This window comes from Urocitellus parryii, chromosome 13 (genome assembly GCF_045843805.1).
Source record: "Urocitellus parryii isolate mUroPar1 chromosome 13, mUroPar1.hap1, whole genome shotgun sequence".
Classification (NCBI taxonomy): Eukaryota; Metazoa; Chordata; class Mammalia; order Rodentia; family Sciuridae; genus Urocitellus; species Urocitellus parryii.
Window position 1 is genome coordinate 5,902,655 of NC_135543.1, and position 72,089 is coordinate 5,974,743.

The window sequence follows — 72,089 nt, forward strand, 5'->3', positions numbered from 1 at the left end:
GAGCCCCCATTGATGCCCCACCCAGCTTCTGTTCATGTGACATCTCACATAGGCAGATGCACTTATCAAAAGTAAGCAATTAGCATCAGTATAATAGTACAAATAAAGATTTAATTCTGATTTCTCTTGTGTCTCTCCTAAAGGTCTTTCTCTGTCTCAAGATCCAATCCTGAAACCCACATCATGGCAGGTTGTCCTTTTTGTATCTATATGTCTTCTTCGTCTCCTCCAATATGGACCAGTTTCCTGGTATTTCCTCATCTTCTCTGAACTTTGTTGACCTTGATGCTTTGGGGACAGAGTAGCTGGTGACATTGTAAGTGGCCCATCAGTCTGGGTTTGTCTGGTGTTTTCTTGTGGTCACACTGGAGTTAGGGGGTTTGACAATGAATGCTGTAGAAGTAAAGGGCCCTTTTCACCAATCTGGTCAGGAGTGCAGATGTCACCATATCTCCCCGGTGACGTTCACCTAATTAGCCAGTTGGTTGTGTGGGGTCTCCCAGACTGACGTCCTGTGAGGTCACATGACGCTCAGCACCCTGGGCAGTGCACCCCTGTGCCTGTGCTCTTCTGTGCAAGCACACTTTGTCTTTGTTGTTTGTCCTGCTTTGTTTCCTCTGGGCTCCTGGGATATGTGGTGCCTTTGTGTTATAATTTTGAATAATCTAGACAATGATTTCTTCAAATTTTTTTTGTCTCTTTTCCTCTTTTCTTCTATGACCTGATTGTTCATATGTTAGACAAATTGTATAGTCCCTCATTTCTTAAATTTCTTTGCCTGACTTCTTTCTTCTTCTTTTCTCTCTCTCTCTCTCTCTCTCTCTCTCTCTCTCTCTCTTAATTTCAATTTGGAAAATAAATATTGACTTGCTTTTAAATTCCCTGGATGTTTCTTTGGTTGCCAAATTGATTAATGGGCACCTCAAAGGCACACTTCATCTTTTTTGCTCAGTTTTTCTTTTTTTAATTTCTAGCATTTCCGTTTGATGCTTTATTAAAGTTTCTTTGTCCCTGCAGAAATTAGTTTCCTGATCTTTTTTGATTACTACGTTTATATGAGGCCTTTCAACATTTTAACCATAGTTGCTTTAAATTCCTATCTGACAGTTCTAACGTCTTTATCCTACTGGGGCCTGGTGCTGATAGTTGCTTTCTCTCTTCAGACGGTTTTGCCTTTTGGTGTGCTGCATAATTTTTGGAAGAAAGCCAGAAATATTTCAGACACCAGGTATTGAATTAAGTATATTTTGTGATTGGAAACAAACACAGCTTTCTTAGGCAGACTTTTACTGGACTTGTGTTAATCTAATGAGCAGTTCTGCTAGCAGTGAACTTTGTGGATTCTGAAGTTCTTCCTCGTCTGCCACCAGGGCTGAATGTCCAAGACTTTCAGTGATTCCTTGTCAGACCAGTGTGTCCAGACAATTTATCTTGTTCCCTACGTGGCCCCTCCTTTTACCTCATCACCCTGGGTGCTACTCTTCAGAGAGAACCTGTCTCTTTAGGCTCTCCCACTGTGGCCTTGTGAGCTGGGAAGTTGGACATTGTCTAGAACCCTCCTCCAGAGCACCTTTCTAGACCTGCCTGCTCAGGAGAGCCTTCCTGAGTGCCCTGCTCCAGAGGAGTGTCTAGAAGGCCCTGCTCTCACAGTGCCTTTCTGCAGTGATCTCTCCAGAGCCCTTTATGAAAACACTCTTCTCTGGAGTTGTTTCTTCTTCAAAGCCTTTCAGACTTCCTTCTTTCAGAATGTCTTTATGAGCCACTCAGTTACAGAGCCCTCAAAGGACACTTCCGCCCTTCACCCTGAGGTCCTCTTCCCATTCAGCTGGAAAACCCTTCCAGGTAGTCGGGCCCCTCCTGCCCGTGGCTCCGGGGCTTTCACCCCCTCACAGGCCCTCTCTCAGCCAGCAGCCGTCTGCTGGGGACACCTAGCTTCTTCCTGGCCACTCTAGAGCCTTAGTAAGCCTGTGTGAGTTTCTGTCCAGGGAGGCCTGCTCCTCAGGGACATCTTCCCTTGGTGGCACCTTCACAGGGAGGAACACAATTGGTTAAAGGAAGGACGTGCTGTGTCCTCTGTGGCAGAAGAACAAAGGAGCAAAAGGGCAAGGAATGCCTGAGCTTCATTCTCAGCCATCAACCTGGTGCCACAGTCCTGAGGGCCGCGTGGTAAGGACTCCGTCAGTTCCCAGGCTCCCTGTGACGTCGCCTCCAAGGGGCGTAGGTACAACCCCACCCCGCTGGGCTGTTCAGACACGCGGGGTGAGGCTGGGTGACCAACACTGCAGAGGTGCCTCCTCTCACACTCTGTAGGACAACGTCTGACGTCGAGGTCCCAGAGGGCTGGCTCTCCTGAGGATCTGAGTGAGCTCTGCTCTGCCCTGTCTCCCAGCTCCTGGTGTCAGCGGGAACCTGTCTTCTGGCCTGTGGGCAGCGAGGTCCTCCCATGCTGTGGTCCTCTGTGAGCTCACAGCTGTCCAAATGACTTTTTTAAAACACAAGGACACTGTCATGTGGTACTAGAGGTCTACCCGGCTCCAGCAGGACCTCTTTCTGACTCGTGGTATCTGTGGTGACTGTGGCCCAACACGTTCACCCTCTGAGGCACTGGGGCTTGGGACTCCGACACAGCCACAATGTACAGACGTCAGCTCAACACAAGTGACATCTGCCAGCGTCTTCCCCACCTCACCAAAGCCTCCGCTTCCTTCCAGGTCCCTGTCTTTCTCCTGAATGTGGGCTCCTGATTTGTCCTGAGACATCAACCTTCTGAGGGGCTCAAGAAGCCATTTAAATCCGTAGTTCGTCAGCTTTTCTCTTGTTGGCAGTGAGTTCAGTTCTTCCTCTAGCCTGCTGCTCACGAGTTGATACAGGAACTGAAGTATGTGATATTCACATTTCTGTCTGTGCAGCGAGTCATCAGAATGTTGATGAAAACTGTACTCTGTTCTTTTGTTTTATTAAATTCACAATGAATCGTTCAAACCCCAAACTAATATCACTTAACTGATTTTATGTCATCTAAGGAAAGAAACTTCATATTAAATATCTTGATAGCTCTGTAGACAATTAGCATCTCCTAAGTGCTCAATAAATATACAGTGGGTAATATAAGTGCAAAGCAAGTGTAGTAACATAGTGAAAACACAATAAAAATCACATTTGTGCTGGGTATGGTGGGAAATGCCTATAATCGCAGCTGCTTTGGAGACTTAGGCAGGAGGATCAAGAGTTCAAAGCCAGCCTCAGCAACTTAGGCCCTAAGAAACTCAGAGAGACTGTCTCTAAATGAAATATAAAAAGGGCTAGAAATGTGATTCAGTGGTTAAGCACTCCTGTATCCAATCCCTGGAACCAAACAAACAAAAAATCATTATTTTTTTCTCCTTAAATGTATATACAATTAGATTACATATTGCCATGAATATTTTTTTGAATATGGCTAGGTTATTTTAGTTTGCACTGCTATAAATTAATTTTCCTAAAAAAATCAGCAATCCAGAAAGGGTAGACTAGTTTACAATTTTTGATTAGATGTGACATGACCAGGAAAACCACATCATACTTCCTCTTTTTGAATAGAGATATTTCAATCCTTTGGGGTAAGTCCAACCCATCTCATAAACACAGGACATGTTTACTTTAAAATCAGGCCATTGCTCCCGGCTTCCTGTAAAAGTGCATGTGTCTGCCCAGTCCCAGTGCTTGCATGACTATCGTGTTGTAAAGGCTGAGAGGGGCCTTTGACGCAGCTTCTCTTATCTCCAGGGATTTACTTCTCTGGCAGCAGCAGGATTTGCTTCTACTGTCAGCTGCACAGAGCTGCCGTGTTCCCACCAACGCAGTGCAATCCGATGTCACACCCACAGGTGCCAGAGCCCGCAATTGTCTCTGTTCAAGCATCAGAGTAGGAGGGTGGAAGCCCCCCACAGAACTATTTTCTAAATGGCCTGAGCAGGTATGGTGGGAATGAATGAAAAGAATACATGGACCCTTGTGGTGGGCAAGGAAAAAGACGGGGTTGGTAGCAGATGGGTACAGGGCGTGCAGAGAACTAGCCTTCACTCACTTATCTTCCTACATGTCCCCACCAGGGTTGGCTTTGCACCCCCCTCTTACTGGACTTTCACTGCTCCTCACTTCTCTGTCATCAACACAGTTGCAGTTCTTGCTGGAGCAGGATTTATTATGTTTAAAGTTTAAATGCATTTATTTTATTATAATCTTTGTACATAAACTAGAAATGCTTCTTAAGGGAGGTCTTTGGTGGTTTTGATCACTCTACTAAAAGTTCCTTTAATACTAACATTTCAGAGTCAGCAAACTAACGGCAAATTATTTATAGTGAGATGCAGCTTCTACTTTCTATATGAGCATATGGGATCAGGAAGGGCTTGGGAGAGGCTTCCTGAGCATTAGGTATGGGTCTGCTTTGCAAGGGTCAAATTCATATCATGGACTGTGGTCTCTGTTGTTTTGTGCAAGGACGCTCATCTGGTTAGATGGAGGAGATGACCACACATCAGGAACACAGTGACAGACCAGTGCCCAGATAGCCTCCTTACCAGCTTGCTATCTTCTTTTTTAAAATCTCACCTTGATGATATTTCAGAAGAAAGTATAATATCATGCGATCAAAATTCAGACTAGTCCAGTTCAAATTTAAAATTTAAACCTTATCTTCAGTTAAAATGTTTCCTGCTTTTCACCTCTGGGAGAAAATCAGTCAAACTAGGGTCACCAGTGTTGAATATGAAATATTTACGTAATTAAAGTAGATGGCCTTAGGTGTTGTATTTCACTTCTATACCCTGGTGTAGATGCAGTGAAGACCAGTTTTTCAATTTCATCTTCTTATAGCAAAACAAGATCTCAGGTGGCCTCTCAGCTCACATTCCTCCATGCACAGGTGAGGAATCGAACCCCAGAGGGATGAAGCCTGTCGTTTTGTGTCACACATGCAGCTAGGTACGGCACTGAGAATACTGGGGTTTCAAGAACACGGCATGTGAGTAGCCTATCAGCTCTTCCAAACCTTCAGGACTTCATTTCATATCTGTCCTCTTCCCAGATTCAGCCATTTTCTACCTTGTCTCTTCCTCTGAGCACTCCTGTCCCCCACAGCTGGAGGCTGACTTGGGCTCAGAGAGGGAGACTTACATAAAATCAGGGAGAGTCAGATGTTCTGCTTTTCTCACTCTATGAGGAATAGGAAACAAATATGAAAATGAGCAAAGGCAGGATGACCCTGCAGAGTGGGACTTGAAGGTGCTACTGCTCTCAGGTATTAAACTAGATGCGGGTTATACCTCCATCTATGCTTGTGGGACATTACACAGTTCTGAATGCTTGCATGTGTTTAGATGCATATGTACTTGTGTTTAAGTTTCTTAGTAAAATTTGCTGAGAGCTGCTAGAAATGATGAGGACCTGGTCATAATAATACACAAATACTGGTCTATGAATACTGTTTTTTACCCAAAAATTATATGTGCAGGCATACACATATACTGTGTGTGGGTATGTGCATGTGTGTGTGTGTCTGTATAGGCATATATTTGTAGAAATGATTTTTCCCTAAGCTTGGGTTGGAATAATGTCAAGGACATCTATGATGTCTTGTGCCAGAAAGTAAAGCACTGGGGACACTTCCCAAAGACACAGAGCCCAGTCCACAGGGTCCTGGGGGGTCACACCTGGCACACTTCCAACATCAAAATAGAAAACAAACTTGTACCAATGAATTCTAAATCATTTGTGAAGAATAGAAATCTACAAGTCTATAGTGACATAAAGGGAAACTAATTCATAAATAAATGCGAGATAAAGGAAATCTCTACCTTCTGGCAGAGTAAACATCAGCAAATATGAAATCATGATGGAGTTAGAAAATCACAATTTATCAAACAACCTGGGAATCAAGGATTGAACAGGAATCATCAACAGTATGGAAACTGGCAAGTGAAAGTTCGATTAGGATCAGAACAATTTCATGCTTTTAAATAAATGGTTAATGAATCCTTTCCACTAGGAAAATCTGATAGCCCCTATCCAAGGTGAAAGACAAATCCCAGCCTCCTGGGATAGGGCGATAGCATGAGCCTCCTGATAGCATGGAGTGAGCAGATCCCATCATTACATTCCTGGTATTGAGCTTAAGTCATGAAGAATTATCATAGAAACCCTAGATTACATCCTGAACATTAAAAAAATGATATTTTGGGGTAAATGTGTGAAACAAATTTGAGTTCCATGTAACATATGCTAATTTGGGGTTGATATTAATTAAAAGAAGATTTGATCTCTTTTTGTATAGAAGATTGTCCTTAGAAAGCACACTAGAGTTTTCTGTGATAAGAGTTATCATGTCAGCAAGTCACATGAAAATTACAAAGCAATTATGTGTATTTTACCTGCAAGTTTTCTGAAAATAGAAAATGCCTTAAAATCAAAAGAAGATTAAAGGAGAAATCATATTTCTGATTAGAAAATTGTTAACACAGAGATGGAGCAGCTCTGACTGGATCTCTTCTCTGTGTGTTAATTTTTATGAACTTTTTTCCCCTTGAATAATAATTATCCAGAGTGCTTTTCATTTAGTCAGCAATATCAGATCCCTGCAGAGTGAAGTTAGCACCTGTAATTTTCTAGTGTTGCTAATTAAAAATATCTGCCACAAAAAAGCTAAATTTTACTATTCATTTGCTAACACAACCTGCAGGGTATGCACTGTAGGGTTGGATTTCACTGAAATGGTTGGATTTCATTGAAAATGTGACATAAACAATTTGGGGAATAAATAGTTTCAACTTGTCTTTTACATCACTCTGTAAAGATGCTCCTGAGAAGGATTTTCCATGTGGGATTTCTTTGCTGATAGAAGCAGGGATTCAGGGGACTTGCAGAAGAGCCATCTCAATGACAGCACCTCCAGCCTCGGGGGAGTGAGCTCCTCCTGGCAGCTTGTCACATCTGTAGCCTTTTCTGGTCTTACTTTCTCTAGGAGTCAGCTGCAGTCCCCTGGTGCTCCCTAGGTGCTCCCCAGCCAGAACCACGAATACAGCGAGTGTTCTCGTCATGTAGCTGCCGGCTTGCTCACTGTCAGTGCATAAGATGCTGCCATCACTGCAGCTCTCCATAGCACCTCCTTACAACAGTCACCTGGGAGTCCTTTCCTGTCTGTTCATCAATCAAAAAGCTACTCAGACCAGGACCCAAATTCCAGGCATCAAATTCCATTTCAGTTATGCATCACCTTGAATATTAGTGGTTTAAAATTTATCAACAAAAACATTTTATTCCAAATCACTACTATGTGGTCCAGCAATTTGGCCAGGGACTAAGTGAGGATTTCTCTTGCCCAACAACATGATCACCAAAAAGTCACAGGATGGTATCTAGTTTGTGGCTGGATTTGCAGGCACCAAATGGTTCAGTCACAGAACTAGTGCCTGGCCAGGAATGGGAGGTGGATGTGCTTGGCTGGAACACTTGTTCTAGTCCCTAAAGTTGCAGGGCTTCTCTGTGGCAGCTCATGAGAATGCACCTTCTTAGAGATGGAAGATGACATTGCTAATGTCTCAGCAACAGGGACCAAGAAGTGGAATTGTGGCATTTTATGGCACCTGTTCCAAGTATATAAGTAATTAGCCTTTAATTGGGAAGACAAGCAATGGGAAACTGGCACTGATAAACTAGACAGGGACACAGAAAAAGTAAACCTCTAGCTTAACTCCACTTTTTTTTTTTACAAAAATTAATATAGATAATAGACATTTATTGAAACCTCAAGTATTATATATCTCTAAGAAACAGAAAAATGTAAGGTCTTGTGATTTTCAGGCAGGAAAATACTTATTTAGTTATCACAAAGAATGGTCATAAAGAAAACAAGTGACAATGTGAATTATTGAAAATTTAATCTCTTCATTCATTGATGTGCACAAAAAGGAAAATAAATAACCACCTAGAAATTCTAAGAAAATATTCACCATGAATATAAGAACTGCAACTAAATTACAAGTGATCCACAAATCAATAACGTAAAGACAAACAACTTCCTACTGAGTGACAAGATATAAGCAGACACTGCAAATAAGGATATATGGATGAGCAACAATCTCATTATGGGAAGATCAAACATCATTAGTTATCAAGAAAAGATTAAAATCACAAGAAAATATTTCTTCATGCCAAGTGAAAATTAAAACCACTAAAAGAAGAGCAAACTAAATCCAAAGAAAAAAGAAATAATAAAATATTAGAGGAGAGATCAAAGAAACTTAAAACAAGAAATCAACAGACAAAATCAACAATACTGAAAATAGTTCTCTGAAAAAAAATATAAAATTGATAAGCCTCTAGCAAGACTAAGAGAAAAAGAGAAAGAACACAGATTACTAATATCACAAAGAAGTCAGTACAGATCCCATGGACATAAAAGGGTAAGAAAGGAATATTCTGAGCCATTCTAAGTTCAATATTCACAAATCTAGATGAAATTGACCAATTATCTGTCAAAAATCACACAAGAAATAAATAAATGAAATGAATTGTCAATATCTATTAAAAAATCAAATCAATAATTTTTCAAAACAGAAAATACCAACCAGAAAGTTCATTGGTGAATTTTACCACACACTTAAGGGCAATATTTTATCAGTTCTCTACATTTACCTTCAAAAGAAACAGAATGGCTACTTCCCAATTCATTCTAAAAAACATAGTATTTTAATACCAAAACCCAATTCATTAAAAGAAAACTAAAAATCATATCTTATAGACATAAATGCAGAATTTATCAATAAATATTAGCAAATTTAACTCAGTAATGTGTAATTATACATGATAAACAAATAGGACCTATTGCACATATGCAAGACATATTCAAGGCTTATTCATACAAATATATGCAGTCAAAAATTAGACAAAATCTAACATTCATTCATGAAAATGTGAATTAAGAAGATAGGGAAACAATTTCCATTTGCAACAGAGTATCTATAAGAATTTTATAACTAACATTACACTTGATGAATGACTCAGAATTTTCTTGAAAGATTAGGAGGAAGACAAGGATGCCCTTTATGAGCCATGCTTTTCAACACCGCCGTAGAAGTCCCAGCTAATGCAACAAGAAAAGGAAAGGTAAATGGTATACATATTGGAAAGAAAGAGACTGTCTTTGTTCTCAGATGATCTGAATATCTATGTAGAAAATCCAAAAGAATCAGCAACAGAGAAACTCCTGGAACTGCTAAACAAGTATAGAAAAGTCACAACATTTATAGAAAGATTAATATTCAAAAGTGCATAGTTTTTCTATATTCTCATAATAAAAAACATAGTCCTAACATTAGCATATACAAAATTGAAATAGTTATAAATTTGTATGTATATGTATAAGCTATCTCTGAAGAAAACTATTCAATTCTGATAAAATCTATCAATGAATGAATACATAAACAAAGGTCTTCCAAGTTTGTCAGTAGGAAGACCAAAGCTGTTAAGAAACTATTTTCTCTCAACTTGATTTCCAGGTTCAATGCAACCTCATCAAATGCCTTGTGCTCTTTTGTGAATACTGAGAAAATGCTTCTGATGTTCACGTAGATATAAAAAAGACTCAAAATACTCATTTTACTATGAAAGAGCCAGACAGGAGGGTTGGTATCACTCAACTTCAAAATTTCTATGAAGCCATAGTAATCAAAATAGTGTGGTATTGACAATGTACCAATAAATCAGTAGAACAGAATAGAGACACCCAAATATCCTGCATGCATATGGTCAGCTCTGTGTGTGTGTGTGTGTGTGTGTGTGTGTGTGTGTGCTTTCGAAAAAGACAGTCTTTACAAAAATGGTGCTAGAACAACTGGATATTTACAAGGAAAAAGTAAATCTAGTCACAAACCTTTCCCTGCTTAAAAAATTGGCTCAAATAAGATAATCACCTAAATATAAAATAAAACACTACAAGATTTCTATAACAGGCAGAAATTAGACACCTTGAGTATGGTGGTATCTTTTTAAATATAATACAGAGAGCATTCTCCATGAAAGAATCAGGTGATACTATTGATCTGTTAAAATTAAAAAAAAAAAACAACTCTGTGGAAGAAAGTTAAAAGAATGATATGGCAAGACACAGCCTGGGAGAATGACTATGTAAAAGACCTTTAATGAAGGACTGTTACACAGAACATGCAGAGAACTCTTGGCTCAAAATGAGGACATGAATGACCCAGTTGGATTGGAATAGAATCCCCACCAATGTAGACATATAGATGGCAAGCACCAGTAAGTATATGAAATGATTTTCCAATCAAGTTTCAGCAAGGAATTGGAATTAATTTGAATTAATTACAAAATGACAATGAGGCATCATTACACACTTATGAGAAGAGCCCACATCTCAAACACTGACACACCAATGCCAGCAAGGACATGGGACAACAGGGCTCTCACTGATCCTGGGAATGCAAAACAGTGTAACCCCTTTGGAGAATAGTTTGTCACCTTCTTAGGAAGCAGACCACACTCATACTACACAACAAGCACACACTGTTCTAGACTCAAGGAAATAAAACTTTATGTTGACACAATACCATGTGCCTGCATTTACAGTAGCTTTCTTCACAATTCTCCCAACTTAGAAACATCAAAGGTATTCTTCAAAATGTGAATGGAAAAGTGAACCCTGGCACACCCATAGAGTGAGGTGCTAAAGATAAGAAGAAACTTATGAAACAGAAGGAAGACACAAGTGCATGTTACTAAGTGAAAGAAGCCCATCTGGAAAGGCCCATCTACTGAATGGCTCCAACCACATGACTCTCTTGAAATGGCAAAATCATGGACACAGTTGCCAAGGTTTGGGATGGAATGAGATACAAGACGCAAAGCTTAGAGGATTTTTAAGGATTTTTACATAAGAAACTCTTATGTAAAACTGGAAATATGTTATTTCAGAACTTGTACAATATGCAACCACAGTGAACCTTAATGCCAAGTTCAAACTGAAAGATAAAGATGTGTCATACAGATTGGTTGTAGTTGATGTATCACCTTGTCTGAAGATGTGGAGGGTGGTCGAGATGGTGTATATGTTTGGGTACAGGGATAATGTGGGAAATTGACTCAATTGTTCTGTGAACCTAAAACTGCTCTAAGACTCAAGCTTATTAATTTAAAATGTGTACATACAAAAAATCCCAACAGCATCAAGTATTGGCAGGAATGTGGAGCGACTTAAGCTCATAAGCTGTCTGTGGAAGTATATAAATCATGCCTCCCCTTCTCTTGAAAACCAGTCAACATTTTACTATAAAATTAACCATGTGTCCACTTTATGATCCAGCAGTTGGGCCACTGTATATATGAGTCATGAAAACATTATATCCACAAAATGTTTATGTTTCTATCCAGCCTTATAAAATCCTTGTAGGAGCATTCTGTTCTTTATTTCAGCTTTGTACTTCTTCCATATGTACTTTAACTTGAGAAAACAAAATTAGCTGTTTGTGTTTTCAATTAAATATCATTCATCATCAAAAAAGAACTGAACAGAATATCATGATAAGTGAAATAAGCCAATCCCAAAATACCAAAGGCAGAATGTCTTCTCTGATATGCAGATGCTAATTCACAATAAGTGTGGGGCAGGGGCCCTAGGGAAGAACTGAATTACTTTGGATTAGGTAGAGGGGAGTGAAGAGAGGGGAGGAGAAATTGGGGTAGGAAGGATAGCAGAATGAATCAGATATTACCACCCAGTGCACATGTATGATTACATGGCCAGTGTGATGCCACATCATGTACAACCAGAAGAATGAGAAGTTATACTCCGTGTATGTATGATGTGTCCAAGTGCATTCTACTGTCATGTGTAACTAACTAGAACAAATAAAAAATAAGAGAACAAAAAGAACTGAACAACTTGAATGAGTCATAATCACATTATTTAGAGCAATGTGATAGCTAGACCCAAAGAAAGTACACTGCATTATTCAATTTGTATGAAATAACAGGAAATAGAATTAATCTATGATAACGGCCTACGGTATAGAAATCAGAAACTTAGTTACCGAGGGGCAGGCCTGGATCGACTGGAAGGACAGAAGGACTCCCTGGTGTCTGTGCTTTAGCTTTTCCTCTTTCTGGAATGCTCTTCTCTCACATTTCCGTACCACTGATTCCTTCTAGTATTTATTTAATATGTCCTTCTCAAAATGGAAGGCTCTCTAGGCTTTATTGTCCTGTCTGCCATGGCTTGCCTTGCCTTTTTTTCATAAAACAAAATTTCCTCATCCTGTGTGTTTTCCTGAAATAAGTCTTGGGTCTAGGGTCATTATTTAAATTCTGATGCCCTCTCAAGACTGTGTTGGCACATACTGACACATAGTCATCTTCATCTTCCAGTCTCCGGTTCTGGTCTGGGGATGCTCTTTGGATAGGTGCTCTCTTCACCTCCCTTTCTTATTCTCTTGTTAATTCTTTATCTCAGCCTGGATTTTCGGTTCTTCTCAGTATTCTTTTGACTCCAAATATTTCCCATCTCAAGTATTTCTAATTCTTTTGTCTGAATTCCCATGGGTCACCCTGAGTAGCCAGCAAATCCAGAACAGGCTTTATGTATAACTCATAAGTCGTTCTCAAAATATTTCTGAAGGATATGTTGACAATTATGTCAGTTGTGGAGGAAATCAAACTTAAGCTAATAGAATCTTTTAAGTTAATACCATCTTTAGCTAGAAAACGTTAATCTGTGTAACTGAAGCTGTGCTTTTGCTTGGTAATCAGTGTCCAAAATGCTTACCAACTTGAGACTCTTGGCTTTGCCTGTTTCAATGAAATTCTTACTATTAAATACATCACATTATCCTAGTTGGTTTTAAATTAAAAACAAGAAATAAATTTGCTATTGTAACAAGTATAATAATGTATTTTTCCTAAATATTAATTCCCTTTCTTCTCCATAGATGTACAGAACCATTCCATCATGCACACATTTTTTTTTTGTATTTTGTATTTGTTTGGAAAAAAATACTGTTGGTTTTATATAAGTCTTTCTGCAGATTCAAAATGATTTAGATGAGATTTACTTTGAAACCAATAGGCAGTATCTATATTACAATTTCCTTCTTTTTTTCTTTTCTTTCCCTTTTATTTTTTGCAGCCCTATCCCTCTGAGTTCGTGCTCATCAATCATACTGGGAAGCTGACTTATATTCTCCACACTTCACCACTAACTGGATTACAGAACTGAAAAACTTACTCAAAGTTTAAAATGTGATAAACGTAATCAAATTGCTCTAGTCAAATTCTAACAGTGGTGAATAGATGACACTAATTACCTTTTCTTATTATGCTACAAATGTGGTTTACTCCATCTTTATTCATGAAGAGCTATCATGCGGCCCACGGAGGGGACTGCAGCAGGATGTAATATTGCCTTATTTGTTTCCTCAGTTTTACTTCTTCCTTCTACCAGCTTTCAGGAGATGTAATTTTAAGCTGCAATATATTTATATGCAGTAGTTTTTTATCCACTTTGGAAGATAATTGTTACCCACTGCAAAGCTTCCCATTTTACATAAACAAGTGCTTTCAAAACTCCAGTAAAATGACATAAACTTTTTTTTTTCTCGTTGTTGAAGTTTATTTTTGTTTTGGAAGAAGTGAGATGGTTTCAACTCAGTTAACACAGAAAACAAATGGGGCCCAGCTAGCAAAGTTCATGGAGATGAAAGAAAATTTACCATTGTTCAGAAAAAAAAATATGGAAAACAATACTTTATAAATATATTCTTCATTTTACATAGTGGAATTTCTCATAATTCACCTTGAAAATAGTTTACAGAAAATAACTGCTCAAATGTGCTTTTATGCTATCTTATTTAAAAAATTCACATCCTATTTCCGGTGGTCCTGATAGAGGTGTTTTCATAAACTTGTCCCTAAATGATTCCAGACTCACTCTCCATATCAAGTGCTGTTCTAAGGAAAATTATCTGTAAATGTTTCTGCTTCTATTTGTCAGATAGCCAGAACTTGCTCTGCTTTCGTGTTTGCAAGAAGAAACTACCCTGATGACTCTCCATGGGTCCATAAACTTATTTTAGGATATTAAAGAAATAAGCAGAAATATACCTCCACGGTCACAAGTACAATAGAATATGGACTGCTTTTAGAATCTTGGAATTTTAAACATTCCAATAATGTAAGTATATCTGAGGCGAAAAGGGACTTATTTAAATAAAATGAGTAGATTGGACATCATACATATGGAAATTGATTCAATGAGTGTTTTGTGATCCTCTCAAAGATACTCCATATGGGAATGCAAGATAGGGACCAAATTACAAATTAAAAATTAATTTGCAGGGCTAGGAAAGCATCTACCCAGAACGCTTTGGACAATTCAGTTTTATTCCTGTTATTCTGGATTAATTGTCAACCACATTGCCTTTAGATTTCAGTTGCTCTCCTTAGGGTACTAAATTGTGTGGGTACCCTAATTATAGGCACTTGTAACAGAATTGCATTTTGTACTCAGAGCCAGTGAAGGCTTCCAAAGCACTTAAACAGGGGGGTGCCTTTGTTTGATTCACATGAGGCCATCACATGACTTGATGCTGGACAGAGAAGAGTTTGGGGGAAGAGAATGGGGCAAAGTGGGTCTAGGAGAGTGGGATGGGGGAAACTAAGTGGGAAGGAGTTGGATGGTGGAAAGGATCCCAATACTGCCATTCTTTATAAACCCTGATAAGAAGCTGGGTGTCCTCCTTCCTCCCATGATGAGATGGAAATTTTGTAAGGCATGAAATAATTCAATTCAAATACCAAATTTGTGTTTTTTCCATTGATTATTATGCCCAATGTATTATAATGGTGTCCGGGAGAAGAATTGGGGCCAGTTGTTTCCAAAAGCAGCAGGGACTTGCACAGAGGAAGTAATAGGAAGGACATGGTGGGTGTGGTATGTGTCTCAGACACAGAGTAATGAAGACATGTCAATGGATTCAGGGTGGTGTAGGGAGATGTGGTCTCAAGAATGACCCCCAGATCTACCCACACAATGACATGCTGTCATTTAATGAGGCGGGCATGTGTAGACCTCAGAAAGAAAAAAAAATCTACATCTATTGGCAAATACCAAGTTTGAGAAGTCTCCTTATATACAAATCAGCAGCAAATTGTATGTATGTGGCTGGTAATCACAGAACTCTGGTGTAATCCAAATTTTGACCTTATTGGAGATAATAGATAATCAATTGTGCATTAGCAATTGTTTTCCAGAAAAAATTGTCACATTTAGAATTTGTGGACTATATATTTCTCCCCATAAAATTACTTCAGCTAGTAGTACTGAACTGTCTTCTAGCAGTTGTGATATTCAGGAGGGAGTGAACCGGCCAAGTTCAGTCTATGAAGCCAACACAAGAGTTCTCTTTCAAACCAGCAGAATTTTTTCCTTATGGTCAAATTTTAATAACAGAGTCAACACTGCTTCAAAGACAATTAAATATAAATAATTTTGTTTGGCACGTTGTACACTGTTGTCAGCTGCACACTTGGATCTCCAATGATTAAAGGGAATTTCTGTATTTTAAATAAGTTTCCACTTAACACATCATATTTTCTTCTTTAGGAAAATTAATTTTCCTACACCTGTTCTCTGAAATTAAAATTTCATACCTAGATCTTATATCTGTTTAATCACTTGGTCTTTATATTTGCATTTGGGAACTCTTTTCTTCAAATAAAATCTGTCATTGACCTGATTTTAGCCAAGATTTTTTTCATTTTTTTAAAATGATACATTAAAGCAATTTTTAAAAATATTTATGGAGTACTGTGTATGTTTCAATACATGCAGTTTATTAGATGTAGCAGAATAAAATATTTAAATCAGGTCAAACATTTATCTTCTCAAACATGTATATACCATAGCTACAGGTGAAATATTTCAAAATCTTACGCTTAGGCCTTGGAAATCTGTAACACATCTTTGTTATGTACAGTCTCCTCCATCTGCAATGGCACCATAGAACTTCTTATTTCTTCTGATTATAATCTAGTACCCACTGATCACCCTTTGTGACTTTCAATGTCATTTAGGTATGTTCACATAATTGCATGCACATTTTTATTAGTTCCATGACTTCTTATGTTTTTACATCCATTCTATTTCCCTTTCTAGTCTATAATTACCTATTTCTTAAAATCTTGGCCCTCATTGATTTTCTTCACAAAAAGATGTTTTGCTGCCTGGTACTGGTATAAAAATAGACACACAGATCAATGGTACAGAATAGAAGACACAGAAACCAACCCACACTTACAGTCATCTGATCATTGAAAAAGGTGACAAAAAACATACATAGAAAAAAAAGCAGGCTTTGTAACAAATAGTGTCAGGAAAACTAGTTATCCATATGTGGAAGAATGAGACTAGATCCTTATCTTTCACATTGTACAAAACCAACACAAAATGCACAAAAGACCTCGGTATTAGATCATTAACTGGGCAAGTTCTAGAAGAAAATATAGGGTCAATACTTCAAAATATAGGCCCAGGCAGCAAAACCTAAAACTCAGGAAATAATGCCAAGAACTAATAAATATGTTGGCATCAAATTAAAAAGCTTCTGCACAACAAAGGAAACAATTAGGAATGTGAACAGAGAAGCTACAGAATGAGAGTATATCTTTGCTAGCTACTCTTCTGAAAGACAAATTAGTATTTAGAATATATATGAAACCAAAAGGTTAAAACCATACAACTCCCAGAGGCTCAGGAGGCTGAGACAGGAGGATCATGAGTTCAAAGCCAGTCTCTGTTAAAGCAAGGCACTAAGACACTCAAGGAGACCCTGTATCCAAATAAAATACAAAACAGGGCTGGGTATGTGGCTCAGTGGTTGAAGGCACTTGAGTTCAATCCCCAGCATCAATCAATCAATCAATCAATAAACAAACAAACAAAAACCATATACCTCAAATAATTCAATTAATAAATGGTCAAATGAATTAAACAGACCCTTTTCAAAAGAAAAAAAATATGAATAGCCAGAAAATATAAAAAAATGTTCAACATCATTAGCATTTATGGAAATACCAATCAAAACTAGTGAGATTTTATCTTAGACCAGTTTGAATGGCATTCCTCAAGAATACAAACAATAGGAAATGCTGGAGAAGATATGGAGAAAAAGGAACACTTTTACACTATTGGTGGGATGGTAAATTGATACAATCACTATGGAAATGAATATGGAGGTTTCTCAAAAGACTAGCGACAAGGAACCACCATATAACCTAGTGATACCACTTTTCAGTATTATTTTAAAGAATTAAATTCAGGAAACTATAGTGATAATGCATATCCATGTTTATAGCAGCACAATTCACATAGCCAAACTACAGAAACATTCTAGGTGTTCATAAATGGATGAATGGATAAAACATGACATTTATAAACACTGGAGTTTTATACAGCCATAAGAAAAAATGAAAGTATGTCATTTGTAGGAAAATGAATAGAAATTGAGACCCTTGTGTTAGGTAGAATAAGTCAAACTGAGTATGTCAGTGTAGATATGTTTTAATAACACAGTCAACACTGCTTCACAGACAATTAAATATAAATAATGTGTTTGGCACATGGTACCAAACAAAAAGATAAGTGGGGTAATCACATGAAGAGGAAAGTGAGATGAGCGGAAGAGAGGAAGTGGAATAAGGGGGAGGGAGGAGGGTGGTGCTGGGAAAGGGTATTGGCCACACTGTATTGTTATATTGTGTACATGTGCCAATATGTAAAACAAATCCTACCATTATGTACAACTATAATGCACCACTTAAAATGTGGGGGGAAATAAAGAAGTTTCGTCTATGTGTTTTCCAATTTAATGGAGTGGCATTCAGAGGAATACTTCACATTTCTTCCTTTATATATGTTCACACTTCTCATTTTCAATGTGTTTTTTGTCCATCTCTTAGCAACATTAATATAGTTTTAAGTGTTCAATATGAATCTACTCTTTGCTTCAAAAGGTGTTGATAGATTTTCCTAGACAACTTGTCATACATATTTGGGCTTCTTTTGAAACTTTATTGGTTGACAGACTCTGATCTATTATGACATTTGTTTAATTCAGGAGACAAGGGACATCACAAAACTTTCATTAAGTATTTTTAAACTCATCAAAAACTGCAATTGCTGACTTGTTGATACTTGATACATATGAAAGAAGTGCTCCCTGTGTTTAGAATTTCCCTGTTACTAAGATTGAATTTAAATTTTTTGTTGAAAAATTAGCATGCAGAATAACCTCATGGTTCTTGGACTGTGATACCACTTTTCGGTATTATTTTAAATAATTAAATTCAGAAAACTATAGTGATACTGTATATCCATGTTTATAGCATTATTTATAGCATATACCATTGTTTTTACATTTCATTTTTTAAAACTAATATTTCCAAGATCTGTGTTATGGGATTGAAACCATTCATTTTTATTGATATACTCATGTGCCACTTTAATGATTGAAATCCATACAGAGAAAGCCATCATTAAATGACTTTATCTCAATGAAAACTTAAGAGAATGTACTTACAGAAATTAAGATTATAATATGATTAGGCAATATCAGCTTTGGGGACCACTATTAAGTAAGTGCTCCATCACTGACCAAAATGTGCTGTACACATCTGGGTTACTTTGATGCATATCCATTAGTTTGGTGTACTCTATCCAGTTTTATGGTGGTAAGATATTTTGGTCTGCATTTTTTTTTTGCAGCCATTTCTCATAGAAGACTTTTCCTATTGCCTTGGGGTAATCATAAGATAAAGGATATAATCATAAGATAGTGGCATAGCCAAATTTAGAATATAGCTACCTTTTGTCATTTAAAGATAGTTTGATATATAAATAACACATGTTTTGTCACATTGTAAAATAGAGATGAAATTCAACTTAGACTTATTCTATTGATTTATTATATAATATGCAAGAACTAATAGACTTTTTCAATAAAACAAATACAAGTATTATATAATCCAAACACTTATTCTATAAAACAAAATAGACACTAAATCATCAGCCCAAGTGTGTCAGCTTCAAGTCACATCAGGTTAGATATTTTCAAATACTTTATTTGAAATCATTAACACTTTATGGGTATAGGTTTTAATTTAGCATCCTGTTATAATAACTTGATAAATATCCATGAATGTTAAAAAAAGTGTGTGTATATAAACATATATATATGTATATATATACATATGTACAATATGTCTTTTATGTGTTATTATAATAGGAGAATATATTTTAAATATTTTACATGACATATTATCTATTTTACTATATCCATCATTTATATCATTATTATTTATATATGTACATATATACATTTCTTTAAGATCCCCAGATTAACCAAGATAAATTTAATCTCATAACATTACACATGTTAAGCTAATTTTTTTTTTGCTTTAGAAAAATAAAGTCTTAAGATTTCAGAATTATATTAACTGAACACCTAAAATTAAACTGAACAAAACAAACAAAACAAAAGGCAAAATTTAAAAAAAAAATAAAGTCTCTTTCTTGGAGTTTGACAACAATAATGTAAGGATGTTTATTTGAATCAAAGACATGGAGTTGGTGAGGTAGAAAGTAACTGCTGACAAAAGATATGGGAATCTTAAAGAGCAAACTATGAAATTTCTGGGCTGCCTGAGACTATAATTTTCAAAGATGATTTTGTGTGAGTATTTTCCAAAACACTCTTGCTATTTCCAGTGCATCCTGTATGTGTGTGGATACTCCATGGAGTTCCCTATAATCTGCAAAACCCCACAGTACAAATTGGCTCCTGAGGTCCTGAGATCCACAGAGACTTTGTTTTCAGAGATTCTTTTTTTAAAAAAAATTTAATCTTTTATAAAGGCTCCATTGGAGACTTTTCTTATCAGTGACAGTGACTGAAATGTTGGGCTTGTCTGCATGTCTTTACTAGGGACCCTCAACCCAGAGAAAAATGTCACTTATACACTCAGAACAACTGTTCAAATGAGTCCAGTGATGGGCACCTGGCAGTTATCCAGCCAGCACTATGGTCTGCATTCTGGAAAGCACTAGACAGTGAAAATGTGCCACCTTTCTGGACCCTCTGCTCTTTTTCTTAGCCATTTTGCTGTGTAGAGCAGAAAAATGTCCAATGCTCTCCTCACTGAAGGAGGACAGTCCTTCAATTCACCAAGCTTAACCACCAAGAGTTACTTAATAGTGTTATGAAGAAGTGTGGATTAAGAGCAGTTACTTCAGGTCTACAACAAGAGCTCTATAGACCCCGGACTTTGACAGGAGGGTGTCCACCAGCCCAGTTCTGTGTGTGTAAGACACAGGTGGCTTAGGTGCAGAGCAAAGGACAGTAGGACCTGAATCGAGAAGGCAATATCATTAGAAGTTTCCCTCCCTCAGGACTGGGAATTTTCATTCTTATTTCTCACAATACATTTCTTGGTGGAAACATAAAGTTCAGCAAGATGTTTGCAGGAGACACGTTTCTGATGATTCTTTCCCACTTGAGAGTATAACAGGTTGGCAATTTTAAAAAGGAAACAAATATCCAAAATGTTTCTTAGAGATCACAGATATTAGCAGTTAAGAATCTGCTCAAGGCTCTGCCCTGTTTTGTTGTGGAATATGGGATATATCTGTGAGTAAACACAACTGCAGAACTCAGGGTTGGCTCCAGCCTCCTGTGAAAGACAGAATGGAAGGAATCAGGAAGAATAAACAGCTTCTCCCTCCCGCTGGAGCGTGGTTTTATATAAATTTGGATGCTGATAGGTAACAAAATCAGGAGGTGCAGCCATGTGAGGAATGCAGTCCACCTATGCTCACGGGGTTCCTGGGCCATTTCTAGATTCCAGAGGTCAAATGAACGCCACATACAGCTATTACCTGATTTGAGAAAGTCCAAATGAGGATATGACTACTAGCAGTCATAACAGAGTAACCAAATAAAACTTTTAAATCAGCAAAGAAAAAGGAAACACATTTATTTTTGTGATGCTAGAAACCTACAGCAAAACAGCTGTTCTACCTGCACACTCTGAAGCTTATGTGAACTCACCTTCTAGAGATCCGCGTGCTCTCAGATGTGCAGCTCAGCCTAGTGTTAAGGACCGGGCTCCTTGCCTTAGGTCACCTGACCATCCTTTAAGATGCAAAAAAGGAAGCCAAACACATTCACCTGTGCTTCCTTTCCCTTTCCGGTACTGACCCACAAAGAGACTCAAAGAGGCACTTTTCCATGGCAGGGCACAGCACTAAAGGGGGAAAGAGCCTAAATGTGAGCGAAACAGGAAGAATTCAGATACAGTTTGGCTAAACTGTAAGTTAGTGAAGCAAGACTTTTCTCATTGAAATGAATCCTCTCTCCAGCCATGTTGAAATGTCTAATGATTATTTTCAGCTGTTGTCACCCTATTGTTTTCTAGTCAACAAAAATTTAAAAACTCATGGTGTTTGCTCATGTTCAGGTGTAATAGATTGCCTAACAAATATATTTTAAACGGGGAAAGAAAAAATAATTTGTGTTTTGACTATAGCATCTCCTCTGCCTGCTTAACCTAATGGTTTCATTCAGCAGAGATCTGCACTAGTGAGCCAAAAAGAAGCTTGCGGTTTGAGGCTGATGGAAGGAAAACGCTGTTGGGAGGGGTGAGGGATGGAGGGTATAAGACATTTAAAAGTTTTACTTTATTTGCAGTTGACATCTATTGATGGCACATATGCATGAGGACAGTGTGATATTTTGATACACGCATACACTGTGTAATGATTAAATTGAAGTAATTAAAATTTCCCCCTTTAAACTCTCATCGTCTCATCGTCGCTTTGTAGTGATGACTTTAAAAGTCCTCTCTCTAGCCATGTTGACATGTATAATAATTATTGTCCGCTGTCATCACCCTATTGTGAAGTACGCCACAGCACATTCTCTCTCCCTACCTGTAATTTTGTATCCATCTCCCCCAAGCCCTCCTTTATATATCACCATAGATTGAGTTATTATTTTTAATAAAAAATTATCTTTGAAACTTATAAAATCAGAAATAACTATATAGTACTAAGCAGAACACAACGGTACATTTAATTTTATAAAAGGATACCTCAGTTTTTTTTTTAAAAAATACATATTTATTTCAGTCTCTTCCCCTTTTAAAAAAACAAATCTGTTTCTGTGAATTATAAACTCTATTAAACTTTTAAAATGACATTTGCTCAGATATTCTAATATATCAAAAATAACATATATGCATCTGTTTTTTCCCCTTTATCATAAATCTCATTAACTTTCAACAACTGATTTGGTTCCTATTGTAACAAAAGAGCCAGTTTCAAGGGTAATTTCTGAAAATAGGCTGGTAGGTCAGGTGGGAAGCTAGAAATCAAGAATAGCATATCCTGTGTATATTCTCTGCTTCTTTCAAATTCCCTTGCTTTTTCACAGGTTTTAATATTCAATAACTGATCATTTTCAGTTAAGTTCTTCTCAGGAATATTGTTATCTATCCATGCTCCTTTTTTGGTGATATTAATCTTGAAACATATTTTTTTCATGTAATTTTCACAACTTCGTCATGACTATGTCATAATTCCCGCCCTTCTGTTGAAAAATTTGAACCTAAACTTCAATATTCTTTAGTGGGAGAAAAGCAATTTAAGCCAAAGTCCTCTGATATAATACACATAGATCTATTTGGATGAGGAATTTTTAAAAATCTTTATTTTTAGTTGTAGTTGAACACAATATCTTTATTTTATTTATTTATTTTTATGTGGTATTGAGGATTGAACACGGGCTACGCACATGCTAAGCGAGTGCTCTACTGCTGAGCCACAACCTCAGCCCTGGATGAGAAATTTTAATGTGAAGACTGGTTCAAAGTTATGTTACATGGCAAACAAGTAAGTAGAGTCAAACTACAAAAAGCAATTTTCGAAGATTTAAGTAAACATATAATAACTGATACTGGAGAAAGACAACAGAATTCTTCCTCATTTGAAAGCTTTTCTTGCACCAAGGGGATGCACCCATGCCACAAGGAGTCATGTGTCAGTGCTTGTACTTGGACACTTAATGAAGCCATGAAAAGCCAACAAAGATTCAACATGTCCTAAAACAAAATGTCATGTATTGTCAAATATGCTAGCATTAATGTCCACTCATAGCCCTATGGAGCAAGGCATTTTGCGGAGTCTATGTATGGTACCTTATTATGCAATAGGTGAAAATGTCATTGATCATCATTGAAGGGCTCACCCTGTGGGCGTATTGGAAAGCCTTACTTCCTATCTTCTATTTAGGTAAATTCCAGCTGTAAGAACAAAAGAATCAAAGAATAAAGCACAGGTTACCATTGGTTTCCTGAGACATCCTCTGTGTCTAGGAAAGAAGGAGCGCATGGGTCAGGCCAGAGCTCCCCCAAAGAACTAGAAAGGCCTCTCAAAGCACAAGGCTTCTCTCTTCATCAGCTTGGTCTGGCTGCCGGGGAACAGCCACGGTGGGCCTTGGGAGAGTGGGCTCCCCAGTGGGGCAGAGTGACTGTCCTCGGTTCAGCTCAGGGAACATGGGGCTTGGTCTGGAGACAAAATTTGGATAGCACTGAGTGCCCTGAAGGCAGCCAATATCACAGAGGGCTTCATTAATTCTTGAGCACCCTGGTCACGTGTGTGCCTGCACATGTGTGCATACATCTATCATGTGCATGTTTGCATGTTAGAGACTCTAAAAGTCAGCAGCACCTGAGATGCAGAGATTACGGTTGGCTTGCCAGGAACACAGCTATCCTGAGCCTTTCTAGAGCTACCACAGCCCCCAGTTACCATGACTGCTCAGGTGCACTTGGATTGGATTAAGGTGATGGTGGATGAGGAGGGACCTCAAATACTCATTTGAAAAAAATATATGTATGAGAACTAAGGAAGCACAGGACTTCAGAGATGGGCCTTGTGAATCCATGAAGCACCTGAATGCAGGTGTCCAGGAGGACATGAGATCTGATGTAGACCCATGAAGGCTAGAGGTGAAGACTTCAAGTGAACCAGGAATTTCTGAGTGTGTGATGGAATGCAACGATGAGGATGTGAGAGAAGGGCTGGTGATCATCATGAGGAATCTCATGTGCCTAAGTGAAGAACAAAAGGAGACTCTCCCCTTCAGGCTTCTGAACCCAAGAGAGAGGATAGGGGGTTATTTGACTGCAGCTTAGACAGCTTTGGGGTTGTGGAGGTGACTTGAAATGACTTTAGTGTTTTGAGTTCATTTTAATTTATTTCATTTTTCAAACTTAATTGATATTAAGATCTTGATGTGCAGAGGAAGGGTGACTTGCAGCAGGTTTATCAAATGACTGAGAAACGCAAATCAGCTTAGAGATAAATTTGGGAATTGTGCAAAGCTAAATGGTGGTGAGAAAGTACAAAGTTAAACGCGGCATCAATTCGATAAGAAATATCTTCCAAAATTTAAATTTGAGTGGGTTTGCCTACTCTTCAGCTTCACAATGGAAAGAAGCAAAGTCTCCGAGATGACAGAAAGCCAGGATTCAGTTTCAGAGGCCGCCATGTCCCTAACGTCCTCCTTTTCCTTACTGAACTCCCCTATTACTAGGACCAGAAAACCACCAGTTTAAAGACTGAAACAAAGGACAGCAGCAAGAACAGCCGGCCTTTGAGGGTGGTGGTAAGGGGTGTGCAAGAGTAAGTCACTGCCACTCAGGGCCATTGGGAAACCAGACTCAAAGAGAAAGTCTGACTGAGACCTTGCTGCCAACTGGGTGGCAGGCACAGCCCAGTGCCTCCCTCACCAGGGGAGGCTGCCTTGCCCAGGCCCTCAGCACACAGCCCCTGGCTCCACACCCACAGTGCCACAGTGCCAGCCATGGCTGTCTCCGGGATGTCTCATGATGGGAAATCGCAAAACATAGAGCTGTCTTGAGCCACTAATTTTACCAAATCTGAATTAATACCTGATGGAATATTTGCTTCCTACCTTTGAGATCTTGGGCAGATCACTTGACCCCTGAATGACCCAGAGGCTCATGGTAAGCTATGAATTTCTTCCATCAGGTAAATCAGGATAGTGTGTCTATAAACCCAAGTACTTGGTTGGTCTAAATGAGGGTTCAGATATTAAAATGAGCTATCAGAGCCTGTGGATTGGATGACAGAGGCTTGGAAAGAGCTGAGCAGGCTGCTGTGGGGAGCTGGCAGGGAGCTACTGTGTGCACTGCCTACTTTTGGTGTTGACATGTCACCCAACATCCAGACAGGACGTTTCAGAGGAAAGACAAAATTTCTAGTAGCTTCACAGCAGTGAGGAGCACTTAGAGACCATGTCACTCTAAAGGCTCATCTCCTCCTGACTCAGCAGGTGCAAACTGAGGCTTTTTCAGAATGAGAAACTCCAAAAACAAAACGAATGAACCCCACAAGCCCAAGCAGATGTGCAATGCAAATTAGTATCGGACATACTTGTTGGTCTTGTAAGTATAGAAAAAAATATGTCACAAAATGAGTCCCATGCTTCAGAATTTCCTCATCTTCTCTAACCCATTCCTGCAGCCCACACCTCCCCTTATCTCCCATCCCTGCTGTCATCCAGCAGTGAGAAAATAATGATCAGCAACCACTCTCCAAATCCATCAATCAGACTGTCTGTGTTGGCTCTCTGCTGTCTCCTTCCCACCCACTCCCTAGCCAAAGCCTGTCCTTGTAGCACGCTCCAGCTCTGCAGTAAATTAATCCGCATGAACCCTGGATGCCAGTCTTCCAGATGTCATAGCAAAGCCTCTGCTTCTGCGTGGCAGATATGTAAAGGAGCTCTGCACCCAAGTGCGCGTGGCACTGAGTCACACAGGAGGGTGCTCCTCGCCTTGACTAACAACCTGAGGAATGTTGCTCCTGTCTCCATCAAATTCATGGTTTCTATGTCTATACACACAGTAAAATGTACAGAAAAAGTGAGCAAGTCTTGGAAAATGTGAAGGAAGCTTCCGGTGAGTGAGAAGGACTGAATAATATTGAGCCATCTGATTTCAGCTTCATTTGGATAGAAAGTAGCCACACAATGGAGAGTTGAGCATCAAGCTACCAAATGTGTGTTATGCAAAACATGCTTTGCTCCATATTATAGAATTTTCCCATAATCAAACATGGAAGAAAAAACACAGTAAGTATGTCCTCTCATAGGCATAGATGTTAATGGACTCTATCTAGATAAAAAAAAAATAAAGGTTAGCAAATAAGATGGTTTTTACAGGTTTTATGGTAAATATTCTACTTTTAAAAGTTAATTTCTGTCTATTTCATAAATACTAACTTACTTTAGGTACCAATATTTAAAAATTCCTCAAAATACAAAGGTATTGATTTATTTTTGACTCTGCTTTCCTAAAATCTATCCTTTTTCATACACAAATGGCGATGACAGACACCATTGATTTTGAATCTGAGACGTGGTTGCTCACTTGTGGTTCTTTTATAAGGACATCTTGCCTTGAGCAGGTAGGAAAAAAGAAAAAGCCACTCAGGAGTAAAGTCGACTTAATTAACTGCAAACACTTCTCAAGGCCATCTTTAAACACTTGTACTTCATTGCAAGACAGAGAAAAGATAATTAATAAAAGAGTCTCTCTAGGAAAGGAATTAGTCAGAAATAACTCTTGGTTACATTTTCTGGCGCTGACGACATCCATGGTGACAGGAGTCGGCGGCCTCCGTCTGCTGTCAGTCTGAACGTCTGCTCCCCAGAGGCTTCTGAGACTGTCTTCTCCTTCCAGGCAAGAAAGCAATCACCAGCTCCACCGAGCACAGGGAGCGCAAGTGGTGTTGGTATGCACGGTAACCGAGGAGTCCCCCACCTGCCTCCCTTTTTTCTTTTTTTTCATTTCATAATTTATGTTGGAAGTTTATAAAGCAGTGCATTTACTCAGTGAGAGTGCTTTAGATTTCAATTGCTCCTTCTATTTCATTAGAAGTGGAAAAATGGGTTCATGCTTAATGACTATCTGTGCAACTCATTAATTTAGCCACCTATGATGGCAAAATTGTTTTGGCTTTATTAATGAATTATTGCTTATCAGGAGGTGTAACATTTGCCTTAAGTTCCAAGAACAATATAAAGGAACATGGCTCAGTGTGTTCTGAATGGGTTTTAGTTCATGCTGCTAAAGTGAAATGGTAGCTTAGTTTTCTCTTTAGTACTGTGTTTCATTAAATGCACATACACATACATAAACTTTTATATTTATGTCAAATGCAGTAGTACATGAGAAAGAATAAAAAAAAAAAATGGAGATGACCCCATGGAAAAATTCAGTCTAGAAAGAGACGGGAAGTGGTTCAAAAAATATTTATGACCAGGTTTTCAGAGACCCTACTTTTAAAATCCCTGACACATATATGTTATTTATAAGCAGGAAGAAAGTATGAGATCTTCAGATTTGTATTTTACCACAAAGCTTCAATGAATGGTCTTTAAGCATTCTTGCCACTGAGGGTGCTGTATTGCAGGCATGAGCAAGATGATCGGGGTTCTGGAGACAAGAGTTTCAGAACAGCCGTGTGGCATTGGTGGCATGAGGTTAAGCTATGGACTTGTCACCAGAACAGTGATTGACTTTGCCCAGGAGGGGCTGCCAGTGGTAATGCTGTATGTAAGGAGACATGCTGTTTACTTGCAAGAAATGTAAAAAAAATGTTGAGCAGAAAGAGATAGTGGATGGTTTCCCACACATAACCAGCAAGGTTCCCCGTGCTGCGGTGGGGATATCTACGGCTCAGGGAAGGAGGGTGGTGTGGGTTGAGTTGTTGAATTACAAACTCTGGGCAGAAGAGCAATAATGGATGATAATTTCTCTAAAAACGTGTGACTATGGAAATTTGAAGAAAGCTTAGAGGTTCAGTTGGAGAGGGTGGTCAAATGACAGAGGTCCTGTGTTGGGGACTCTCAAGCCACCCAGAATTCTTTGTTTACAAATGGAATAGTTTTTTCCTACTTACTAATGACCCGAGTCTTCTCTCCTCATAGGAGATGTTGCCCAATGTCCATTGTCCTGCTCTTCACCTGCTCTTAGTGACTGGCGGTACTACCATGACACTGCAGAATATGTACTGACCACTCTTCTCCACGGAGCACCCTCCGTTTATTACCCATCACCCTCTGGGCCTCCATTTTTTATGTATTCACTTGTTTCCACCTTTCCTGATTTGTGTAGAGAATAAATTGCAATAAGGCAGAGACCTTGTTTTTTTCTTGGATTGAATCTTTAATATTCAGCAATTACTATCATCTGATCTGTGCTCAGAAATTATTGATTTATAAAAGCAAAATGAATACATTTTTAGCCAAAATAGGATAGTCACATATTAGCTCTCTAATAAATATGCAAGGTAAAAGATATGATGTTAGAAAAATAATTGATTGGGGATATACAAGCAATATAAACAAATCAAGATTTACGCAATGAGTAGAACTTTCTCAAACAGCTTGTACCCCCAAACTGTCTATACCCAGATGAGTTTATGGGTGAATTCTTGCACTTGAAGTCAAATAGCTGACCCCCATGCTGTTTACACAGCTCCATGGCACCCAGGGAAATGATACCATCTGGGAGTATTTATAAAGCAGTGCTATGCTGGCCAAGGATGGCACAAAGATAATATTTTGTATATAAATATTGATACAAAGTTGTAAATAAAATATTAACACTTACAGTCAAATAAAACATCACATGAATAATACAACTAGATACAATTTATCTTGGCAAGGTAGAAAAGTTCAGAAGTAGAACATTAAATAAAGTTATTTTATAAAGCTAACTAGTTAGTCAACATAATACATTTAAGAAAACTTTTATTGATTCCAAAAAGAGTATCCACAAAAAACTGTGACAATAATGTGAATGGAGGACCCTTTCCAGCACCATGAAGCTGTGGATCTGAGTGCAGAAGGCATGCATGGTCACTTTCTCAGAGGGTGCTGAAGCCAGGTCAGAGAGAAAATTCTTTCTCCATCAATGTAATGTCAATGAAAATACCTAGCAAAGCAATATACATGATTGGAAGAAAATGTACAGAGGGATAAAATAATTGTATAACAGGATATATTTTGTTTGTATGGTGGAATACTGTAAGCACAATTTCTTAAATTTAGGTGGATCTCAATGAAAGTCACACAATTAAAAATGGTTAAGTATTCATTTTGGAGCATACGCGTCACTAGGTGATTTGGAATAATAAAACACAGCAGAAGGCATCATGTTTTGCTTGCCTCAAAGAATTTCTATAATGTGAATCATCAAGTAATGAACCATAATTACATAGGTTAAGGACATATCAAGAGCAAAGTGTAGATGCAAGTTGATGAACATGCTTCATCTCCTGAGAGTTCAGTTTTATACTCGTGAGGAAAAAAAAATGACTTTATGGCCACAGCTCACTTTTGGTCATTGTCACATTAAGCTACACTTAAGGATCCAGCAGTAAAGTGTGAAGAGCAACATGTATGTACAAGTCCACAGAGAGGTTGGGCATGGTGTGCGGCTACTGCTGCTCAGGAAGGTCTGTGGCAGGAGTGCTCTGGGCCTGATGGAGGAGGAGAGGTAGGGACACACTGCAGAGGATAGCTGTGCCATGTGCAGAGGGCACTGGGAACACAGGGTTCTCCATCAATCACTCCCTTTGAGCAGGAAAAAGGATGGAACTGGAATGCGTTATGTTAAGTGAAGTAAACCAGATGCAGAAAGTCTAGGGTCTCACATGTGGAAGCTGGAGAGAAAAAAACAGGGGGAAATGGGGAGATTCCGAGAACAATGGAAGGAAGTAAGGCAGAAGACGGGGTGGAGGGAGGTACTGGAAATGAAATCAACCACATCATGTTGTATGCACGGACGGATGTGTAACAAGGAATGCCACTACGATGTATGATTGTAAATCACCAATACAGTTTTTAAAATTGAAGAAAATAAAAATTTTGAATGGAAGGTGGTGAAGCAAATATAGGCTGTATTCAGTTACTTATGTTAACTTGTGCTCTTGATATACGGGCATAGTGAACTGCCTGGAAGGATGCTTACAAATTATCATCATTTGTTATTCATTACAGATAGCCTTTCATGTATTTGCTTTATTTTGATTTTTCCCTAAATTACACAATTTAAATACTTTTATTTCAATAGACAGTTTTTTCCTCTCAAACATTATTTTTTTTTTACTTTTGTTACAAAAAGGTAACTAATTTCCATGAAGACTTGAAGTACACTAAAAATTCCTGTATCCCCATTTATTGTTTTTCTTCATCTTGTATATTATTTTATAAACATATGTCACTGAATGAAGATTTGACATAGACATTCTTGATTGGGTTTTGCTTGTTTCTCAATTTTTATAATCATGTTTGTTCACATTGAATGTAGTGTTTTCACACTGTGTGAAGGGCTCTCTTTCTTATTGAGATCAGCACGGACTTGCCTATGGGACTTACAATATTTGGCAAAAAAGACAAGTGAAACAATCACTACATAAATATATAATTACATCAGCAGGTAATTTTAAATTTCAGCTTTCATATTACTCCTAAATGTCAAAGACAATTTTGATTTAATATTAAAATGACCAATTAAGTGTGTTCCATTCCAGCTATTTGCATAAGAAATCTCATAAAATCTCCACAAAAGCAGTTTGAAGTAAACATTAGCATTCTCATTATATGATTTCGTGGAACAGAGATGTCTTGGCATCTAAGCAATGCAGTAAGCCATGGAGCTGGAGTTTGAATCCAGGGGCTCTGACCCTATTTGCGGAGATTACTAACACTACATAGTGTCCATAATGTGAAGAAGTAGATGTAATTACTTATCATTTCATATTAGGAGACAAACAAAGCAAAACTTACATATAGTTTCTTAAGAATCTATGTGCTGAATGGACAAATTTTGTATTTACCATAGGGAAATGTTAAGCATTTTTCAGGGGACATAATTTATATGTTCCTCTCAGATTCTTGCAAAATGTAGACTTTTAGATAAAATGAAGAATGGTAAGGAATCCTAAAGAAAAACAAAATAATACTTTAAAATATTTTACATAAGCTTTAGAAAAAAATGCAAAATATACCATTCAAAGTTTGCAAAATGCCTAAGAAATGTCAGAAAGTAATATGTGATAGATTCTAAATGTATTGAAGTTTAAGGAAGAAACACATGTCTTTAACTATGAGTAAAGGTCTACTTAGTTAATATATAGAAGAAGTGAAAGTGAATTTGGGAACCAGATATTGAGTGGGTCCTGTCTACTTCAACTACAATCATCTTCTAACCCAATGAAATTTATTAAGAATATTTGATCTTTTTTTAAAAAAATAAAATATTCTATAAAGCATTCACTTAGATTCCTAACATTCCAGATTCTACATTGGTAGATAATATTATTGTTCCCAATTCTTTACTTTCTTGTCACATACACTTAGAGTAGGTGACAAAAACAAAACTTAGCTGTGATGTTCTCTGACCAAAGTACCAGGAAGACCCAGAACATGAAGATGAGAGTGAACTTCAACATGTGCCCCTTTGCTTTCCCTCTTGCATTTCTCCTAATGCTCTGAGAATGTGACCTGGAAGAGTCCCTGGACCAAGGAGCATGAGGACATTGGGGAAGCCTGAGCTGCTCCCCCCAGCTGGAGGTGAGCACAGCCACAGCCGGGCAGAAGCCAAGCCAAGGGAGACCTGTGGATAGAGAGCAAGGTCACTGTAAACCAGGGACATGCTGAGGTTCATGCACACCAAGGACCTATCTTAACCTGACATGCTGTTGACTGTTCTATCTCAGCTCTTGCTAGATTGTGTTCCCAATCCAATACATAAACACAAAAATCCCCAAGGCTACAATTTATGATATTATCGTGGACAATTCTATTATTTTTTCACATATGCAAATAAAAACTGATAGTAAATTAACATTATTTATTATTTTGAGATGGAGCTAATATTAATTCCTCTGAATCATAGTATGTCATTTTTGTATTTTTCATACATTAGATCTATCTGAGAAAAAGTTTGCAACACAATTTTTTATGCTTCTGCATTAAGAATGGCATTGGTATGTTACATGAGAAAACAAATGTATGTTCTCATTGTATAAGAAAATCAGCAGAAAATGTAACTGGGAGAGTCTACAGACAGGAGTATACAATCTAAGTGAATTTGCTATTGGCTCATTATGTTAACTTCTTACCTCACCTCTTAAATGCCTGCTTTTGTTTTGCAAAACTGAATTACCAAGGGAATAGAGTGTCCCTAGATTTCACCTTATGGGTGTGTCACCTTTTCTGAGTAACCCTTTTCTGAGATCTCCTAATTAATTTCTGTCATTGAGATGAAACCATGCCAGCAGAAGTGTACCCTTCCAGGATTTTACATTTGAGAGTTGTTTGAATAGTTAGAAAATTTATCAAAATCTGAGAAAATATGGACATACGTGTTTGGATTCTGAGATCCAGTAAAATAAATAATCCCTCCTTTCCATATTGAGTTCATAACAAATAGAAAAATCAGTGCATGAGCTAGTAGATGAAATAAATCTGCCGTAATTTGGAAATGGAAGGCAGGATGGAAGTTGTGAGCTCCTCCTCCCACCTGGAAGAAGAGCCAGTGGCCTCACACAACAGGTGAGTCTGACAGATCTCCGCATGAACCATTGACAGGCACAAATTGATGTTGCTGAAAACTATTCAAATTGGAATATGAAAAATGTAGAAATATTAGAGGCAATAAAAGAAAGCTTAGAGGCAAGCAAAAGTTTAAAATATTCTTGAACAATTTAAAAAAGATTTCTTAAAAGGCTAATTAGAAAAGTCAAAAGATCTCCAACAGGAAAATGTGAATACGAGGAGAAGGCGACATCATTTATAAAGAAATGTTCAACACCACAACACCAAAAAAAAAAAAAAATCCAACCTAATTAATAACCAAGAAATGTTAAATACTCGTGAAAATTAGCAAAATATAAGAAAATCAAAAAGTGAAAAGGACAAAATAATAGCATCTGTTAATAATCAGCAAGTAACTAAATAGGAATATATTGGGAGTATAAATTGACATAAACATTCTAGAGTAATGAACTGCTGCTAATACACAACTTCTTCTCAAAAACTGACATAACTTTCAACCAATAAACCTACTTTTTCAAAAGGAAACAGTGTGTGTATAAAATATTAATCTAAGATTTTTATTATAAAGCACACTATTACAGTAAATTAATATCAACTTACAGCCAACAATATGGTTAAATTGTGTTTCTTCCATAAAATGAGATTAATTTAGCTAATTAAAAATGATATAGTGGGACACTTATGTACATAATAATATTAAGTAGAGATACTTTTGGAAAGATGTGTTTTATGCAATATCTCTCTCCTGGTATTATTTATTCTAATATGCCCTCTTCAGTGCATGCTGAAGTTAGACCCACCAAACTTAAGTAGTTAGATTCCACCAACAGTTTCACCTTTCTTAGGAAGAAGAAGGGCCACTTAGCAAAGGGCTCCCGCAGACCAGCAGTAACAGGGACAAGCAGGCCGGCTTTCTGGTCCGTAGTCTGCACCGATGAACAAGGAAAGCAGTAAGGACGCTGGGCTCACTGGGCACCAGAGTCTTGAGCCTGTGTTTCCTTGGCTCCTCCTTGTTCCACCTTGGCCATGTGGTGAGGCCACTGCAGGTTTCAAGGGAGAAGCAGGGCTCAGAGGACTCTGAGTGGGCCGGGTGTCCTCCGGGATGCCCAGGGAAACGGGGAGCACACAGACCGCTGTCCTGCTGCCAGGTCTCCACTGTGTTTGGAGGACAGGCTCCTGTGCACACAGCCTGGCTAGTTCCCTGGAGACCCACCGCTGCTGCTATTGCTTCTTCAGAGGCCCACAGGCACACTTCTCAGATGGTCTCCTGGACGTGGTGACCGCCTCTCTTAGTTAACCTAGTCTCTCATGCATTCTTCCTGAAAGCATTCTGCCTGTGGGGCCTCGGTGCTGCCTGTCCTCCACACTGTCCTCTCTTCTCAGCACTGGATTCTCCGAGGCCCCTGCAGAGTGCATTGGCTGAATGGCAGCGTGTCCCTTCCTTCCAGAGCACTTGTTCCCTGGTCAAGATGACCATACCCTTGTAGTAGAGGCATCGTGTGGCCATTTGCTAGGAAGCCATAAGTAATTGCTGTGAGGATATAAAAATAGATAAGGAGCCTCTCAGTGGATAGGGATGCTCCCCATGCAGGTAAGGGTGACCCCAGATGGTTGGTGATCCAAACTCTGATTCAGTTTTCTATTTTGAGGGCTACTTCTTTTCATAGCTAATTATCTTGCATTTATTGGAACTTAACAATAGGTTTAAATTTCATGGATGTAATTTCTAGGTCAGAGTCTGAGTTTGATATGAATGAAAAATTTGAGGAGAACCTAAAGGACCAGACCCTTTAACTTTGGAAGCCATCTTTACTTGAACAAGAGATGAACAGAAAACAGTTCTCACTTTTAGGAGACATAGGGTGAAAGCACACATTTGATGGGTTTGGGGACTCAGAGTAAAATACACATGGGAATTGAAGCTTATAGAGTGGTAGCACTGTTCCAACCCTTTCCTGCATCAGGAATTCGTTGGCCTCAAGGAGCATAACAAATGAAATAACTGGCATCACATTTTTGAACTCTAGATATGGAATTGAATGATCACCTCAGACTAGAATACCTGGAAGCAAAGAAAAACTGTGTCGGAGCCCGTGGTTAGAAAACCGGTCTCAGCCCTGTAGTGCTTGGATGTCTAAGACGGTCCCCAGAGCCCCATATGCTCTTGTCCCCAGCTGTGTGATCTCTCCTCCCCTTGCATGGGGTGTGACATAAACCACACAGAAAAGCAGCGGCGGTTCACTCTGAGCTTGCTGCAGCAGGGCGTCAGCCAGCATCCCCTCTGTTTTGGCAGAGGCTCAGAAGCAGGCAGGCACTGAGCGCTCCACATGGAAAGGGGAGGCCCCAGCTCCCCTGGTGAGGTGCACTGGCATGGGGGCTGTAGCCTGGTGACAAGAAGCGCTGCAGCCTGCGAGAATGGCTGGGGGTGTGGAATCAGCTGTCCCTGGTCGGCCACAAGTTTAAACATGAAGGAATCTGTCAGCTAGTAATCTAGTCCCGGCCATGTGGACTAGATACCGAAATGACTCTTCAGTTTCCAAGACTGTCACTGTCACTGGAGACATCTGTCTTGTTTCTTAGAGGTTGGACTATAGATTGGCTTCCTGTACTTTTACAATTGTATATATATATATATATATAATGTATAATATGTATAATTATGATTATAGAAAACTGAATCATAGTATATAACTATTATATATATATATGTATATATATAAAATATATATATATATGTATATGGCATATATATATATATATATATATATATATATATATATATATGGCATGATGTTTTGACCCTTGTATGCATTGTGAAATGGCTATATCAGGTAAGTAACACATGTGCCACCTCAAATACTTATCTTGATTTTGTGTGTGTGTGTGTGTGTGTGTGTGTGTGTGGTGAGAAGGGAGGTTGATTTTCTGGGGAAGTATGTGCATGGTGTGGGTCAGAGTCCTACTTCTGTAAATGAACTTGAACTGTGCAGATTCTTTTCACCATGGAGTGAGGCAGAGCTGATGACATCAGCTCCTGGGAACCAGTTGCAGGGACTTAGGCTTCCTTCCTGCTAGCACACGCCTCCCCTCCTAGGCAGGAGGAGAGCTACCATGTGCAGGAGCTCCACATCTCAAGAAACTTCAATGCCTTGCTCCATAGTCAGAGGGGAAATATGGCCCTCTGCCCAGCGCCCAGCGGCCCTTCAGGAAGGAGCTCCACCCAAACCCACACATGCAATCTGGATCCACTTTCAGCAGCACCTTCACTAGAGACCCTGGGCCTTGGGATGATTTGATGGCCGCCCTGGAGACAGTCAGGAGCAGACAACCTGCTGGGCTATGGCTGAATGCCAAAGCAGCTTTGTGATCATAAATGGGCATTTGTTTAAATTTTATGTTATGCGTAATGTCCAACTGACAACTAATGGAAGTGCTACTTACTCTTTCAGAGTTTGAGACTTTTGAGTTCCAACTCAAAATTGTGTCTACTATTAAAGTAATAAAGTCCTGTGTGTGTGTGTGTGTGTTTCTTCTGTGTACAGAAGACAAGGCATTTTAATAATCCTAACTAGAGATTTCTGCCTAAATTAGTAAAGAAATTTTTGGTATTGGCTTTTACTCATTTGTTTTGAATGGAAGAGAATGAACCGTTTTCTGAAAATTCTCAATTCATTCAACAGTTGAGTTTGTGCATAATAAACTGCTGCTCTGTCAATCCAGGTGCTATACTTTTTAATTAACTTGAAACCATCCTTCGGGTTCAATCATCTACAGGCTCTGACAGGGCTACGTGGTGTCTAGGTCTTTAATACCAAGACACAATACAGAAACTATGACTAAGCCAAGATATTCTGAAAGCCTATATCTTTCTCTGTCCTGTTGCTGATATTTGTTTGGGCCCCGGAAGTGGCAATGAAAGAGGGGAAACAAATGAGGAAGACCCCAAATATGATGGACTTTGCAACTTACATCCTGAGAAACCACAGGATTCTCCTGAGTCATAACAGCTATTTCCAGATTTTTTTTTCAACAAGGTACAAAAAAAAAATCCTAAAAGGGCACATAGTAGAAAAAAATGACATAAATGCAAAAGTAATTGTACTCTAAGGATATAAGGCAGTACTCTTTGTGTAGTATGAGTTCAAAATAGAGTAAGCACCTAAGGAAGGCTATTTGTAGAGCTTCATACTACCCCCTGCAAAGATGGACAGGCAGAGGGGACAGTTTTCAGTTGCTATTCCATCTGATGGTGGATTTGTCACATTTGTGTTCAGGTTGGCACTAGTTACTCTATGATCCCGGGAGGGGAACTAAAAAGGGAGGTGAATGGGTTCTTCTAAGAGGGTTGTGTCAATTAGCAAAGACATGTTACAGGAGACCAACAAGGTTTGTCCTATCATTGTCACAGCTTATTGCCTGAAGAAAGTGTTTAAAAAAAAAAGAGAAAAAGAAAAAAAATAAAGAAAAGCAGGTTTATGCAATCATGCCCACAATCCAAGATGTTGTCAGAGTTCTGTTCTGGAGCGCCCCCTGTCGGTTCATGCCTTGAAGGTTTGGTCTCCAAGGCAGCAATGTTCAGGGATGGGGGTCTCGCAAATTGATTGCACCTTGAAGGGCTCTGACCTCATCAATGGGTCAGCCCACTTGATGGGTTGATAATAAACAGGACTAGTGGGAGGTAGTGGAAAATGCACACAGGTGGACACTGGAGGCTGACGGTCTCTGGCGTGACTCCTGGGGATAGAACTCATCTCTGTCCCTTTTTCCTTTTGTCGGCTTCCTGGTGCCACAAGCCAGTGGCTTGCCTCTGCCACAGCCTCCTGCCGCCACGTTATGCTGCAGTGAGACCTAAACCCACGCAGTCATCAGACCATGGTCTAAAACCCCTGCCACTGCAGGGCCAGATGGCTCTTTCCTCCTTTTAAATGGTTATTGTCTGTCTGGGTCACAGTGATGAAAACCCACCAAAATAACAGTCAGTCAGAGTACCTGAAAAACTGAGGATACTCAATAATCAGAAAATAAACAAAACAATAGAAAGTTGCCCATTTCATGAAATCCAAATAGACACTTTATGAAAATAGAATATTGGTGACAGAAAGTGCACGGGACTGTCAAAGAAAGATTCCTTATATAGGCAATTAAAGGTAGGTACCATGTTAAAAAAATTGGGATTAATAAAAATTAAATCATTCTTCTTTGCAAAGGACACTTCTGATAAATAAAAAGGTGGTTCACTGAAAGAAAGAAGCACACTTCTGACAAATATGTGTAACCAAACTATGAAAAGAACTCTCATAATTAAAAAAAATGAAGTCAATCTAGTTACAGATGGCAAAGTATTTAAGTAGAACTCTTAGACAAGGCATTGTACAAATGATAAAAAGCCCATTGGATAGTATTATCACATTATTCATTAGAAATGTGTAAATTAAAGCTACTTGAAAAAGAGGCGGAAAGTTTATCATTAATTAATTCTGTATATACAAACACCTTAGCCCTTCTACTCCTCCATGTTTAGTCAAGAAAATTTATTGCATTTGTCCATGCAAAAATGTGTATATAGATATCCAGAGAGTTTTATTTGCAATTGTCAAAAAACTGAAACAACTCAAATGTGCATTAGTAGGTGAATGAACGTGTGTGTGTATGTGTGTGTGTGTGTGTGTGTGTGTGTGTGTGTGTGTGTGTACTGCATAAACATATTGGAATACTTCTCAATAATTAAAAGTAAAAAAAAATTGTGAATAAATCAAACATCAAGGGTTAATCTTAATGCGATTATACTGACAGAAGACAACATACAAAACTTACAGATGTCCAGATGATTCCTCTATGTAAAATAATAGAAGCACATTGGCCCACAGCTCTGCCAGAAGTAGATCAGTGGCTTCCTAGGGATGGCAGGGATAAGTCACACGATGGGGTAGCATGAGGGTGCTGGATATGCTTATAGCTTGGCTTTGGTGACTGTTTCTCGGGTGTTTTCATGTGTCAGTGCTTACCAAACTGTTCAATGGAATGTATGAAAATCCAGATAATCCAGATTCAAAACACTCTTTCTATAAAGACCAGAAGTTTGTGGTGCTATTGGTAATTCCTTAGAAGATTATCCTGAAATAGTAATGGGGATGAATTTCATGTAATACTGACTAAATTCCCACCTACATCAAGTTCATAAACAGGCAAAATTAACATATGGTGGAGCCAATCACAACAATGTATTCTGGTCATGGAATGACTACGGGCTCTTACCCAGATGAGCAAAGGCTGTCAAACACAGCTTCTTTATCAAGGGAGAGGCCTGGTAGAGAAATAAGGAAAAGAACTGAATTTCACTCTTGAGATCTGTGCTTTTCCTGGTATGAACTCATCTCAAAAAAAAAAAAAAAAAATCCAATTCCATATTCCTTAACATAAATGGAACTCACATTCTATTTTTTTCCAAATAAATAATTGTCATAATAAGAATACACATTTTAATATAATGCTGATATAAGATTTTTCTGAAATTAAGTATTTTTGCACATTTCACTAAATTTGGAAGATACTTCAAAATTTCAAAATAAAGAACATAATATTAAATGAAGAAGGCTAAAGAAAGAATAATTTAATTTTAGAGAATAAAGAACTTTCTTCTTATTATATTGTATTATTTTGAAAGTTGTATGTAATCCTTTATCATTTCTTTGGAAAATATGATCGTTTTCTTCCCAAAATGTTCCAGTACAATGTGTGATTTAGACTACCAGAATATTCCTGGTTGTATCTAGTTGATTTGAACACCGTCAGATGCTTGGGAAAGCTGATTATGGACCTAGGATTGCAGAATGTACAAAGAAAGTACTGGCAGTTAAATCTGATCTGTTAAGCGACCGCACAGGCAGTGAGCCAAGCTTCCTTTATTCTAGCAAGGCTTTGTTCAGCACCACACTTTGTACATTTTTTCCCTTTTATTTAAGGTCAGGGAGTTCACATTCATTGTTACTTTTATTTTCTAACATTTGACTTCTACTTTTTTTTTCTTACTTTTTCTCTTCCTCCTTCTGTGGCATTTGGCCAGGCTTTCTATTGAAAAGTTTGAATAGAGTTGTAGAGGAGCAAGAGAGAAAATGGGAGATTGCACCACTTGTCAGAGGAATCCCAGGGTGCCTCTGCTATGGAACCAACATATTGATTGATTTCTCTACTCCCAGAAGTCTGTGACATTATTGCACCATTTACACCCCAAATGGCAAGTTTCTGCATTCAAGGGGCACTGGCATCACGGGTGCACTTTAGTAGTATCCATAGCTCTCACTGTGCAATTTGAAATATACCTCAACAAATAGCATCCCCAATAAAATAGCAAAGGTAACAAGCATATATATGTATTTTTCATGTATTGTTATATATCTAATGCATAATATTGGTGCACCAATCACTTCATACTCTAAATAGCCTGTTTACATTTTTCTTCCAGTTTCTGTTCTTTCAATGTATTTTTAATTATATTGGTTAACTAACACCTGCAGTACAAAATGGAATGACATCTTCCACTCCATGTGACCATTATCTTTGAAATCAGTTTCATCCTAGCATATTTTAATAGGTAAAAATTTAATAAATGTTTCTTATTTAGTATGATTTCAGTTCTATAACATAATGTTTAATGCTAGGCATTGTTCCAAAATCAATCAATATCCTTTTGCTTAAAATAAAACTAAAAAAGTCATTAATCTAACTTTGTATTAAATTGGTACATAAGGGTACAGAGAACATAATTTATTCAAGGGAAATTATAACATGGTGTTTTCATTGCAATTCCCTCTAGAATTCTAAAGACACAAAGAATCATTGAAAATCTCAAACTTTATTATATTCCAAGCTTTAGTGAAGTATAAATGATATATAAATAACTGCACTTAACTAATGCATATTCAAATATATGTGTATATTCATGTTATCATCACCATATTCACCTCCAAAAGTTTACTTGGGACGTTTTGGGTTTTTTGTTTGTTTGTTTGTATGTTTTGGTGAGAACACTTAATATGAGCTATGCCCTCTTAATTCTTTGGTTGCACAATAACTTACTGTGAACAATAGAAACTATGATAAATAGAGTGGATCTGGAACTTGTTCATCCAGTGGCAGGGTAAGTTTATGACTATTAAACAACAACTTCCCAGGCCCTAATAACCATTTTGTTGTCTACTTCAATACATTTGATATTCCACATATGTAAGAGGAATCCTGCAGCATTTGCCCTTCTGTGATTGACTTAAGTCTCCTAGAATATTGTCTTCTTGGTCTACAAATGTTGCTAATAGAGAATTATCATTTTAAAGGGTAAATAATATTCCATTGTACTTATATGTCCCACCCTCTTTATCCACTCCTGTAATGATGGCTATGTAGGGTATTTACAAGTCTTTGCTATCTTAAATGATGCTGCAATGAACATGAGGATATAGGTATGTCTTCAGAATTCTGGAATTGAAACCCCCAGTAAGTAATGTGAATGCTGGATCATATGGCAATTTTATTTTAAGATTCTCAAGGAACATATATATTATCCATAATAGCCACACCACTCTTCATCATCCTCAAGAGTTTATGTGGATTACAATTTCTCCATAATCTTGTCAACTCATTATCTTTTTTTTTTCATAGTAGCCACTGTAACAGGTGTGAGGTAAAATCTGTGGTTTTGATTCACATTTCCTAGATGATTAGTAATTCCTAGCATCTTTTATATAGCCACTGGAATTCCCAAAAGTTCCTTGTAGAAACTCTTATAATTCAATAAAATAGCAATAAACTCCCTCTCAAAAAAGGGAAATATTTGAAAGGATTTCTTAAATTCTCAAATGCATTCAATAGATTTATACTTTGAAAATATTATTACATATAGTAACATAAAACAAAGAATTGGTAATTTTAATAATAACAGCACCAGTATTTGCTATGTAAATGGAAAAAGATACTCATAGGAAATCAAGGAAATTATACAAAGCCTATAATCATAAAGAGTTAAACATTTCAGATTGTAATTGTGAGCTCATAAAATATTCATGGCTCTGTCCTCTTCACTGAGCATATTCAAAAGCCAATGGCACAACTAGCAATGGCCTCCCTGCACTCTCACTATGGTCTCTCAGTATTGCTCCCCATTGAAGGAACTACTGCTCCTTAGAGAAATAGCTGCTTCAAGGTGTCCTACTACAATCAACAAAAAGATCTTGGAACATCTTATACAGCAGAAGACTAGGGAATGCAACACAGATTAATAGGTCACATCCATCCAAAGTGACTCCTGTATTCCTTTGATGGTGATTTCAAGCACAAAGGAACGGAGGAACCTGGATTCACTGAGGTCAGACGTGTTTACCACAGATTAGAATGCTTTGGTAGTAATAGTCCCATCGTGTATTATGAATTTCTTCACTCATTTTAAAAGTTATTAAAATATCAACTGATTATTTGAAAACTCATAAATAAGTAAAATAATCAAGCATTTACTATGTCTGTTTTTATATATTGTATTCAGATAGCTGCATCCTTACTCAGGGAAAGATTTCTATAGAGAATATTTCCAACTAAATCATTTCACAGGAATAAGAATATTGAAAGCTCACTGTAAGGAAAACAAAAGGAGACACAGAGACAAGATTGCAAAGGCAGAAGGGCAGAATGGGCGAATGTCCTTTGTCCAAGTTGCCAGCTTTATTTATACAATAGGTTATATTAGGTCACTGGCATCAGTAATCCATTATTTTCCATTGTGTCATTAGGCAGCTTACAGAGTTAACAACATTATGCAGTTTATTCCTCAGTTACATACTATAATTGCAATATGCAATGTAAGGAGCTTTGTATAGCTCTCAAAAAAGTCCATTGTTTAAAGTTACTATTATGTGAACAAGTTTAGGTACAGTGGAGCTTGGTGAAATATTGTGGCTATCTTAACAAAGGAGTTTCTTTATTTCCAGGAGCTGTGTGCCTGAGATCAAGGTTCAGGCACAGCTCTAATACAGAGCCTCCTCATGCAGGGCATTGCTACAGCAGCCAGGCATTTCCTAGCAGCTAGGCATTCTGTGCATTTGCACAGAAACTTCCATAGCCACCAAGTATGCCACAGTCATGAAGCTATCAGACACCCCAATCCCGAAGATTGAACCCTTACAACTCACCACATTCCCAGAACTTATGGACTATAACTTTACCTACCGATCATCAATGAATTAGCTAGGAATACCTTTGCATTCATACATTTGGTACAGAGTTTAATCTTCTGTCCTTTCCTCCATGCTTGTCTAGCGCATTATAGATGTACACAGTGGTGGGATTTGTTGTTACATATTTGTACATACACACAATAAAACAATATAATCTAGTGAATATCATTCTTCTGTGTGTTCCGTTTGATAGGGGGCAGTGGTTCTCAACTAAAGTCCATCTTTAGATGCCAGGCAAAGATAAAGTCATCATTGACCTCAGAAAAATCAAAGAAAAAAAATAACCAGATGCAGCGTGTGTGTGCACATGGGGTGTGTGTGTTCATGTAGATGTGTGCATGCATTTTTCCACATAAATATCTGTGGCCACCTGTGGATAAAAGTTAAAACTGTCTTTGGGAGAATTATCCTTTATTATGAAAGTATGCATTTTACTTTTTTGGCATTAAAATCATCCTTATTTCATAAAATGATGATTGCATTATTTTTAATAGCACCATTTTTAATAATCATATTTGTAAAAATTAAAAGATTGATAATCCTATGGAAATATTAGATATAATTTTCATCAGAATTTTAAAAAATATTTTATTTTAGTTGTAGTTGGACACAATACCTTTATTTTATTTTTATGTGGTGCTGAGAATCAAACCCAGAAAAAAAAAAAAGAAAAAAAAAAAAAAAAAAAGAGAATCAAACCCAGGGCTCGCACATGCTAGACAAGTGTTTTACCACTGAGCCACAACTCTAGCTCCTCACCAGAAATTTTAAAATAAAGAAAACCAGAGTGATGTGAGCTGAATTCACTCATTATCTTAACTTCACCAAAATTGAAGTAGATTATTATACTTTCTTTTTAGAAATAAAATTATTAGAAAAATACTCGATAACAACAAATTGGGTTTCTGGCCTAAAATAATTCATCCTGAATCTAACCTAATCTAGCCATTGGGTTCCAAAGAGGTAGACGATATAAAAGTGTGGAAAACAAAGTAGAGAGGATTTTCTAAGAAAGTAGTTAGTCATTTAAAATTGTGAGGGAATGCAATGTCAAAATACCCAAATTTTTCCAATTAACCAGTAGCTTTTGCAGATTTGCTAGAATGACGTGATTTGGAAAAAAAAATAGGTGATAATCAATATAAGAATTGACTATAGTTGTGTGACCAGCTTGAATCCTATTTGAAGAAAAAGTTAGGAAAAGACATTTTTAGACAACTAAGGGTATTTGAATGTGAATTGATCATTTTATGTTATTAAATAATTCTAATGAACTCTAAGTTGAACATCATTAATATGTGATTAAAATATGGACATTTTTGGTGAATGCATTTTTCATTAAGTAATTTATCACAAGGCAATAATTATACAACAATCACATATTATATTTATATTTCAGCCCTATATCTCACCTAAAATATCAGGAACACTACCTATATCTAATAAACAGGATTTTAGATGCAATAAGCACATTTATATTTGTTTAGACATTAGCATTCAATGAAGCCATTGAACTTCACACTCAGATTCTTAGTTATGGTTACTATATAGCCATGACTAAGATTTTAAAAAAATAACCATTGTATATTCTTATAAATACTACATGAATCGGAGCATATTAGGGATGTATGAAATATTTATTCATTTACTTACATTGGGTCATTTATTCAACAGCTATTGCTAAACACTTTGATAAATTATGCGAGAGGTTTAAATATAAGAAAACCTGAAAGCAAATATTTTAAAAAGCCAAAAAAGAAAGAAAAAGGTTTTTAATTAAGTGATATTTTTTGAAGTGAAAAATTGGAGAGTGCTCTATCTGAGAATTCCAAGGTGCTGCTACTTGGAAATATGCTTTGAAGGTGCATCATTGAAACTGTGGAAGACCAGCTGGTAAAAGAGAAGATGGGGTGATTTCTTGGAGAGAGAAGTGTGTGTGCACACTTTGACTTAGTTTGGGTGAATGTGAAAGAAGCCAAGGGACAAGGACTGGCACGTGAGATGTTTCTCTGGGAGGCGATTCAGGTCAGAGACAGAGAGAGAAAGCTTGAGGGAGCACAGAGGAGAAAGGCAGGGAGCAGTGCGCCCCCCACAGCGTGTGGCCCACAGCAGGCACCAGAGGACAGTGCAGCTCACTCCACCTTAGAGCTCTGAGGAGCTGTGGATAATTCATCACTTCTCTGGACAATAATGGCCTGAGTATTTACTAACAGATCCTCTGCCCCTTTAGGGGTTTCCTCCAGCTACGGGAACCAGCCTGACCTTCCATGCCATAAATGCCCAGAAAGCAGTCCTGCAAACCAGCAAGATCTTCATAGATCAAAGCCACAAGGAAGGCTTCTAGAGGGAAGCCCACAGAAGGGCGGGCTCTGTGAAGCACAGGTGGACTCGAATCCGTCAGGTAAGGAAAGAAATGTTGGCACCCATAAGCTCCCCTGCATCCCTCCCACCCTCACACCCTGTGCTGCTCAATCCACTTAGAAATCACAGTAAGTGCCCTCTCTCTCTAGCTCTAGCTCTTCGTACCACTGCTAGAATCACTAACAGAAGGAACAAGTGGAGACTGAATAAGAGGAGAGAGAGAGAGGGAGAGAGAGGGGAGGTGAGGAGAGGAGAGAAGAGGAGAGGAGGGAAGGGGAGGAAAGGGGAGGGGAGAGGAGGGGAGAGGAGAGCAGAGGAGAGGAGAGATTGTGGGGTCCTTGGGACCAGGCCAGTGATGGAGAAGGATAACCATCTCTTGTTGCTCCTCCCCATGGTTGACCTTCTGCTGCCTTGATTGTTTTCCTGCTAAGTGACCCACATCTTTCCCCAGGAGAGGGTCAAGATTTGCTAATCTAACTGTTGCTCAACAAATACTGTGATTATCACTAGGCAAGGGACCCCAGAGTATGCCGCAGGGTATTCCGAGTTACAGACCTCCCCCTAGTACCACAGAAGTTCATTCTGGTTTTCTAAACCACTGTGGTAATGCTTCCCTTTGCTTCCTGGTCTGCCAGCATGAAGACTAGGTGTTTTTACGTGGGAATCATAACTTTAGCTACTTCAGAACACTTATTGAGAAGCTTCTCAGACACTCTCACACCCAACAGCTAAGAGCCACAATTTAGCAAAGTCTAGGGTGAAGAGATGGGAAGAACCCACTCGTGGTTTTTTGGTAGGATTGGTGGTAAGAGGCATTGTTACTCTTCCCACCTTCATTTTCTGGTTCCTTATAACATGCTGGAAGCCCAGCATATTAGAACACGGTGGCATAATCCATCTGGCACAGTCAATAGCCAGTTCTTTTTTTTTTTAATTTTTTGTAGTTGTAGATGGACAGAATGCCTTTATTTTATTTCTTTATTTTTATGTGATGCCGAGGATGGAACCCAGTGCCTTATGCATGCTAGGCAAGCGCTCTAACACTGAGCTATAGCTGCAGCCCCTCAATAGTCATTTATTTATGTATCATATTTGATGCATCCCAGTGATATGATAATTATTGTGGTCATTTAAACTTACTCACCTTGAAATAGACTTCTTTGTTGGAAGACATAGTCATAGGATCCAAATATCAGTATACTGATTTCTTTGAGCTCTCTGATTATTGTACTGCTAAAAATAGTGGATACAGTACAAATTCTGTTCAGAGTGTAATTGTCAATTTTTATGATCAATTTTCCCTCCATAGTGGAAACGTGATGTAATCAACCAGCCATTTAGTGGCAGGATGGTATCCTAAAGAGATGGTGCCATTTCCCGTCTTGATATTATTGATATTCCTCCTGGTATGTAGCATCGGCATTAGAGGGCTATCCTGATGCACTGCTACTTTTATGAATGTCCTCCTTTGTGACTGTTGGGACATTTTGTGCATGGGCCTTTTGCATAGTTTTGGGAGACTAGGGCCAGCTCTGGATGACATAAACTAATGGAGACACCTGGACAACCTGTGACATGGATGCCTCTTTTATAAAATGAGGTATTGTAAGCATGGATGAGACCTTCACATTCTCTGTTAACTTCCATATGTCTTTCCATTTGCCTCTTTCCTAGACTTCATTGACCCTCATTTTAAAATCTCTCTCCTTTGATGTCACAATCTAATGGTTCTCCATTAGACATGATTCCAGGCATATTCTAACCTGAGGTAGTATCTTTTGATAAATGATCTTGGTAACTACGTTCACAGCTTGGAACCTTTCCCAGCAAGAGTAATTCCCCTCTTATTATGCAGATCCACTCATGAGCTGGGCAGTAGTATTGTATCCTTACATGGGTAATAAAGAATAATAAAAGTCCAGGGCCACATGGCTTTATTGATGAACATTTTCAAACATTTAAATATTTACTGATCCTTTTGAAAGTCTTCCAAAAAGAAGAAGAGAAAAGAATACTTGGTAACTCATTTTATGAAGCCAGAATGATCCTGTTGGCAAAGCCAGACAAAAATAAAAAAGAAAACTAAAGAAGAATAGCTTTTATAAATATGTATGCAAAAATCTTCAGCAACTGGCCACACTGAATCCACCAGCATGTGTATTAGGTTGCTGTGATGAATACTTGAGAAAAGATTGATTTAGATCATGGGTTCAGTCCATGGTCAGCCAGCACAATCACTTTCAGCCTGTGGGGCTGAGTATCATGGCAGAAGTGAGTGGATAGGAAAGCTGCCCACTTCAAGGCAGCCAGCCAGCCAACAGAGAGACAGCATAGGACCAGAGACAAGATATACCACTGCAGGCCTCAAGTGACCCAATGTCTCCAAAGACATCTCACCTCCTTCAGTCTCCTCCACCTCCCAATAATGTCATTAATGCACTGATGAGATCAGAACCCTCAGGATCTAATCACTTCCCCAAAGCTCAGCCCCTGAACATTGCTGCACTGAGGACCAAGCCTCCAACATGTGAGTCTTTGGGGGACACTGCAGATCCAAACCTTAATAGCATACGGATTATATAACAGAACTAAAAGGGATTTATAGCAGGAATGCAAGAGTGGTTCAACACACCAAAATCAATGTTCTAAGCCATGTTAATAGAGTGATCAGGGAAGAAACTTCCAAGGCAAAATTACCTCACTTAACACAGAAAAACCTCCGACAAAAGCCAACATCTTTTTATGATAAAAGTACAAGGATAAAAGGGAATTTCCTCAATTTGACAAAGGATAGTTATGAAGAATTCACAGCTAACATCATACTCAAAGATGAAAGAATGAAAGAGCTGCCTTTAAGATCAGTGAGAAGACAAAGGTGTCTATTTTTACAGCTTATATCCTGTGGGATATTAGAAGATCCAAGAGAAAAAATCTCTCTCTCTCTCTCTCTCTCTCTCTCTCTCTCTCTCTCTCTCTCTCTCTCTCTTGACCTAGCACAATAAGACCTATAGGTCAGTAGGACAGAATTGAGAATAATTGAGAAATTGAGAATCTCTCTCTTGATATATATGTGTGTGTATATACACACATATACATTTATAAATGTATATGTGTGTATATACACACACATATATATTCAAATAATTCTTTAAGATATAAGAAATTCACTAGAACTAATTAACACATGCATCAAGGTTGCAAGATGTAAGGTCAACATAAAATAATATGTTTTTTTTCTTATAAACCAGCAGCGAATAATTTGTAAAATGTAATAAAACCTTCTGTTTATAATAGAACTGGAAAGAACAAAATAAAACACCTAAGAATAAATTTAACCAAGGAGGTGAAAGGCTTTTGCACTGAAAACTACATTTCTAAAGATAATAAAAAGAAACCTAAACATAAAAAATAAAGGTAACTTGCTTTCTTTCCTGGATTAGAAGACTTAGCAACATTAAGAGGCAATACTCCCCAAAGTTATTTATATATTCAGAAAAATCCCTATCAAATATCTAATATCCTTTTCTTAGAAATGGTAAACCTGATGATTTCATTCACAGCAATTTGAAGTGGGCAAGAGAGCAAAAAAAAAAATTAGTGAATAGAAAAGTTAGAGGAATCATACTTCCTGATTTTAAAACTTATTGCAAAGATAAATTGATCAAAAAGCTGTGACCTAGCACCATAATACCTATAGGTCAATAGGATAGATTTGAGAGTTCAGAAATGAATTTTTGCATCCATGACCAATTGATTTTTGACAAGTTTCCAGGACAGTTCAGTGGGGGAAGAATTGTTTCTTCACAATGAGTGCTGAAGCAAATGCACATTCACATTGAAAGCATGATATAAGATCCCTAAAACAAACAACGCATAGAAATTAATCAAGTGTGGATCAATGGCTGCAAAAGTTTTAGTTAAAAATATGGGGTCATATATACATGACCCTGGATTTTGCGTGTTTGTGGCATCTTCAATGAAATTCTTAGATATTATTTTCATCACTTTGTTGCCATGAGTAATATAGTTATAAAGTATTAAAGTTAGGAATTCAAGCTATTTCAAATATTGTGATATCTTAATACGTGTATTAGGAAAACATAAAGCTAAAATATAATCATCCAAGCTAAAGTATAGAGGATTACAAATTAAGAACATTCAAAACAATGCTCTTTTTAAAATAATTACATTCTAAAATTGCAAAACCAAATATTTAGAAGTTAAAATATGTAGTTAAAAATTTCAAAATGCACATGCTGCTATGGTATTTTTGGCAAATTTATCAACACATTTAAGTTCTTTTCACCAACATTCATGAAAAGACAATGAGAGTAGAAACGTCATTCTAGGCCAACCCAATTATTAAATCCTTCTCAAATTAAATGTTGGTGTCAGGATTTTTCTTTATATTCACAATCAATTGAATTAAATTAGCCTTTAATCATTTTAATTTTTATCTGGTGTTCTCCTCTGTGCTTTTAAGAATTGCACAGCAATTATAAAATGTGAATTCATATCATATCATAAAATGCAATTTTCCTTCTTTTCCTTTTTTATGATACACTTTTTAAACATTAAGCTATCATGAAGTTAATGATATAAATGTATAAATATTGACAAAGTTGCTATGTTAAATGTAAAATACACATAATAAAATTAATATTGTAATCATTTTGAAATGAGTAGTTCAGTGACATAGAGTCAAATTACTATGCAACCATCACACCATTTGTCTATACAGTGTTTCTCATTGTGCAACACTGAAACTGTGCTCAACAGATTATTCTCTATGCATCCTCCCCAAGCTTGGCACCTGCCACTCTACTTTTCAAATGTGTGAATTTCACTGCTCAGGAAATGGAGTCTACACCATTTGTCCTTTTGTAAGCAGTTTTTCATTTAGCAGGATATTTTAACCTTTATTATGTTGTGGCCTGTGTCAGAATTCCCTTTCTTTTTTAAAGCTTAATAATAATATGAATAATAAATTGATAAAATTCTCATGACTAATTATGCATGTATACATATATTATAGTTGACCTACTCACATGTTAGTAAATGATGGGTTTGCTTCTTTTGTATATTATAAAAAATGCTGCTCTGAACAGGAGAACAAAAACACTGTTTTGAATCACTGCTTTCAAATCTTTAGGGGATGTATGTGTTGGTAAAATGTGTTGTATTCACCTCTGATCAAAATTTAATAGTATTTGAAATATATAATAAGGCTCCAGAATATATACCTATTGAGTTCATATACTTTATTCTATTTATGGTTATTTATGAATTCTTCTAAGTTGATGACATATTTTTATGGATTCTCTTAATCTTTTAAATGTATTATCTTGAGCTCATTCCAAGAACAGTCTATCATACAAGCTTCTCCTGTATCAATGCAGTAATATATCCTGTATAAATACTTTAAATTGCAAAGTAGCCTCAATTGCAATTGAAAACATTCACACAGCAAAATATGCTGGTAGCACATTTTCCCACATCCTTCTTCTCAAAACTGACAATATCTCATTCCACATATATTAATTTCTTTACAACTTTAACTGTATATACTCAAAGATTTCTGTTTTCAGATTGCTTTGTTACCACTTTTGCTCAATGCCTCTGTTACAATTTTTATTTAATAGCAATTGTGTTCTTTCTTAATTATAATTGAAGTAAACTTCAAAGGTAATAATTTACTGCTTTTGCCAATGTATTGTTATTCTAACAGTTTCTTTAATGCAATTGATAAGTATTAACCATTTTTACTTGATTCTTAGACCTTCAAATGATGATGCCAATTTCAAATTTTAAAAACTAATGTTGTTTACTTAAAAAACTCTAAAAATTAAAATATTCTTCAGTCAGGTTTCAATCCCTAGCACCATCAAAACTGGGGGGAAATGTCCCCTTTAATGCATTCTTCTACACACCGAATTCTTTTCACTCCTACACTTTATTTTACTACAATTAACAAAATTAGACATTTAGCCTCATTTTAATTTGGAGGGTGTTTCAATTAAGTGAAAAAAGTTATTAAATAGTGATATTCAAATTGCATCTAGTATATTCTAATACACTTTGAATTTGCTACTTAAGTAGGCTGACATGTGGCAAATGAAATTTAATGTTGACAAATGTAGAGTAATGCAAATTAGCCTCAGATACAATAAGTAAAGGATAAAAAATTACAGGTAATTGAAGTGATGCATGAAGACCTTGGAAAAGACCTTCATGTGCTTCTACACTTTCAATAATCTTCTCCATTGAAAATAAACTCAGTGCTGGTTCTTTAAGTGTCAGAAATTAGAAAGGCAAGAGTGTAAGGACCTTTAGTTCTACACTAAGAAATGTCTGATTGAGAGGTCAGAGGACAAAGAGGAGTTTGCCTGGAGCCAATGAAATGAAGTATCTATGTCCAGTACCTAATTGAACATGTGGGTCCAAACCTCAAGTGAAAGTCACCCTTGGGGAAATAGCAAGTCCTGGATGATGGCCTGCTTATCTCCAAACATTGCCACATTGGAACATGGAAAAACAGAATTGGAAGAACAGAAGCACAAGAGAGGGAGAACAAGGTTTTTACTCCAGTTAAATATTCTTTCCAAGGGATTTATCCATTTGTATTTTTCATCACAGAAACCACCTCCACTTTCAATCCCAACCATACAAACCAGAAGGGCAAAGCTATGGATTCTTCTTGCAAATTGAGGTAGATACTAATGGCCACATGGTCCTGGTGGTAGAGAATGGTAGCCCATCAGAGAAGGCTGGTCTTCTGGATGGAGGCAGAGTTCCTAAAATCAACAGTATCTTTGTTGACGGGAAGAGCATATGCTGGTGGTGGATCGGGTTAGGAGGAGTAGGAATTCAGTGACTTTACTAGTTCTGTATGAAGATTCCTATGAGAAAGCCTTAAAAAATGGGTAGACTTGAAAGAGTTGGGTCAAATCCAGAAGAAGCTGGGTTCAAAAGATGAGAAACTGGTCCTTGTGGTGAATGGAGCAGTGGAGACTTGGATCCAGCCACAGCTCGGCTCTGCTGCCTTGTGAAGGAGGGGAACAGCTCTGGCGTCTCTCTAAAAAAGTGTCCAAGGTGCAAAGGAAGTGTCCATAACTGGTAACACACCTCAGAGTGTCCTATGAAACTGGTGGCCTGGTTGATGATCACCTGAGAAGGAAATGGAAAGAATGTGGAGAATGCCAGTCACCAGGAAGTGGTGGAAAAGGTGACATCAGGAAGCCATGCCCTGTTCCTGCTTGTGGACAAAGAAGCTGACAAGTGTTGAAGTGAACAGAAGGCACAATTCCAAAGGGAAACACCAGTTTGAAACTCCCGCCCCACTGGGCCTGAGTTGTGGTGAGGAAGAGAAGTGCTGGCTGTGGATTCTATCTGAAGTCAGGCCCAGAACAGAAACAGACTGCAAGGACATAGATTCTGGAAGTCCCACTAACACAATTGGCTTGAAGAACAATGATCTTGTAGTTGCTGTTAATGGTGAGTCTATGGAAACCCCCAAACATGACAGTATCGAGGACAGACTTCACTGTTGGTGGTAGACAAAGAGAAAGTTAGCATATAGCACTGGCTCATTTTCTCCATCTCTCTACTATCAAAGTTAAGAAATGCCTCACGGTTCTGTTAAAGTGGGTCCAATTCCTATCCCTGGTCCTCTGGAGGTCTCAGGTCCAGACACCAGAGAGGAACTAGCAATCATAAGCCTACATACACTCCGCAGGCCGATTAAAGATTGAAATGGCTGGGGTTTTCTCTTAAATGTAATTTGGGGGTCCACCTGGTTCATTCATCAAAGAGGTACACAAGGGTGGCTTGGATGATGTCTCTGGGCTGGAGGATGAGGAGATCATCATCAAAGTGAATGTGGTAAATGTGTTGGATAAAACCTATGAGAAGGTGGTGGACAGAATCCAGAGCAGGGGGAATAAAGTCGCACTCTTCCTCTGTGGAAATAAGGACTATGTTTACTTCTAAGCTAAGAACATTCCTGTTGTTTCCTCGATTTCTGACCAACTGGATGTCTGCCCTGATTCCAAATAAGAAATAATGGCAGAGTCAAAGCAAGATTCACACATGGCAAAAGATGGAGCCCACAGTACTGCCCCAAATTTTCTTCTAATTCTGAAGATTCAGAGATGTGATAACAAGAAACAATCACATTTGCTGATAGGATTGCTGCTAAGAATCCAGAAACTGCTTTCTCAAAGCCGCCATCCATTTACTCCTCTGTTAGAGATGACCTCTGCTCTTGTCCTTTGTCTTAGGGGCTGCTATTACAGATGGCATTTTTATGGTCAACTTAGGAAGATCTAAGGCAGGAGCCAGATCGTTTTGTGATCTCCAAGCTTCAACTTAACTTCATTTCTCTAATGATTCTCTTACTTTTATAGTTTCTGTGAACACCAAAAATAATTCATAAATCTATATATGTGAGAGTTGCTAATTAAAATATCTGAGAGATCCTATTAAAATTTATAGCAATGCTGTGTTGCTGGAATAAATGCCATTAATATGCCTTTTGAGTATGCTTGAAACTGCCAAGAAAAAAAAATGTTTTATTGAATAACATGTTCCAAAGTGAAAAATATAAAAAAGCTATCTTCTTTTTTTTTTTTGGCCAACCGATAGACCTGTTCCAGGAAGCCAAGTAAAATCTCCCCTAGCATTTCCCTTGTTGGAGTACAAGTGCAGCAGAAAGCCCTAGAAATATTGCTATGGTGTCTGACTATGCACCTCCAGGCCAGACTTCTTGGCACTGAGAAGAGAACTGCCAGAGGATTCCAATTTGCCATCTTCCAGATCCCATGCAGGACAGTAGCTGTGGATCTGCTCAGTTTAGCCCATTTTTCTGCATATGAACATCAGATTATAATATGCTACACGTCCTTTGCAGCTCAAAGCACCCACCAAATCATACCGCCCATCATCAACGAATAAAGTAGGTTTTGCAAGACCAAATGCCCTCTATTTTTGTTACTTTCTCTAATCCTTACAGCCACAGAAACCTGATGATTATTTTCCTTTTTTTTCCTCTCAGTTGTTTCTAGCTTTTAAACTAAAAGATGAGTCTGAAAGTTTATTCACAGCATGTTCATAGTAAGACACATAAGAGTTTGTATCTTATATATTTAATACTAAACTTATGCTTTAAAACTTTGAGTGTAAATTTCACAGATGATTGCCCATAGCATAGTTGAGTGATCATGTACTAAATATATTTAATTGTTTATAGCCATATTTAATTAAAATTGTTACACATATCCTCACATGAATTCACTTCTTTACTGCACCATTGAACGTCTACATAAAAGAGGGGGTTAAACAACAGAGATTGCAGGTCTACTGGTTTTCTGAGTTACAAGCAATCCATAAGAGTAGCTGAAGAAAGACAGGTTAAAATGTGAACTTTTAAGTGACTTGCAAAATTAATTTAGATGCAGGAATATTTAATGAGCCTTCAATTTCAATCAAACTCTCATTCTTGGAGATTAAACACATCTGGTGGTCAAGAACTATGTTTAATTTAGCTTTCTGAGTGGCATTTAGTGGGTAACTATGTACAATAAAATACCCAGGTCATACTTTTTGATGTTAGTGGCATGCTTTCATAAAATGAGTTCCATTGTCACATATAAAAACATAAAAATATGTTCATCTAAATTTTTGTTATTGTATATTTCATGATATACACATATATGTCTCAGTGAATCTTCATAAGCACTTATAGCAATATTAGACATAACTATGTTACATTACATATAACATGCATATGAGCACAGAACATGCTTAGCAATCTGAAAACAATTATATAGTTCAACATATAAATTCATTCTATGAATTAGATGAAGGGGAAATGTACATAAACCATCATGAGTCATACACGTTTAAATACCTATCAATATTCAGAAACTATGATAAATGAAATTTAAAGATGAAAACAAACAATATTGATATGCATATAGAATCTTTGTAACTATGGATGTAATTGCATTAAATTACCAATCGCATAACAAAATTAAACTGAAAATTCACATAGCTTTTAAATTTTTTGTTGATACATACATAATAATTGTATATACTTAGAGGGTACAGTGTGTTAACCCTATCTTATATATATATTTCCAGATGTGGGTGTCCATATATTTAAAATATTCATTAAATATATGTGAGAAAACTAGTACTGCAGTGTATTCATAAAGCTTAGTTCAAAGAATTTTTTTTATTTTTTTTTTACTTTTAAAGCATTCATTTAGTTGAATTTTATGTCCATTTACAGTAGAATAATGTTCTTCCCAACAGAGTAGAACAGAGGAGTGCTAATCTTTATTCATAAGGCCAATAAATTTGTTCAAAGAGCACATCTGCTAAAGGGTAAAATGACTGTGAGCAAGATGAATGGTGACTTTGTTTAGCTTTCTAGTGACAGCTATTATAGAAGGGTTAGGTTATTTATTTTTGGCTCACTGATAAAGCTTGTGGTATGGCAGGTGAGACACCAGATAAAATGCTTTCAGAGTTGATTTTATAATTATATCCCCAAAAGTCATACACACACACACACACACACATATATATATATATATATATATATATATATATATATATATATATATTCAGTTCTGCAAGAAAATGTTTTAAATTTTATGTAAGTCCATGTGGATATAATAATTTCTTTTGGGAAAGTAAACCAACCATTCACAGTTTATATTGCTTTACTTTATTAGTACTATATGTAGTAATTTTATTACCTTAGTTTTATGATATGTTATTCTGAAATTCATTATTATTTCTCTTCAGTAGGATAACAAAATTCTTTTACTTCTAACAAGTCAGCGGAGACCTGAAGAGTTTCATAGTTATGAAAAAAAGAAATTTATTTATAAGTGGATTATATGTGGTGCTGTTTTCCTTAAAGGAAAAGGTGCTATTTTACCATACTAAGGCTTTTTTTATATAGTGCCAGGGATGAAACCCAGGGTTCTTCACATGATAGGTAGAACTTCCGCCAGCCCAAAATAATTATTTTTTATCTATTTATGTATTTATGTGTATTTATTTATTCATCTCTCATGCTGGGGATGGAACCTAGGACTGTAGGCATGCTAGGCAAGTGCTGTAACACTGAACAAAACACCTATCTATACCTTTCTTTGATTACTCTTCAGTTATTTGTTTTTCTGGTTACCTCACATAAACCTTAGACAGAACAGTTGTATTGACTATTAAACATGTTATTTAAGGATAGACTTAAAAAGATTTAGACATAAATTCATATTCTTTTTGTCTCTAGGGTCTAACTTAGGATTTAAAGTAAAGTCCTGAACAAGCATGGTATGAAATAAAACATAAGCACGACACATACTCCAAAGTCACTTACGAGATTAGCAATTGTTTTATGTTCTCTTTACAATAGCAAACCCTAAAATATTTTTATTTTGGTGCAAACATTGAAGTAGTGAAAATAAGTTAGCCAATCAGCAATGGGTTCTCCTCTGTTCTCAGGGACTTCTTTGGGAAGCCCTTCTCTGAGTGCTGGACATGATGGTGCTGCCTGCTCCTGTCACATGGGTGTTGGGCCTCATGCAGAACATCCTTCCACATAAGATTAGCTTGTTGCTTGAGTCATCGTGAATAAATACCACACTTATTTCTTTATTAATCTAAGTTAGGCTTGGATTAGTTGTAGAGAGAGAATCCAAACCTATCCTTATGCCAGAGTATCTCACCTTCAGTGAAGCCATCACATTGTCCAAAGTCCTGGGACACCTTGGAAGAGAGGTGGGGGGTGAACATCAAGGCTCCATTGTTCTATCCTTTCTACTCAATTTGCACGAAGATCAGTAGTTTTTTAAAGAGTATTATTAGACCAGAGTCAGGAGAAAGAGAAAAGGAAAGAGGATATGGAGTGAGGGAGGAAAGTAGGGGGATAGGAAATAATGGAGGGAGAGAAGGGGGAGAAAAGAAGGAAGGAGGCAATTTACCAATTATCTGTTCAAGAGGAAAGAGAGGATGGGACTTAGTGGAAGAGTAGTTGCCTAGCAAGCAGGAGGCCCTGGGTTGGATCCCCAGCACTGCACAAGCATACAAAAAGAGACAAAGACAGAAAGGGGGAGGGAGAGGAGGGAGAGAGAGAGGGAGAGAGGGAGAGAAGAGTTGGAGATTAAGTGTGCATCAGTTAAAGTTCTGGAACTGTTGGATGTGATTCCCTGATTCTCTACCAATATGATAACCTTAAGAAGCATTATGTGAATGTCAAAATATTCATAGTTGATTTGAATACCAGCAATGTACAGTTAATAATTTAAAAATTCTTCCATTAAAATAAATGCTCGCTATCCTCCCAAACTGATCTTACCTATGTATGTGACACTACTTGCTATGTTTGGCTATTTTGTCTCTCAAAATCTCATGAGAAAATGTAGCAATGTCCAGTGGTGATATGATTAGATAATGAGTCCTGTAACTAATTCAGTAGGTTAGTCCATATGATGGATTAATAATCTGAGTGGATCATAGGGAGGTAACTGTGGGAAGTAGGGCGTGGCGGGAGGAAGGAAGTCACTGCAGCATGCCCTTGGGGTCACGCTTGTCCTTGGTTCCTCTGTCTCTGTTTCCTGCTGCCATGAGCTGACAGCTCTCCTCTGCAGTGCTGTTCCACCATGATGCACCTCCTCCCCACAGGCGCGGAGCAATGAAGGTGGCCAGCCATAAGCTGAACCCTCTCAACTCTTTTGAACTCAAGACAAACTTGTCCTCTTCTAAGTTGTTCTTGTCAGATATTCTTTTGTTCACAGCTATGAAAAGCTGACTAACACACTGATGTAGAACTGGCCATGCTAAAACTATGGACAGAGAAATAGAGAGAGAAGGGCTTTTACTCTTGTACAAAATACTTCTCTGTCTCTCTGACTCAAAAGTGCTAACCTCTCCAATGACCTTTTCTTTCTGGATTCAAAAGAAGATGCTGTCTTCCAGTTGATGCGTCTGTGTCCTGTTTCTGCAAATGATTGGTATTTCTTCATTTATTCCATAATCCTTGAGCTGCAGTTTTTCCCATCAAATAAAATTTTCCTGTTTTTTAAAAATATTTACATGCTAATGGAGAGATAGACAATAAGCAAATCATTTGTAAATTAAATCAGGTGTTTCTAAGTGATGTCAGGGAGATAAAATACAGAAGGCAATAGAGAATTTCACATAGGGGTTGAAATTTTAATCATATAACCAAGGAAGACTCATTACATAGATCAGGAGGCATGGGATGTCTGCAGTATGTGGGTAGGAGAGGAAGAGTTAGAGATGTGTGGAGGAGTGCACAGATCCTATGGGAACTTAGGGACCATTGCATGAAGCTGGGCTTTTGCTTTTGGTGAAAATGAGAGGATTTTCAGGCATGGTCTGAAGGGGCTGCGGTGTATGAGAAAGTGACAGGAGTGTGACATGATGTCAAGACTGATAGTGTGCACTAGAGTCAGAGGTACTGGTGAGACGAGAGAGGTCATGCTTCTCTGCCCCAACAAGCAGCTAAGTGAAGATGTTGAATGTGAAACCAGATACGTTAGGCTGGAGCTCAGGGGAGAAGTTCAAGCTAAACATAAAATTCGGTTTTGTTTGGCAAAATCAGTTTTCAAAGATTATTCAATGTTTGTGTGAACTAATTACATATGGTACTTTGTTTGCAAATAGTGGATAGCAGATATTTCCTAATACTTCTCATTTCAGTTTAATGTTATAGTGCCTCTAAAACACAAATGTGTTATATGTGTGTGTGTGTATTATACACATGTATACAAAACATTTGAAGAATGAAGCAGACTTACATGTTGATGTAAAGAAACTTTAGTCGTTAGTGAATGTGTGCTCTTATACAATGTGTGCACTATGAGAGGTAAAAAAATAAATAGCACTTAACATATTTAAAATCTTTATCTTATGACAACTCAGAAAGTGCCTTTGGGGTAATTCAATACTAAAGAAGACACAATAGCTATCATTTTCTTCTTTTTTACATGATGCCTGTGTTAAATCTTCATAAGTATGCGTTTGAGTCCTCTAAGTTTGTGATATAAAATGGAAATGGTTTATAATGTAGGGCTCCCACAATTTTAAAAAATGTCCAGAGATCTCATAGGTAATAATTTAACAGTAGAAAATTCACTTCCTTTGCACAATCACTATAAAGAATCATGCTTCTGTCATAATGATTGTAAATGCTAATGGTATTTGAGTGGTCACTGTGTCCAGCATATGAATGTAATTGCATTATATTCTTATCTTATTGTTTGGCATCTTTATAATGTAAGTACTACTTTACTGACGAACAGCTTGGGGCTCAGTTTAAACTGATCGCTGATGGCCCAATATCGAGTAATTGCGGAAGGCAGGAGGGAGGCTGGGAAGGAAGGCTTCACAGCATGTGTGCCCAGCCAGCTCTGCCACAATCTACTCTGGGCAAAGTGGAATCAGTTCAGGATGTAGACAGGAGAGAAACGACCTAAAATAAATCTCACAAAAGGAGAGCTACAAAGATGAAGTCTTTATTCTCTACTAGAAGCAGAGTTAGTCAGAAAATTAGCAGAACTTGGATTTCAAAGCAAAATGGAAAACTTAAGCCAATCTGGAGCAGTACATTTCATGATTTCAGATTTCAGGTTGAGATAAAGTGGGTTCTTTTGACTATGAGTTTGCATCTATTATCATAAAACTTGGACATAAAAAGTTATAAACCTTTACCTATATTACTCAGGATTTATTTTTATTTAAATTTCCCAAGAAAGACTTTGAAAGAATAATACTATTTCCTCTGGGTATCCATTTAAACTACCAATTCAATCTCCTTCTCTGTATTATTTTAATTTACTTCAGCTCAAAGAAAATTATAGGAAGCTATCAGTTTATATAGAATATTTACTCTCTTTAGTAATTGAAATTTGAATCTGTTTTCTAGTAGCAACAATGCAATTTTCTCAAACCCTACAATAAGCATGCAGTGATCACCTACTGTGTGAGGAATCAATTCAGCTCCCGTGGAATCTTACCAGGGATACAACACAGAAGTTCTAATACAAATCAATAAGTATAGGCTTTGTTTATGTTTGGTAATAATAAATCTTGTTTTGCTTATTGCACAGCATAGATCCATAAACTTCATTTAGTCTATGCAAATACTTGAGTCTAAAAATCTTCCTCTAAGTCTAAGAAGACATGAGGGAACAAAGGAGACACAGCTGAAGTTTGCACTCATAATTCAGGACTCCAACCACGTCCTAAATGCTTTTTCTGAAGACTGTTATTGAACTTCCAGAGCTGCACACATTCAAACAGCCAGAGCGAACTCAAGATTGCCCCCACCCCATTCAGTCTTGATGCAGGCTGGAGGCAGACTTATAAGATACAGTAGTTTTGCCAACAGAGAAAGGAAATACTTTCATTGTAAAGAAGTAACGTCTCTCTCTTCAAGGTAGTGCTGTTCTATAGCTTCTTAATTCTCCTGATTTCCACATGGGTGATATTTATAAAAGGGCCTGGGGCTATGTCTACTCCTCAAGCCTCTGAAGACAAGAATACACAAAGCATGAAGCGAGCTATTCATGGAAAGTCTGATTTAGGACTTACAGAAAACATGGGCTTATTTTTGCATGCCTTCTCTCAAGTTTGGAGAAAAAAATATACTGATATAATACAGAGCCAGAAGGAAGTTTCCCTACCTGTTTTAATCTAACCAATGTAATTAAACTTAGGAATTAAAGCTCAAAGAAAAGACAATGAGAAATAGAACCAAAGTTCAGGTTGGAAATAAATATGTCCACCTTCCCAGGTTTTCTCCATTTTCTATATGTCCTCAACTCAGCAGTAATGATTAAAATTGATAGAATATTTAGAAACAGAGTGTGCTGCTTGTCACGTCAATATTTAGAAATAATAATTCTCTATCCAAGGAAATTTTTAATTTTGTACGTTTAAAATATCATTACTCAGATGAGCATAGTAAATACAGATTTAAATTAACTTTTACTGTGATAAGATTTATAAAAGAGTGCCTATCAACAATGAAATAAGGCATTAAATGTTATTATTTATCATGCATAAAATATAAAAAATTAAAAAGGAAACAAAGCTATTACAAAATATAGAGTATTTAAAGATACATGTGACCACACATTAAAGATGTGTTACATCCAGAGGAACTGAGATAAGAACTGCTGTAGTAACTGCTGCAGTTCATCTGATAATCTGCAAACCTTCTGAGAAATGAATCCACACTCCTCTAAGAAAGGTAAGGACATACAGGTACTCTAATTTGTACCAAGCACTGATACATGTATCTGATTAAAGAAATAAAAACACTAAATAAAACAAAAAAAATGATTTCTATATAGTAAACAAATCAAAAGCAGTTGACAGAAACTGGTGTAGATGTTGGAGTTAAGAGACTAAGATATTTGACAAGAATCCAAATAATTAAAGGAAGGTGGGTTGAGATAGTTTGATACAATGTGACTTTAGTAAAGAAAGCACTAAAAAATTCTTAGTAGAGGAGAGGACAGGGAGAGGAAGGACCAGTTCTGGCCACGGTCTAATTAGGCAGAGCCTCCCACTGCGGATGACCAGGTGTCTGTGCAAACTGCATGAGTCCCCTGCCTTATGACACCCAGTGATCTCAGCTCACGGTGGTGACCCCCTGAGAGAAGGGATTCAGGGGAGGTGCATCGCAGTTCACCTGGCCTGTGCTTGGGGTGGTGTTCTGGGTCTTGTTTTGGGGACAGTGGTCCCAAAGACAGAGAGCATGTTCTCTTCCCTGGGAAAAGATACAGAGTTCAGGGCTCCACAGAAGCTGGCTTTTGAAAAGAGATGCAGAAACCTGCACAGACCACCTCAGTTATCATTTGGCTGGATGGGAAGCCATGGATGTGAAATGTGAAGTTCTGCAGAACAGGTGAGTAATTACCAGGTTGCTCCACCCAGAACAGTGCCCAGAGATCACATCTAACGGAAGGACCTGGGAGCTCCAGCCAACCAGGGAGCAGCTTCCGTGGCTGCAGAATGGGCTCCACTGGGCTTACCAGACCAATCTGGCAGGAGTGGGAAAGTGGTACCACCTGCCGCGTAGCCCTGGGCACCGTCATTTCCACAGAGTTCAAAGGACCTGCTTTGATGGCAGCCGTTCCCACTGCCTCTTCCTGTCTACAGATAAGAGTCCTCCTAGAGTCCTCCAGGGATTCTTGGCTCCTTTCCAAGAGTGGGTTTCTCTCTGGGTCCTCCTAGAGGGACCCTGAAGGACACACACAGGTCCTGGTAAGTGAGTCTCCCTGGGTCTTCATCCTCCTTCCTCCATGACATCCCCAGGATGAATTTTAACTTAATTTACAGTGCACCAGCTTTAGTTTCAAATTTCAGTCAACTGAACAAACAGTGTATTGAAGCCCTTCTCAGAACCTTCACCTCAAGCCTTGTGCCCAGAATCCCTATGTGATTAGCTTGTTTTTGAACACGTTCCCCTCGATGCAACACTGCATTCCTGTAACCCTGATCTGATGGCTGTGGCAGCCACTTCCACCAATGAGGCTCTCAGTCCTATCAACACAACAGGGACACACTTCCCTTGCTGTCCTTCTGGCTCATGCTGGGAGGCGAATCAGTTGTAGGTCTGGGAGCAAGAAGGCACCATGAGGACTTCCCTGGGGAAGACTGGTTCGGCCTGGAAGGCAGCCGCTGTGTGGGGCAGCTGCAGCTTCTTCCGGCAGGAGGTGAGGACCTCTTGGGCCAGAGACAGAGAGGGCTCTTCTGGGAGAAAGGGGGCTTCACAGCACTTACAGCCGCCAGATCCCCAACTCCAAGGCAATCCGCCTGGCTGTCCCCCTCTCTGGGTGAGGATCTCGCTCCTTCCCAGCTCATGTCCTGCCTTCAACATGACAGGCCCTGAGACTGTGGGTAAAAGTTGGGTGGAAATGGACCCACAGACAGTTTGCATCTCTGGTTCCCTAATCTTCAACTTGGAGCTGGAGGAGACAGTTCTTGGGGGAAGAAAAGAAGCTGCTGGTTCTTGACCTGGATCCCGACTCGGTGACCACAAGTACGTGGATGGTATCTTTCCATCATCTTCTCCACTACACAAAGAACCAAGTCGGGGGCCAGGGTACACTCTTTATTTCATTAGGGTGTTCTCTGACAGCAGATACTTTGTTGCCCAAAGATGTTCTTCTTAGTCATCCCATGTCCTTGTGTATGTATAGGTGCAGAATTTAAGTAAGTGTTCTACCATTGTAAGATGTGTACCTAGTATACTTTTTATCAGTTGAAACAGGTTTTTAAATACATTTAATCTAATCAAATTGGTTATTAAATTCCAGAAATCTACATTCGAATATCCATTTTCAAGGTTTTCCCTTAAAGCTATTCCTAGTACAAATTTGGGTTTGATCATAGAGGTAGATTGCATCAAAGTCAAACAATAGGGGATTACTGAAGGTGCTAACATTTTATAGATTCTAGGAAGATCCTTTGTTAAGAACTGAACTATTTCTGGACCTTTCTGCTGCTGTAATTGACCTCTGCACCTAATCATCAGATTCACTGCCCTTCAGCTCAGAGGGGATGCTAGACTCGCAGTATCATAACAAGTGGACTGCTGGATTTAAGAGTAGTCTTTACGTGATTACTCCTTTCAGATGTTCAAAGTGTGTCCCTCCGCATGCATGGGTTGTCCCCAGCAGGCATAACTCCTGTACTTTTCAAATGCTTGTGACATTGTAGTCACAGAACGCCTTGGGAAAGGTAGCTTTTTCAAGCTAAGAAAGTTGCTGGCAAGGGACTCACTCAGCTGAGAGCAGCCAGCCACCTGCACTTTCAGAGCTGGGCACAGGAGGGCCTCAGGCCTGTGAGAGACAAGGAGCACCTGGGCGGAGCACCCAACTGCTTCAGAAGACAGAGCAGGAAGGAATAAAGTACAACTTGTCTTACGAAGCCTGGAAATGCCTTGTAAGAAAAATCACCTAGAGACCAATGTCCATCATGGGAAATTCCTTAACAAGTGTTATCAAATCCAGTCCAACTTTACATGCCTAGAGTAGATGCCTCATGATGCTGAGAGGGTGAGGTCATCCAGGAATGCAAGCTTTTTCAATATCCAGATATTAGTCCATCACCATATCGTTAGAATAAAGGAGTCAATCTAGATTTCTTTCAATGGAAGCCCCAAAAGATTTTACTAAATTCAGCACTTATTTATGAATAGGAACTTGCAAAAACTTGGCAGAGAAGGAAGTTTCCTTTCAATAAGGGCCTTTGACGTGTTCCCATTGATCACAAGCAAATAAAGGATACCTGCCTTTGCCATTCCAGGTCAGCACTGGACTGCTGGTGTGCGGCAGTCCAAGACAGGAAAGATGTGAGTGGCATTAAGTTGGGAGAAGAGGAAATGAGTTGTATTTAATCACAGACGACACAGATGTTTACACAAAAGATAATTCACTATATTCATATCTCTCTGCTTTAATTGTTGCGTGAAAATGAAAATCAAAACTCAGGAGCCAGGCTTGTTGGTGCTTCTGAGTAAACTTTTATAATTGTGAATTCAATTTTTAAAACTGACCCTGATTGGGCAATTTTAGACTCCCAGCCAAACTGAGCAGAAATTACACAGTTGTCATTTAAGCCTTGGACACAGGCAGCCTCTCCCTGTCAACATCTCAGGAGGCAGCTGTGAATTTGGTAGAATTCACTTACCCACATGACACATTGTCAACCCACGTCCATCTTTTCAGGTGGGGTTCACTCTTGATGTGAGCATTTTCTGTGTTTTGACAAATATAGTGATGTGTCCCACCAATTTAGCATGATGAAGAGTAGTTCCAGTGTCCAAAGATTCCCCTGCTCAGTCTGTTGAATTCTCCCCCACCACACACAGACACCAGACCTTGAGAAAGAACCCAGGAAATTCTGCCATCTTCAAGGCTTTGCCTTTCCAAAGTGTAAATCTGTTAGAATTAAACAGAAGGTAGCTTTTTCAGAGTATCTTCTTTCACAAAGTCATGTACATTTAAATTTCCTCTATATACTCTCATGATTTGATAGCTCAGTTCTTTTAGTGTTAAATAATATTCCATTATTTGTGATACATGGTTTATTTATCCATTCACCTACGAAAAGACATCCTCATTTCTTCCATGCTTTGGCAATTATAAATAAATCTTTCATAAACTTCTGTGTGTATGTACTTATAAGGACAGGGGTTTTCATTTCATTTGAGGAGGTAATGAGAAGAATGATTACTGGATTTTTTGGACTAATTTTGATCTTTGCTCAGCATAGATCTATGTATTCACTTTTGATTTTGACTCAACCAGAAAATTGATTAAAATGGTCTAAGTGTTTTCAGGTAATTATTTTCTTTTTGTGTAAAAGAAAAATACAAAAAATAAATGAGAAATGGAATTGTTTCAGGAGTCTTGTTCTATGGTTACCTTTTTAAAAAAATTTTATAGAGCTTTTGATAATTGTATTTCCAGTAGTCAAAGGTGATACACACACACACACACACACACACACACACACACACCACAAGGATTTATAATTTGTGCCATATGTGGACTTCATCTCTAATTCTGCATTAGTATCACTAGATTTTTCTCATATTCTATAGGCAAATAAAGAGAAATTGAAAATTATAATTAAAAAATTACCTGTATAAACCCAATATTTTTAATAATAATATATATGTGTAGATAGATAGATAGATATAAATACAGATATACAGGCTGTAAAATTCTAAACTATACCTGAAAAAGTATTGACCTCATACATGTTTTGTCTCTTCTGTAAGTAAAGTGCATATTCAAGTAATGTAATATATTTGAATATGAGAATATTTCAGTTTCATTCACTCAAAAATCAAAGTCCTTTCTGTCATACAGTAAATCTAAAAAAGGCTAGGTATAGGCAGAACCAGCAGAGAAACCTTGAATACTGGAGTAACAAAAATTAATAAATATTGTCAATATCTAGTGTCAGCCAGCATGTAAAGCTAGGAGAGTTCTGACCTTGCTTATGGGATTTCTAATTTTCCAAAGCAGTTTCAAAATCAAGTTGATACTCTCTGGGAAGGCTGATTAAGTGCCTAACATAATACCCAAAAATTCTAAGGCTGATACCAGGGAGTGGATGTCAAACTCTCCTTCAAACCTAAGACACTATATAGTTCTTTACAGAAATGTGTCAGTGCTGATGTGGAGGATACCTCATGCTCACACACGGGAATGTTTATGCCACATTGGTAATAAATGAATGTACTTAGTGAAGACGGAGGCTCTGCACACAGAGCCATTTGCAGTTTGGTGTTCTTTTTGGTTTGCATCTTTCTTGCCCAGTTCATTCATTAGAATAACAAACAGCTCTTTGAGAGGAATATGCTAGATTGCATATATCAATATAATAAAAAAATAACAAAATATAATGTTTCAAAACAGAAGAGATACAAAATTTCTGCATAGTATTTATTGTTCTGTTCATATAGCAATCTAAAATCTGTAAGCCAATATGCTAACATTTCTTATGGATACATACACTCATGGTATAAAATTATGCCTCCTGATGATAAACACCAAATTTAGATTAGCTTTTACTTCTGTTGAGATGAGGTGTTAAGTGGTCCAACAAGGGTTGTAATGCCATCCCTAATATTTTGTTTCATTACTGATTGCCACATTTTGCTTCACTTTTTCACTATTTGAAATCCTAATATTCCCCACAGGAAATCTTTTGCCTTCTGTCCTCACATTTAGAATATAACTCGGACCAGTTTTGAAAATCTGGGGCCAGGCTGGTTGGGCTGGTTCTGGAAAGTGACCATTTCATACCACTGTATCTGCACTGATTTTAAGGTAGATCATTTTGTGACTATTTTTCCACACCTCTATCTTTATTATGATTTGTTCTTAAATCTCTACTGAGATGTATTGTCTTGATGGATAGCTGTTTCAACTCTACCCCCCCCCAAAAAAATTTAAAGTGCCACTTCATATAGTAATTTTAACCTAAAAGAATTGTAATATGTTATTCAACATCCTTATGAAACTCAGCATTGTTATCATATCTTTGGTTGTAGTATCAAATATCAATTAAGTAAATGTTTTGCTTAATGTAGATTTTTCTCTTCACCAAAAGACAAATCATATGTGTATTGCATTTAATGCTTTATTTTCACAAGCTGAGAGCAACTTTTAAGTATCATGTGCTCAATTAATATGTTGTAAAAATAATAGGAAATATCACATTTTTCATACATAACTGTGACTTGGTTCCCTTATGCTCAAGCCTACAGTTGAAGTATCTATTCTTGCACTGACAGCTCCCAGTACAAAGAGAATACTTACTTTTCCCCAAAAGGATGAACAATTTTCAAGAAGCAGATGATATGAAGTTCTCAGCGAGATATGCAGAAAGAGTTTCAATAAGTCATTAAGACATGCTTTCTTCAATCAATTTTCTGAAAATAAAATAAGAAGATAAATGCTTATTTATGCTGTCATCAGCAAGAGTGAACTAATGTGACCATATCACTATAATTTACAACAACACAAAGTCTTTATAATTCATGCAGAATATGAATGAATGCCCTCTTTAATATCTGTAACAGTTGTCAGCAAGGAAAAGAATGCAGAATGCAAAAAGAATAGAGGATCAATCAGCAGATGAAGTTAGAAATATGGCAGGGGACTTGGGCCAAAGTTTCATCTCTTATAGACAATTCAGAGATGATCTTTCCAAGGGTCCTACTTAAAGTAGCACTTGCTGTCTGGAGCACAGTGTGAACTTGTCCATCGACATCTCCACTGCCTACAGGTGAGTGGGAGAATCAGTGAAGTGGCACTGTGCTCCTGGCCCCAGGGTCTTGCTGTGTCTGCAGCTGGTGATTTCTTGGTTTGCATCTTTCTTGCCCTCAGAGAGCTCATGTGTTGGCAATACAGTGATCCTCAGAGGTGAAAAGATCAGGTTATGAGAGCTCCAACCTCATTAACAGATCAGTCCACCTGATGGATCAATAATCTGAAGGAACGACTATGGGTGGGAGGGTGTCTCTGGAGGAGGTGGGTCACTGGAAGATGTCCTTGAACTGTATCTGTCCCTGGTCTCTGGTCCTCTCTCCCTGGGCTCTCTGGCTACAAACAAGTCTCCCCCCTGCCCTTCTGCCATGTGCTTCTGTCTTGGAGCCAGCTGACCACTACCAAGGCCTCTGAAGCCATGAGCCACCTCAAGAAACCTGCCTTCCTCTGACTGTTCTATTTGGTATTTTGGTTACAGTGACAAAAATATGACAAAAATAGATTGTTCAATAAAGAGTTTTGGGGAAAAATGAATAAATGGAGTAAAGCGTTAGATACAAAGATACAATCTAATAACTGGGCTAACAGGAGAAAACAAGCTTTTGCAGAGGGGTGCTGATTAAATGTATACCAAAATATCTAGAAATTGTGAGGTCTATGCCACAGAGTGGATGTCAGACTGTTCTTCAAATCGAAGGTACCATCTGGTTCTTTACAGAAAAATCTATCTTCTCTGACTTGGAGGATATCTCAAACACACACACAAGACCTCAGGATTTCTGTCTGAAACTCAGCGCCAGGTACAGTGGTGTAAAGTGCTTGTGCAGTGTCCAGAAACAGCATGACCCAGATTTTCAAAACTGATCCAAGTTGTGTTCTAAATGTGAAGACAGAAGGTAAAGATGTCCTATGATAAATGATAGGGATATAGTATGCATATCCCCTACCATATTCAAATTTTAGGGATGATATTACAACCCGTTTGGACCACTTAATACCTCATCTCATTCCCAAACTCAACAGAAGTAAAGGCTAATCTATGTTTTGTATTTGTAATCACCACATACATTTTAATTATGATATAAGAAATATTAGAGTATTAGTTTACAGGTTTTGATTGTTATGTGAATGGAAAAATACTATAGACAGATTTATTTTAATAAAACATTATTTTATAATTTATAATACATTTCATTTCTTTTATTTCCTCTGTAAAATAAACTCAGAGGTACTCTATCACTGAGCCAAAATCTATATTCTCTGACCTTTCACTTTTTTTTTAAATTTTGAGATGGAATCTCACTAAACTGCTTCTCTCTTTGAATATGCAATGCTGCCTCAGCCCTCAGCCCCTTAAGTTAAAAGGTGTGCACCACAACACTGGCAAAAAAGAAAACAATTTTCTATCCCCCCCAAAAACACTCTTGCAAAGGCTGACAGGTGAGGAAGGTTGTTAACAAAAGTTTTGTGATGATTAAAGTGATCACAACTTACTATATTTACAAGACAAATTCTCACCTTCTTAAAGGTTATTCAGTCATTTGGAATCACTTTGCTGATCAAGGCAACTGTGCGTGGAATGGACAGAGAATATCAATTTATGAGTGACATAAAATAAATGATGTATTTATATGTTTATATAAATACCCAGATTCATACTGTGATGCTTATTAAAGCATTTGAACTGAGAGGATTGCCGTCCTGTAGCATAATTTGCATGATTCCAATTCATTAAATCACTCCATTTCAAATATGCCAGAAATGGTTAAAAGCCATCTAAGTACCTCAAATGTTGAAAGAAAACTTCAAGACAATTTGATTTGAGCAAATAACTCATGGATCAGGCAGGACTCAAAATAGAAGGCGGTTCCAAGAGCTCAGTTCTAGCAGCCAGAGCAGCTGGCTGTCATAGGCCAAAGATGGAGGCAGAGAAATTGGCTAGCCCAGTGCGGTGGTCCAGGCCTCTGACCCCAGCCACGCAGAAGGCTGAGGCCAGAAGATCACACGTTTGAGAAAAATCCAAGCAATTTAGCAAGATACTGTCTCAAAAGAAAAAATAAAAAGGGACCAGAATGTCATTCAGTGGTAGAATGCCCCTGGATTCAATGACCCCATCACATACACATACACAAATATGTGTATGTGATATGTATATGTATGTGTATATATATATATATATATATATATATATATATATAATTGTCTGATTGGCTAAAGCCAGATATCTGCCTCATTTGGGCAAGGAGTGATGAGGCACTTGCTTTATTTGGATATGGGCAGAAGAAAGGTTCATAGTTATATACAAAAAGGACTGGTTGGCTGGGGTGATTGGTTGAGGGTTTTGTTTGTTTGCTTTTGTTTAATCATCAGTTAGCAATGTTTCCAAATTCCAATTTGCTTAAATAAGAGCTTGGGATACAGAAACGACCACAGGCTAATGACCTCCTACTTATTTTGCCTTAACACACATGTTTTATTGAACACGTGACAGTTTTTAAACTGTAGGGACATGAACATCTGCACATCCTGATGCATGAAAAAGTAAATAATGCACATTCACAGGGAAAAATGTTGGTCTAGTCAGATTTAATTAGAGTGGAAATTATTCTCATATGGGCTCAGCTTATCTTTGGTGATGTTCCATTTGACTTTGGCAATAAATGATGTCTGGAGGAAGATTAAATTGTTATTGCTCAAATTTACATTTCTTGTGTGTTCTGTTTCAGACATTTGTTTGAGCTCTACTACTATTACTGTTATCTACCCAAGTTCTGCAAAAGACAGCATAACCATTTAAGAGCTTAGGTTTGGCACAGCTTGGCAAGACTGCTAGTTCCCTGAAAGCTGCGCCTTCAACATTTCTTCTCCTTATTGTAGGGCAGATGCTGTCTAGCTGCCTCCCTTGAAGCCCAGTTGGCCTTCTGATGATGAATTTAAGAATATGCAAACTGGCCACTGTGTAAATGTCTTGTCCGGTCCTTTGAGGAGAGTGTGCCTGCGTTGAGCAACAGGTCTTTCCACCGAAGCTGGACAGCAATGATAGAGAGATAGTGGCCCAGGGGAGAATCTGAAGTTCTTAAAGGGCCTCAGCATTTCAGGACATCAACATCCAAGGAGACTGGGTTCTCAACTTTACAACTGACATGTAACTCCCAGTGCTAAATGAGAAAGAAATGAATTTATAGTTAATTAAAGAAAATTTTATCTTTGATTCTGTTAGGGTAGCCAAGTGAGAACAAAGCCTTAAAATTAAAGATGGTAGCAACATTTCTTTGTCGATAATATATTATACCTTGAAACTTGTAGGCAAGTTCAGATACAGCCAGGCACATTCTCTATCGGGGACATTTAACAGGGGGTTGAAATTTTGAATCCGGGGGCATTCTACCACTGAATGACATTCTGGTCCCTTTTTCTTTTTTTCTTTTGAGACAGTAAAGGCAATACATTTTCCTTAATTATTAAATCAATTAAAATATCATTTTGGCATATGTGTGTGTGTTTAAACTATATATAATTAAAACATGTGTATTTTAATTCTTTCAATTCCAAGACAATCCACTTCAGAAAACATACTAATGTACTGCTCTTTTTGAACTCATCAGGGTTTTAATTTGTTTCCACATTACATTTGGTTTGATACCTACTTAATTAAGTATGTGCTGAAGATCATTTTTTATTACTGACACACTTCCACTTTTCAATTGTGTGCTTCCCATCTTCAAGGGATGCTTCGTTAATCCCAATACATTTGGCAGGTATTTCAAGATGCTGCTTCACAGCCTTGACTTGTTTTCTGCAGCTTTACCTTCCTAGCTCATGTTGTCCTTAGAGTCTCCAGTCATGTCACCCATGTGGAGATGCACTTATTCACAAATATATGCCATGGCTTCATTTATTTGTTATGTTGTTAGATTCTT

At 37.8% G+C, this 72,089-nt stretch overlaps 1 pseudogene; it reads left to right on the forward strand.

The window, feature by feature from the left end:
* The first annotated feature begins 27,600 nt into the window (after positions 1-27,600).
* Positions 27,601-53,490, forward strand: LOC113182672 (Na(+)/H(+) exchange regulatory cofactor NHE-RF3 pseudogene; annotated as a pseudogene).
* Positions 53,491-72,089: the final 18,599 nt, after the last annotated feature.